This window comes from Zingiber officinale, chromosome 2B, assembly GCF_018446385.1.
Source record: "Zingiber officinale cultivar Zhangliang chromosome 2B, Zo_v1.1, whole genome shotgun sequence".
NCBI classification, from domain to species: Eukaryota; Viridiplantae; Streptophyta; class Magnoliopsida; order Zingiberales; family Zingiberaceae; genus Zingiber; species Zingiber officinale.
The window spans coordinates 46,265,812-46,337,900 of record NC_055989.1 but is presented as its reverse complement, the minus strand read 5'-3'; positions in this window follow the sequence as shown (position 1 = coordinate 46,337,900).

The following is a 72,089-nucleotide window of genomic DNA, read 5'->3' as shown; positions in this document are numbered from 1 at the left end:
GACAGGACAGCAGCAGAGTAGTCGCAGTCGGTCAGGTCAGGGTACTTCTGGGGTATCTCGTAGGCTTCAGAAATTAGGGCAGTCTTCTTCAGGACGTTCCCGGTTTTCTCAGCAGAACCGGCAACCACCTTCCGTGATACTCAATGTTTCAGATGTGGTTCCAGAGATCACCTTACCCCAGCTTGCTCTCTGGGACAGCCAGTTTGCTATTATTGCAAACTGCCTGTGTCACGCCCCGGACGAGTCCCTGTCCGAAGAAATTTCGGCAGCATCTCCCCTGTACGGCGGACAATCTGAAACTTTCTACATATCCATATACCTCAGCCACATGCGTCTGGAATAATAACAGTAAATAAACAATCACCCACGCAGTTTATATGACAAGTAAACGGAAGAATAATACTCTGACTCAAAATCAACCCTACTCCACTACACTCGTAAAGCTTAAATCCGATTTACTCACCTCTTCTGTCGTCCAGGCAGGCATGTAGTAAAACATATCGAAATAAAATCCATCGACACATAAAATTCATACCAGATCCATAGTATCAAAAATCCATAGTATCAAAAACAGAATAAGTCTGAACATAGACTAATAAAGAAGAAAACCAAAAGATTACTAAGCCCTCGTGGTCAGCAGGGGACTAGTAACTGGAACTCTCCCCCGACAGCATCAACCTGAAAAATAACAACAATGGAGGCGGGGTGAGTCCAACACTCAGCAGGTACAACTAATATACAAAGTAAGGAAATAACACCTAGCACTAATTATGTGTACAGTCTCCTAATGTAAATAAGGTATATGCAAACTGAAGTAAACAGGAGAATACTGTACTAACAAGAACCTGGGTATAAGGACAAACAGTCCGAGTGGTATAGAAATCCTGTATGCATGTCAAACATAGGTATCCAAACAATATGCAGCATATAAATGCAGCAAACACAAACATAAGCAATAAATGCATCATGCATATGATGCCAATGATGCGTCCTGGTCACCCCTGACGCTAGTCGATCATCTCACACAATAGTGAGGCCGAGTGGGTAGGGCTGTGACAACCGTGCACTCTGTCGTTACTACTCCTGATGAGTGACCGAGTGGACGGGATGCTGTCGGAGTACACCTATCCTCCTACCCCAAATCATAAATGGGGGAGCGCAATGCTCTCAACTCCCGGTACACGATGACGGGGAGGAATCCCTGCCGGATAACAAGTTGTGTCACACTACCCATGAGCGGACCAATGGTGCCTAACAGAGTCCCTGCTGCAACACACTCTGCCTGAATCGACCACTAACCCATGAGTGGTGGTGTGTGCAGATCCATGTAACTGGCGATGTGCTCAACAATAATGGAGTGAACTATCGCACAACATGCAATCATGCAAATGGTGCATGACACTAACCACAAAATATCCTGACCTAATCCATATATATATAAAAGAGCATCATAGGTCAACGAATCAAATTAAATCAAAGGTACACAGAAGGTATAAAACCTAGGTCCTGAACATGGTGAAGCATGGTATATCACTACCCTACAAGCATGTATAAACAGGTAATGTATACATGAGATGCAAACCAATCAATCAATCAAGCATGTATCAAGTTTTGGGTAGTGATTAACCGAAACAGAATGAGAAACATAATTAATGCAATTTGTTATATTCACTACAATGTATATCAAATGACATAAGTCAAAAGTACCCGCCTCCAATAGAATAAATGTCCAATCCGATATCGAGATACTCGTCTCGCGTCAAGGTCCTGTAATACCAATCATACATTTTTATTTAGCTACAAATTAAACGAATAGCTAAATAAAAATCCTTAAGAACAATTTTAGGGAAAAACCCTAAACAATAAATCTCAATCTACCAAATTAAATCCAACGGTTAATTAGGGTTAGTTTCCCTTAACCCTAATAATACCATTTAGATTTAATTCTATACTTAAATCAATTCTAATAACAATTCATGTTTCATCCAACTACTTAGACCTAAATCAACATAATTTAAGTCTCTTACCTCAAACACACAACCTTGATTGTTGATCCATACAAGGATTATTGCTGCCGGTAACCAAAAACAACACACAGTACAATACTACCCTCGTGCTCACTAATCCACCGAACTCTACACCTGCGAATCATATCAGAAGGGAACATCAATTGTACCACCAAGTATATATCACGTTAAAAATCACATCCAATAATAGCCAGCATAAGGGGCAACACCAATAAGGAGCATTAAATCGAAATAGAATGACCTCCTCACCAAGGTCAGCAGAGGCACAAGGGAGGAGAGTTGGCGTGCTCCTGTGGTCGGAGTGGCTCGGGAGGAAGAAGAAGTCGCGGGTCAGTTGGTCGGTCGGGGCTAGGGTTCACGGTGGCGTCGGCAGAGAGGCTCGGCCATCGGCTGTGGTGGCACCAGAATCTCCACAGCGAGGGAAAAAGAGGAAGAGTCGGCGCTAGGGCTCGGTTGCCGGCACAGAGGATCGGCCGAGAAGAGTTGATCGGCTCTGTGAGTTGCGGCGGCGCGTCACTCGGCAAGGAGAAAGAGCACCCGGTGGTGCTGTCGGGTGGAGAAGGCGCAAAGAGGAGAGGAAGTTCGGCCCGAGGAGGAAGAAGAAGAAATGAGAAGAAGATATGGCCGAGGGTTTTTGTCGCGAGGGGGGAGAAAAGGAAAACCGTTTTGGGGCGGTTAGGGCAGAAGGTCTTCGGCGCTCAACGCAAGGGAGGAAGAAGATCTCGGGGAAGAGGGAAAACGGCGAAAACAAAAGAAAATGAAAAGGAAAAGAAATAAATAAATTCAACTTTTCCTCGTTAAAATGGGGTGGCCCAAACAGGCTTTTCCGGGCCCCATTTTTATCCCCGTTAACTCGTCCGTACGAGCCCCGAAAAATTCCCAAATATTCCAGAAAATTACCTTATTAATATTCTCCTATTTTCGGTATTTTACATTCTCCCCCACTAATAAAAATTTGGTCCCCAAATTTCATTATCTACCATCAGCAAGTACCAACAAAAGATATAAAGTATAAATGCTGAACGGTAAACAAATCACATACCTCAAGTGAAAAGATGGGGGTATCGAGCTCGGATAGTATCCTCGAGCTCCCAAGTAGCCTCCTCGTCCGAAGAATGTTGTCATTCGACTTTAACCAGCCGGATAGTCTTGTTCCGCAACTGACGCTCTTTCCGGTCGAGAATCCGTACCGGAACCTCCTCATAAGTAATGTCAGGCTGAACTGGAATATCTACCAGCACATGCGTCGGGTCGGGCACGTATCTCCTCAGCATCGATACGTGGAATACATCGTGAACGCCTGACAGGGACGGTGGTAGTGCTAGTCGGTAAGCTACCGCTCCGATCCTCTCCAAGATCTCGAAATGGCCAATGTACCGCGGAGCTAGCTTACCTCTGAGGCCAAATCTCTTCACCCCTTTCGTGGGTGAAACTCGCAGAAATACATGGTCGCCAACAGAGAACTCTAGTGGTCTGCGTCTCCGATCAGCATAACTCTTCTGGCGGTCCTGCGCCTCTGACATCCTCCGTCTGATAGTACGGACCAGCTCTGCGTCCTGCTGAACTCTATGAGGTCCCAGCAACTGGGCCTCTCCAACCTCATCCCAAAGGACGGGTGTCCGACAAAGTCTACCATATAACGCCTCAAACGGTGCCATCTGGATAGCCGAATGAAAGCTGTTGTTATAGGCAAACTCTACTAACGGCAGATGGTCCTCCCAACTGCCTCCGAAATCCATAACACATGACCTCAGCAGATCCTCTAAAGTCGGGATGGTCCGCTCTGACTGTCCATCTGTCTGTGGATGGAAAGCTGTACTGAAACGGAGCTGTGTGCCCAAGGCCTTGTTGGTTGCTACTCGGAAAACCTAATGGTTCCACTGTACAAAAATTTTGTACAAAGGTCTGAACCTTTTCCTAGCTACCATGTGTTCTTTTAAATTAAACTTGGATCGCCTGCGGAACTTAACACGTTTGATCCAAAGTTTAATCTATTTGTTCTTTTAGGTTTAGACTCGGATCTCCTGCGGAACTTAACACGTTCGATCCAAATCACCTAAGTTATTAATTTCATTAAATATTAGTTTCCAAAATTGGCTTCCAGTACTGACGTGGCGAGGCACATGACCTTCTTGGATATGGGAGCAACCACCACCGACTAGACAAAGCCTTTTAAGGAAAACTAATATTTAATTTCCTTAAATAACTTTAGGTCAACCGAAAAGAACAATCAAATCACAAGGAAAAGAAAAACAAAAAAAAACACAACATCGAAAACAAATTCGAAATACTAGAATCGCATACCTCTTTGTATTTGGTATTATTTTCAAAAATAACTAGTATGATGCGGAAAGGAAAAACACTAGTTATACCTTTTAGAAAGACCTCTTGATCTTCTACCGTATTCCTCTTCTAACCTCGGACGTTGTGTGGGCAACGATCTTCCGATATGAGAACCACCAAGCACCTTCTTCTTCCTTACAAGTTTCGGCCATCAAAACTTCTCCTAGGATGAAGAGGTTCGGCCACCACCACCATGCTCCAAGGGATGCTAGAAACAAAACTTCCTTTCTCTCCTTCTTCTTCTTCTTCTCTAAACTTGATCCGGCCACCATATGAGTCTCCACAAGAAGGATGAGGTTCGGCCATCAAAGAGAAGAGAGGAGGAGAGGATGGCCGACCACACCAAGGAAGAAAAAGAGGGAGAAAATAGAATAGAGTTATTCACCATGAAGCCTTCTCTACCCCCTCTTTTATAATCCTTGGTCTTGGCAAATAAGGAAAATTTAATAAAAACTTCCTTAATTCTTTTTCCATTGAAAAGGAAAATTTATTTAATTAAAAATAATTTTTCTTTTCAATTTACAATGGTCAGCCACACCATAAAATTTCCAAGCAAATAAAATTTTAAACACAAATTAAAACTTCCTTATTTGCTTCCGGAAATTTAAAAAAATTTCTCCAATAATTTTTATCCCTTCATGATTGGTTAAAAGGAAATTTTATAAATTAAATCTTTCTTTAAACATGTGGATAATTTTCGGAAAGTTATCTCTAAAAATTAAAATCTCCTTTCAATCTACAAATAAGGAAAGATATCAAATCTTTTCTTAATCTTTTGTAGAAACTAATAAAAGAGAATTATTAATTTTTTAAACTTTCTTTTAAATCATGAACATGGTTAAAAGGAAATTTTTCACCAAAATTAAAATCAACCTTTTAATCTACAAATAAGGAAAGAGATTTAGTTCTTCTCTTAATCTTTTGTAGAATCTTATAAAAGGAAAGATCTAAATTTTTAAACTCTCTTTTAAATCATGTTATCCACATAAGAAAAATTTTTAAAAAAATAAAAATCCTTTTATTTTAATTTGGGCCGGCCACACCAAGCTTGAACCCAAGCTAGGGCCGGCCACCTTGAAGCACCCATGAACCAAACTTTGGTCGACCCTAGCTTGGTCTCCAAGCTAGCTTGGCCGACCCCTATGGGATGGGTAAGAAGGTGGGTATAGGTGGGTATAGTACTCTATAATTAAGAGGCTACGATAGGGACCGAGAGGAGAATTGGTTTTGGTCTCCCGATAAAATTAAGCATCCCGTGTTCGCCCCGAACACACAACTTAATTTTATCAATAATAATTCACTCCACTAGAGAACTATTATTGAACTACCGCACCAATCCCAAATTACATTTTGGGCTCCTTCTTATTATGAGTGTGTTAGTCTCCCTGTGTTTAAGATGTCGAATGTCCACTAATTAAGTGAGTTACTGACAACTCATTTAATTAATATCTTAGTCCAAGAGTAGTACCACTCAACCTCATCGTCATGTCGGACTAAGTCCACCTGCAGGGTTTAACATGACAATCCTTATGAACTCCTCTTAGGGACATTCTCAACCTAGATTACTAGGACACAGTTTCCTTCTATAATCAACAACACACACTATAAGTGATATCATTTCCCAACTTATCGGGCTTATTGATTTATCGAACTAAATCTCACCCATTGATAAATTAAAGAAATAAATATCAAATATATGTGCTTATTATTATATTGGGATTAAGAGCACACACTTCCATAATAACTGAGGTCTTTGTTCCTTTATAAAGTCAGTATAAAAGAAATGACCTCTAATGGTCCTACTCAATACACTCTAAGTGTACTAGTGTAATTATATAGTTAAGATAAACTAATACCTAATGACACTACGACGTTCCAATGGTTTGTTCCTTTCCATCTTGGTCGTGAGCTACTGTTTATAATTTATAAGGTACTGATAACATGATCTTCTGTGTGTGACACCACACACCATGTTATGTACAATATTAATTGAACAACTACATTTATCATAAATGTAGACATTTGACCAATGTAATTCTTATTTTTAGATAAATGTTTATACCAAAAGCTAGGCTTTTAGTATACATTCTAACAATCTCCCACTTATACTAAAAGACTAAGCTGCCATAACTGCTACCATACATCTGATTCCCAAACCTTCAACATGCCCATCAAAAGCTCTTGCCTTAAGGGCTTTAGTGAAAGAATCTTCTAGGTTATCACTTGATGCAATCTAGGCAGCAACAACTTCTTCTCGTTTATACGATTTCTCGTATTGGGTGGTACTTGCGCTCTATTGCGTTTACTTGCCTTATAGACTTATGGTTTCTTCGAGTTTGCTACTGCACCACTATTATTACAATGAATTGTAATAATCTTTGGACAAATCAGAAATCATATCTAAGTCCATCTTGAGGTTATTGAGTTATTTAGCTTTTATGGCTACCTCAGAGGCTTGCCATATACTCAGCTTCTATGGTGGAGTCCAGAAAAACACCTATGCTTATCACTCTTCCATAGTTATGACTTTTCCTCCTAAAGTAAACACAAAACCCCGAGGTTGACTTATTATTGTCCCTATTTGATTGGAAGTCAAAATTCGTGCAACCCACAGGGACCAAATTAACTGCCTTGTAAGCTAGCATATAATCTCTAGTGCCTCTAAGGTATTTTAATATATGCTTTACTGCAGTCCAATGTCCTTATCTAGGGTTACTTTGATATCTGTTAACTATGCCCTTGGCAAAACAGATTTCTGATCTCGTGTATAGCATACATTGGGCTGTCTAACTTTCGAAGCATAAAGAACTGCCTACATGTCCTCAATCTCCTTTGATGTCATCGGAGACATCTCTTTAGATAAAGACACTCCATGCTTAAAAGGTAGAAACCTTTCTTGGAGTTTTGCATGCTAAAACGAGCTTGTTATATAAAACTTGAGATAACCACAACATTCTTTTCTTGCGAACCTTGTTCCCAAGAATATGTGCTTATTTTCCTAAGTCCTTTATAACGAATTGCTTGGACAACCATACCCTTACTTCCGATATCACCTTGATATTGTTTCCAACTATCAAAAATGTAATCTACGTATAGTACAAGAAATATCACCACGTTTACATCACACCTTTTGTATACACAAGACTTATCCGGTTACTAAATAAATCCATAGGTCTGGATAACTTTGATAAACCGGATGTTCCAAGACCTTTGAAGCTTTGTCTCAGTCCATAGACTGATTGAGCTTGCACACAAGATGCTCTTAGCCCTTTGCAATGAACCCTTCTGGTTGCTTTATATGGATGCTTTCTTCAAGACTTCCATTAAGGAATGCTGTCTTGACATCCACTTGCCAAATAGATAAAAGAATCCAGATAGATTTAAGCATGGCTACCAATGAAAAAGTTTTCTTTTTCATCAAGCTTTGCTTTGAAAGTTTCTACCTTCCTGTCTATCCCTCTTTTCCTATTATAGACCTTTTATACCCAAAGGCTTTTACACCATTTGGTGGTTCTACAAGCTTCCAGATTTTATTAGAATACATATATTCTAATTCTGTTATTCATTACTCTTTGCCAAGATGCTGCATCTTTATCTTGGAGTGCTTCGTCATATGTCCGGAGATCAGGTTCATGTCCTCCAGGGATCGAGTCCAAAAACTCTCCCAAAACATGAATCTTTTTAGGTTGCCTAACAACACTCCCACTACGACGAGACACTTTCTACAATTGTGTATCATTTGTGATACGTGTTGCAGTTTCTTGTGATATTTCATCTTGTACAGTTGGTACTAGGTTAGACATGTCCTTTATTATTTCCTTAAGAACAAATTTACTTATGGGCACGTGATTTATTACATAGTCCTTTTCTAAAAATCGGTCATTGATGCTAACAATGACCTTCTGATTTTTAAGACTATAATCCTACTTTCATTTCTCTAGGATAACCCACAAACAAGTGAATTCCTGTCCAACTTATCATTATCTCTCTTCAGCATATGTGCTGGACTACCCGAATCCGAATATGCTTCAAAATAGGCTTACGCTTATTCAGCAATTCTATATGAGTAGAGAGTTCTGACTTTGGAAGGTACTATATTCACTTCCGTTTCCAGAGAATATCCTTAAAATGAATTTGGTAATAACTCATCATCAATCTACTTATTTCCATAAGAGTCCTATACCTTCCTTTTTCTACACTATTCTGTTGGGGTGTACCAGGTGTAGTTAGTTGGGATTGAATCCCTACTTCTGATAAGTGACTCCTAATTTCTCCCAAGAGGTACTTGCCACTACGATCTCACCGTAGTATCTTGATACTTTTACTTTGACGTTTCTCCGCATCAGCCTTGTACTCTTTAAACTAATCAAAGCACTTAGTCTTGCAACACATTAAGTAAATGTATTTGTATCTTGAATAGTTGTCTATAAAATAGATGAAATATTCGATACTACCTCTTGTTTGGATAGTCATAGGATCACACAAATCAGAATGAAACAATTCCAACATATCTTTGGCTCCATACCCCTTAGACTTAAAAGCTTCTTGGTTATTTTTCCTTCCAAGTAAGACTCGCAGGTTGGAAAGATTTCCACTACCAATGAACCCAAAAGTTCATCAGCTACCAATGAATCCTACTCAAGTTAATATAACCTAGCCTTAGATGCCAAAGATATAATTGGTTCATTTCCGAAGGTTGCTTTCTCTTAAAGTTAGAAGATGTGTTATAATTTCCATTTATTGCATCGTGGGAGTTATTGGATTATAAATTGTCAACCAACATACCAGAATAGATAACTTCTCTATTTTTCTTGATAACAGCTTTGTTATCAAAATAGACACAATATCTATTCTATAATAGTTTAGAAACTGAAATCAGGTTCTTTCTAAACTTAGTACGTAAAGACAATTTCTAATAATCCATATTTTATTCCTATTAAAGGATAAACATCTCCCACTGCAACAGCTGCCACTTTTACAGCAGTGCCCATGTGGACGGTGTTTTTATTTTCATTTAGTTGTCGGGTTTCCTGGAACCCTGCAATGAATTGCGAACATGATTAATGACATCTGTATCTACACTCCAGGTTCTGGTAGATAACACCACTAAACATGTTTCAACTAATGAATACACCTATATTGTTCTTTAGTTCTAAAAAGACAGACTACCTTAATGCCCAAGTCCTATTTCCAATTTTTACAATCGGGACTACTAAGTCTTTTCTATAGTATAACAGCTAGGGAATTGACAAACATTTTAAATCCTAAGAATCACAAAAATATTTGGTCAAGATCAATTCCTTAAAATCCCCATGAATTTTGTATGCCACGATAGTGTGGACGTATACAAAATCAAAGAAGAGATTTTATCCATTAATTTTATTATCTCGTCAACTTTACTTTATGACGAATAAAATTAATAGTTGATCTTTCTTTGATCAAATATTTGGTCAAAACTTTTGAATTTAAAATAACATTGATTCCTTAAACAATATTATTTAAATTCTCCAACACCTCAAACACCGTGAATTTTGCATGCCACGATAGTGTGGACGTATACAAAATTAAACATTTGTAAGTGGAGGGGTTTACCCATTAATTATCTTGTCAATAAATCTTTATGACAAATAAAATTACCTCAAATACCGTGAATTTTGTATGCCACGATAGTGTGGACGTATACAAAATCAAACATTTGTAAGAGGGGTTTTTAATTTTATTATCTTGTCAACTTATTTATTTGACAAATCAATAGTTGGTTTTCTTCGGTCACACAAATAATAACAGTGACTCCGATGGGGAGGATACTATTAGACGTGTCTAAGTGTATACCATTACTTGACACTAAGTCCGTTAATAAGATTGTGTCCCTTCCGATGGGGAAGATCACACGCTCTTAATTAACTTCCTGTAGTCATCCAAAATGGAAGTTTAAGCTAGTGATCCGCAAACAAGCTCATCCGATATGGAGGAAGGCACTCAGAGCCAACGCGCAAGCTTGTTGCATCACTTATAAACCAGTAATTGAGACCGTGGAATTTATTTAAAAATAAATCTCTCTCCCACTTAGTTATTTAAAATGAGGAATTTTGACAATGCTAGCCTACTTAGCATGCATACTAACAAACACACACAACACAGCATAAAAAGCAATAAATAGAAAAACTAATTTTCAACTATTATGGCTTTTATCTATTGCTGTCCTCCGTGTGTCGCCAACCCTAGCTGCTGCCATCTTTGGCCACCGCCACCGGGTCTAGTTGTCGCATCCATCTTGCTCCTTGTTCCGCTGCGCCTCTGATCCTCAAAAGGTTCCATGCCTTGCAAGATTCGATCCGCGACATAAATATAATTTTACATTTTTCGATCCTATATTCCTCGAAGGAATGTACATGTAAACTAGATCGAACATAAAATAAAATTTACATCCATCGATCCTATATTCCATAAAAGGAATGTACATGTAACTAGAACAAAAAATAAAATCCTAATAAAACTAAATACAGCTCCTGCTGTATTTTATAATACAATCATGCACACACAATAAAATGCCCTTGATATGTCCAAGGGTCCAATCACACATATAATAACTATAAGCCATAATAGTTGGATTCTGCATCCACAAAGTTAGCACATCCTACTATTAACCTGCCTAAATTATGTATGACATGTGCATAATTAAACTAATACCAAATACACAGAGGTAAAACCCTAGCTCTGATACCAATTGTTGGTTCTACTCGGAAAACCTAATGGTTCCACTGTACAAAAATTTTGTACAAAGGTCTGAACCTTTTCCTAGCTACCATGTGTTCTTTTAAATTAAACTTGGATCGCCTGCAGAACTTAACACGTTTGATCCAAAGTTTAATCTATTTATTCTTTTAGGTTTAGACTCGGATCTCCTGCGGAACTTAACACGTTCGATCCAAATCACCTAAGTTATTAATTTCATTAAATATTAGTTTCCAAAATTAGCTTCCAGTACTGACGTGGCGAGGCACATGGCCTTCTTGGATATGGGAGCAACCACCACCGACTAGACAAAGCCTTTTAAGGAAAACTAATATTTAATTTCCTTAAATAACTTTAGGTCAACCGAAAAGAACAATCAAATCACAAGGAAAAGAAAAACAAAAAAAAAACACAACATCGAAAACAAATTCGAAATACTAGAATCGCATGCTTCTTGTATTTGGTATCATTTCCAAAAATAACTAGTATGATACGGAAAGGAAAAACACTAGTTATACCTTTTAGAAAGACCTCTTGATCTTCTACCGTATTCCTCTTCTAACCTCGGACGTTGTGTGGGCAACGATCTTCCGATATGAGAACCACCAAGCACCTTCTTCTTCCTTACAAGTTTTGGTCATCAAAACTTCTCCTAGGATGAAGAGGTTCGGCCACCACCACCATGCTCCAAGGGATGCTAGAAACAAAACTTCCTTTCTCTCCTTCTTCTTCTTCTTCTCTAAACTTGATCCGGCCACCATATGAGTCTCCACAAGAAGGATGAGGTTCGGCCATCAAAGAGAAGAGAGGAGGAGAGGATGGCCGGCCACACCAAGGAAGAAAAAGAGGGAGAAAATAGAATAGAGTTATTCACCATGAAGCTTTCTCTACCCCCTCTTTTATAATCCTTGGTCTTGGCAAATAAGGAAAATTTAATAAAAACTTCCTTAATTCTTTTGCCATTAAAAAGGAAAATTTATTTAATTAAAAACAATTTTTCTTTTCAATTTACAATGGTCGGCCACACCATAACATTTCCAAGCAAATAAAATTTTAAACACAAATTAAAACTTCCTTATTTGCTTCCGGAAATTTATAAAAAATTTCTCCAATAATTTTTATCCCTTCATGATTGGTTAAAAGGAAATTTTATAAATTAAATCTTTCTTTAAACATATGGATAATTTCCAGAAAGTTATCTCTAAAAATTAAAATCTCCTTTCAATCTACAAATAAGGAAAGATATCAAATCTTTTCTTAATCTTTTGTAGAAACTAATAAAAGAGAATTATTAATTTTTTAAACTTTCTTTTAAATCATGAACATGGTTAAAAGGAAATTTTTTACCAAAATTAAAATTAACCTTTTAATCTACAAATAAGGAAAGAGATTTAGCTCTTCTCTTAATCTTTTGTAGAATCTTATAAAAGGAAAGATCTAAATTTTTAAACTCTCTTTTAAATCATGTTATCCACATAAGAAATTTTTTTAAAAAAATAAAAATCCTTTTATTTTAATTTGGGCCAGCCACGCCAAGCTTGAACCCAAGCTAGGGCCGGCCACCTTGAAGCACCCATGAACCAAACTTTGGCCGGCCCTAGCTTGGTCTCCAAGCTAGCTTGGCCGGCCCCTATGGGATGGGTAAGAAGGTGGGTATAGTACTATATAATTAAGAGGCTATGATAGGGACCGAGAGGAGGAATTGGTTTTGGTCTCCCAATAAAATTAAGCATCCCGTGTTCGCCCCGAACACACAACTTAATTTTATCAATAACAATTTATTCCACTAGAGAACTATTATTGAACTACCGCACCAATCCCAAATTACATTTTGGGCTCCTTCTTATTATGAGTGTGTTAGTCTCCCTGTGTTTAAGATGTCGAATGTCCACTAATTAAGTGAGTTACTGACAACTCATTTAATTAATATCATAGTCCAAGAGTAGAACCACTCAACCTCATCGTCATGTCGGACTAAGTCCACCTGCAGGGTTTAACATGACAATCCTTATGAGCTCCTCTTGGGGACATTCTCAACCTAGATTACTAGGACACAGTTTCCTTCTATAATCAACAACACACACTATAAGTGATATCATTTCCTAACTTATCGGGCTTATTGATTTATCGAACTAAATCTCACCCATTGATAAATTAAAGAAATAAATATCAAATATATGTGCTTGTTATTATATTGGGATTAAGAGCACACACTTCCATAATAACTGAGGTCTTTGTTCCTTTATAAAGTCAGTATAAAAGAAACGACCTATAATGGTCCTACTCAATACACTCTAAGTGTACTAGTGTAATTATATAGTTAAGATACACTAATACCTAATTACACTACGACTTTCCAATGGTTTGTTCCTTTCCATCTTGGTCGTGAGCTACTGTTTATAATTTATAAGGTACTGATAACATGATCTTCTGTGTGTGACACCACACACCATGTTATCTACAATATTAATTGAACAACTACATTTATCATAAATGTAGACATTTGACCAATGTGATTCTTATTTCTAGATAAATGTTTATACCAAAAGCTAGACTTTTAGTATACATTCTAACAGGCCTGCTGCAGACTCTGCCAGAAACGAGACGTAAACTGTGGATCTCTATCCGAAATGATACTCAACGGAACACCATGTAGCCTGATAATCTCCCGACAATACAGATCTGCCAATCGATCTAGGGGATCAGTCCTCCGAATTGCTAAGAAATGCACGGATTTGGTTAATCGATCAACGATTACCCAAATCGCGTCATGACCTCGTCGTGTCCTTGGCAACCCTACCACAAAGTCCATGGTAATGTGATCCCACTCTACTCAGGAATAGGAATCCGCTGCAGTAATCCTGCAGGTCTCTGGTGCTCAGCCTTCACCTGCTGACAAATAAGACATCTAGCTACGAAATCCGCGATGCCTTTCTTCATGCAGTTCCACCAATAGGAACGCCTCAAGTCCCGATACATACGGGTCCCTCCTGGATGGATCGCAAATCGAGAACGGTGTGCCTCCTGAAGTAGCTCATGTAAGACCGGATGAGACTGAGGTACGCATAATCTGCCTCAGAAGTATATAACACCCTCCTCGTCTCGTGTAAACTCGGTCTGCTGCCCGGAAGCTATTTGACTGCTAATGAACTGCAAATGCTGATCACCAGCCTGTGCCTCTCGGATCCTCGTCCTGATCGACGACTGAGCAACCATAGTAACAAGAATACCCTGCTCTGTCGGTCCCTGCTCCTCAAGGTCTAACTCAGAGAAACCCTGAATCAAATCTGTGACTGAAGTCCAGTGGCAAGCCAAAGTCCCTCTGGACTTCCTGCTGAGTGCATCGACAACCACATTAGCTTTCCCCGGGTGGCAGCTAATGGTACAATCGTAGTCCTTCAGGAACTCCATCCATCTCCTCTGTCGAAGATTAAGCTCCTTCTGAGTGAATATATATTTGAGACTCTTATGATCAGTGAGAATCTCAAATGTGATACCATATAAATGATGACGCCAAAGCTTCAGAGCATAGATGATGGCAGCTAACTCCAGGTCATGAACTGGATAGTTCTTCTCATGCTCCTTCAGCTGATGAGAAGCATAAGAGACTACTCTGCCGTGCTGCATCAGGACAGCACCCAAACCCTGTAGAGAAGCGTCGGTGTAGAGTACAAATCCGTCCTCTCCAGAAGGTAAAACCAAAACTGGACACTAATCTCCGCTTCAGCTCCTGAAAGCTGGTCTCGTAATCCTCGGACCACATGAACTTCACGCCTTTCCTAGTAAGGCGTGTCAGCGGCATAGTAATACGGGAGAAACCCTCGACGAACCGTCTGTAATATCCTGCTAATCCCAGAAAACTGCGGATCTCTTGAACTGACTTCGGCTGCTCCCAACTAGTGACAGCCTCGATCTTCTGAGGATCAACTGAAATACCTCTGCTAGAAACCACGTGTCCCAGAAAATCGACTGAGGATAACCAGAATGCACACTTGCTGAACTTCGCGTACAGCTGATGTCGTCTAAGAATCTCCAAGACTATGCGAAGATGATGTGCATGCTCCTCCTCGGAATGCGAATAGACCAATATGTCATCAATGAAAACGATAACAAACTGATCCAGATACTCCAGAAAAATACGGTTCATCAAATCCATAAACACTGCTGGAGCATTGGTAAGCCCAAATGACATTACCAAAAACTCATAATGACCGTATCTGGTACGGAAAGCTATCTTCTGGATATCTGAGTCTCTGACCCTCAACTGATGATATCCGGATCGCAGATCAATCTTAGAATACACTGATGTACCTCTGAGCTGATCAAACAAACCCTCAATCAATGGTAAAGGATATTTATTTCTGACGGTCACTGCATTCAGCTGTTTGTAGTCAATACATAACCTCATAGTGCCATCCTTTTTCTTGACAAATAATACTGGAGAACCCCATGGAGAAACACTAGGGCGAATAAATCCCCTATCCAAAAGCTCCTGGAGTTGAACCTTCAGCTCGTTCAACTCTTTTGGTGCCATACGATAAGGAGCTTTCGATGTCGGCGCGGTTCCCGGAATCAGCTCAATAGCGAACTCCACTTGCCTTCTGGGAGGCAAACCTGGCAGCTCCTCTGGAAATACATCTGGGTACTCCCGGACTACAGGAACGTCGGAGAGCTGCGAACTACTGCTGTCCTCAGTACTAATCAGAGATAATAAGAAACCATGACAGCCGTGAGACAGCAGCTTCTGCGCCTGAATCGCCGAAATAATCGAGATGCCGTCATCTCTGATGCCAGTGAAACTCCACGAGGGTTGGTTCGGAGGCCGGAAGGTGACCACCCTCGTCTGGCAATCAACGGTAGCATGATATACCGACAGCCAATCCATGCCAAGTATGATATCAAACTCGACCATCTCCAATACTAGAAGATCTACCGTAAGTATCATGTTACCAAAGTCTAACGGGCAACCTCTGATCTCCTGGGTGACGTCTAAAGTATCACCGGACGGTAAGGAGACAGTCAATCGCTGCAGTCTAACAGTAGGTAATCTATCAATCTCCCGTATAAAGGTACGAGATATAAAAGAATGCGAGCTACCAGTATCAATCAATATATCAGCGAAAAATGCATAAATGGAAATCATACCACGGAAAACGGATCCGTCGGCTTGCTGCGCATCCTCTCTGGTAATCGCACGAACACGTCCAGTCTCTGGCGGAGGAGGAGGTAGTAACGCTGCCAGCGGCTGCTGCGGTTGGGCAGAAGCCTGCCACTGAGGCGGTGCTGGATAATGTGCCAGAGAAGACTGAGAAGACGGTGACTGATACTGTGCTGACGACTGGGACTGAGTCTGGTACTTGCCTAGAGGCTGAGGCTGCATCTGATACTGCTCCTACGTCAGATAATAAGGTCCTGGAACGGAACTCTCGGGTGCTATGGAAGAACTGGAGTACTCCTGTCCAAGCATGCCAAATGCCGCTACTGCAGGTGAAACTGCCCCCTGCTGATGATGTGAAGACCGGGCTTTCTGCCCTCCTCGATATGCCCTTGACTGACTAAACTGCCCCCTCTGACCTGACCCTCCGGAACCCGTGTGTTGAGCCTTCAGCTGACAATCTCGGCTCTGGTGCCCAGGCAGTTTGCAATAAAAGCAAATTGGCTGTCCCAGAGAGCAAGCTGGGGTAAGGTGATCTCTGGACCCACATCTGAAACAGTGAGTATCGCTGGAAGGTGGTTGCCGATTCTACTGAGAAAATCGGGAACGTCCTGAAGAAGACCGCCCTGACTTCTGAGGCCTACGAGATACCCCAGAAGTACCCTGAGCTGACCGACTGCAACTACTCTGCTGCTGTCCTGTCGCCGGTGTCTGCTGGATCTGTCCGGATGCCTGACCCGTATGCTTCCTCTTCCTATCCAGAAATGCTCTCTGCTGAGCTAACTCTATCATCAAAGCTCGATCTAGTGCATCTGAGTAAGATACGATCCCTAAACCGGCAAGCCTTACTTGTAGATAACCATCCAGTCCCTGTATAAACTGCATCATGCGAGATCTGTCCTCCGCAACTAACTCTAGACAAAACTTAGCCAACCGGTTGAATTCAGTATTATACTCTGTCACCGTGCGATTATTCTGATGCAGACTCATGAAATCCTGCCGGCGAGCCATCTGATATGATAGTGGAAAGAAACGGCTCTCAAAAGCCTCTCTGAACCTGGTCCAAGTGACGTTCCGCTCGCCGATGATAGAACGCTGAGTAATCCACCAGGCGTTAGCCTCATCTCGTAAATGGAAAGCAGCCAGCACTGCTTTCTCCCACTCGGAGCAAGCCATGTAGAAGAAAGTCTGCTCCATAGTCTCTATCCATGATAGGGCCATACCCGGATCGAGGTCTCCTCGGAAGAGAGTGAATCGAGTCTTCATCGACTCAGCCAATGCTGGAATCCTAGCTCGTGCTGCGACAATATCAGTGAGCTGTGTCGGGACGGCTGCAGGAACTGGCGGAACCACTGGAACTGGTGCTACAAGTGGTACCGCGGAATAAACCGGAGGAGGTACTCCCGGTGCTGCTGCATAAACTGGAGCATAAGCCGTCGGTGGTACTGTAGGGTGAACATAGGTGGCCGCAGCTGGAGGTACGGAAGGTAATGGTACCGGATGTGGAGCAACTGCTGCTATTGTAGGCACCGAGGGCACATGTGCCACTGGTGTCGGGTACACTGTAGGTCCAGGTGGCGGTGGTACTGAATACACCGTAGGCTGCTCTGGAGCAGATGTCGGGTACGCCAATGGTACCCTTGATGGTACCAGAACTACAGTAGGGATAGGTACACTCGGTATAACCAAGGTAGGTACCTCTATAGGAGCCGTCGGGGTCGCCCGACACGCCCGCAGTATGCTGCGTCTGTCCCTGACTGACAGGCTCATCAACAGTAGGCATCTCTGGCATATCCAGAGATCCCGTGGTCCTCGTACGTGGTCATCCAGCACCACGTCTCGCCGCAATACGCGTAGATCTCCTCATATCTGTTAAGTTATATTACAGATATTACTACCAATATAACAATCATAAAATAAACATCATACCTATTTACTGTCTGAAGATGTTCCGTCGCTGTCCAGTCCCCAATTTGACATCAAAATTCCGAACGAGAAAATCACCGGAAATCCATATAAATCCGAAACGGAAATCCGAAACATAACCATAACGAAAATCCGAAAATGCCCAGTTTGACTCGCAAACCTGGCTAACCCAAATATCCAGAATACCAAAAACAGGTATCCGATAAATCACCAGAACACCAAAAGCAGGTATCATAACCCGCTCTGATACCAAATAAATTGGTATCAGGTTATCCCAAATATCCAAAATACGAAAACAAAGGATCGTAAAACCAAAGCTCTGATACCAAATAAATTGTCACGCCCCGGAGGAGTCCCTGCCCGAAGAAATTTTGGCAGCATCTCCCCTGTACGGCGGACAATCTGAAACTTTCTACATATCCATATACCTCAGTCACATGCGGCTGGAATAATAACAGTAAATAAACAATCACCCACGCAGTTTATATGACAAGTAAACGGAAGAATAATACTCTGACTCAAAATCAACCCTACTCCACTACACTCGTAAAGCTCAAATCCGATTTACTCACCTCTTCTGCCGTCCAAGCAGGCATGTAGTAAAACATATCGAAATAAAATCCATCGACACATAAAATTCTTACAAGATCCATAGTATCAAAAATCCATAGTATCAAAAACAGAATAAATCTGAACATAGACTAATAAAGAAGAAAACCAAAAGATTACTAAGCCCTCGTGGTCAGCAGGGGACTAGCAACTGGAACTCTCTCCCGATAGAATCAACCTGAAAAATAACAACAATGGAGGCAGGGTGAGTCCAACACTCAGCAGGTACAACTGATATACAAAGTAAGGAAATAACACCTAGCACTAATCATGTGTACAGTCTCCTGATGTAAATAAGGTATATGCAAACTGAAGTAACAGGAGAATACTGTACTAACCAGAACCTGGGTATAAGGACAAACAGTCCGAGTGGTATAGAAATCATGTATGCATGTCAAACATAGGTATCCAAACAATATGCAGCATATAAATACAGCAAACACAAACACAAGCAATAAATGCATCATGCATATGATGCCAATGATGCGTCCTGGTCACCCCTGACGCCAGTCGATCATCTCACACAATAGTGAGGCCGAGTGGGTAGGGTTGTTACAACCGTGCACTCTGTCGTCACTACTCCTGATGAGTGACCGAGTGGACGGGATGCTGTCGGAGTACACCTATCCTCCTACCCCAAATCATAAATGGGGGAGCGCAATGCTCTCAACTCCCGGTACACGATGATGGGGAGGAATCCCTGCCGGATAACACGTTGTGTCACACTACCCATGAGCGGACCAACGGTGCCTAACAGAGTCCCTGCTGCAACACACTCTGCCTGAATCGACCACTAACCCATGAGTGGTGGTGTGTGCAGATCCATGTAACTGGCGATGTGCTCAACAATAATGGAGCGAACTATCGCACAGCATGCAATCATGCAAATGGTGCATGACACTAACCACAAAATATCCTGACCTAATCCATATATATATAAAAGAGCATCATAGGTCAACGAATCAAATCAAATCAAAGGTACACAGAAGGTATAAAACCTAGGTCCTGAACATGGTGAACCATGGTATATCACTACCCTACAAGCATGTATAAACAGGTAATGTATACATGAGATGCAAACCAATCAATCAATCAAGCATGTATCAAGTTTTGGGTAGTGATTAACCGAAACAGAATGAGAAACATAATTAATGTAATTTGCTATATTCACTACAATGTATATCAAATGACATAAGTCAAAAGTACCCGCCTCCAATAGAATAAAGGTCCAATCCGATATTGAGATACTCGTCTCGCGTCAAGGTCCTGTAATACCAATCATACATTTTTATTTAGCTACAAATTAAACGAATAGCTAAATAAAAATCCTTAAGAACAATTTTGGGGAAAAACCTTAAACCATAAATCTCAATCTACCAAATTAAATCCAATGGTTAATTAGGGTTAGTTTCCCTTAACCCTAATAATACCATTTAGATTTAATTCTATACTTAAATCAATTCTAATAACAATTCATGTTTCATCCAACTACTTAGACCTAAATCAACATAATTTAAGTCTCTTACCTCAAACGCACAGCCTTGATTGTTGATCCACACAAGGATTATTGCTGCCGGTAACCAAAAACAACACACAGTACAATACTACCCTCGTGCTCACTAATCCACCGAACCCTACACCTGCGAATCATATCAGAAGGGAACATCAATTGTGCCACCAAGTATATATCACGTTAAAAATCACATCCAATAATAGTGAGCATAAGGGGCAACACCAATAAGGAGAATTAAATCGAAACAGAATGACCTCCTCACCAAGGTCAGCAGAGGCACAAGGGAGGAGAGTCGGCATGCTCCTGTGGTCGGAGTGGCTCGGGAGGAAGAAGAAGTCGCGGGTCAGTTGGTCGGTTCAAGGTGGCGTCGGCAGAGAGGCTCGGTCGTCGGCTGTGGTGGCACCGGAATATCCACAGTGAGGGAAAAAGAGGAAGAGTCGGCGCTAGGGCTCGGTTGCCGGCACAGAGGATCGGCCGAGAAGAGTTGATCGGCTCTGTGAGTTGCGGCGGCGCGTCACTCGGCAAGGAGAAAGAGCACCCGGCGGTGCTGTCAGGTGGAGAAGGCGCAAAGAGGAGAGGAAGTAGACGGGACCGAGAAGAGGAAAGAAAAGAAATGAGAAGAAGATATGGCCGAGGGTTTTTGTCGCGAGGGGGGGGGGGGAAAGGAAAATCGTTTTGGGGCGGTTAGGGCAGAAGGTCTTCGGTGCTCAGCGCATGGGAGGAAGAAGATCTCGGGGAAGAGGGAAAAAGGCGAAAACAAAAGAAAAAGAAAAGGAAAAGAAATAAATAAATTCAACTTTTCCTCGTTAAAACGGGGTGGCCCAAACAGGCTTTTCTGGGCCCCATTTTTGTCCCTGTTAACTCGTCCGTACGAGCCCCGAAAAATTCCCGAAAAATTCCCAAATATTTTGGAAAATTCCCTTATTAATATTCGCCTATTTTCGGTATTTTACAGCCTGGGCACCAGAGTCAAGATTGTCAGCTGAAGGCTTAGCACACGGCTTCCGGAGGGTCAGGTCAGAGGGGACAGTCTAGTCAGTCAGGGGTATATCGAGGAGGGCAGAAAGCCCAATCTTCACATCATCAGTAGGGGATAGCTTCACCTATAGCAGCATTTGGCATGCTTGGACAGGAGTACTCCAGTGCTTCCATAGCACCCCAGAGTTCTGTTCCAGGACCTTACTATCCGACGCAGGGGCAGTATCAGATGCAGCCTCAGCCTCTAAGCCAGTACCAGACTCAGTCCCAGTCATCGGCACAGTATTAGTCACCATCCTCTCAGTCTCTTCTGGCACATTACCCAGCAGCCGCTGGCAGCGTTACCACCTCCTCCTCCGCCAGAGACTGGACGTGTTCATGCGATTACCAGAGAGGATGCACAGCGAGCCGACGGATCCGTTTTCCGCGATATGATTTCCATTTATGCATTTTCCGCTGATATATTGATTGATACTGGTAGCTCGCACTCTTTTATATCCCGTACCTTTATGCGGGAGATTGGTAGATTACCTACTTTTAGATTGCAGCGATTGACCGTCTCCCTACCGTCCGGTGATACTTTAGATGTCACCCAGGAGATCAGAGGTTGCCCGTTAGACTTTGGCAACATGATACTTACGGTAGATCTTTTAGTATTGGAGATGGTCGAGTTTGATATTATTCTTGGCATGGATTGGCTGTCAGTATATCATGCTACCGTTGATTGCCAGACGAGGGTGGTCACCTTCTGGCCTCCGAACTAACCCTCGTGGAGTTTCACTGGCATCAGAAACGACGGCATCTCGATTATTTCGGCGATTCAGGCGCAGAAGCTGCTGTCTCACGGTTGTCACGGTTTCCTATTATCTCTGATTAGTACTGAAGACAACAGTAGTTCGTAGCTCTCCGACGTTCCTGTGGTCCGTGAGTACCCGGATGTGTTTCAAGAGGAGCTACCTGGTTTACCTCCCAGAAGGCAAGTGGAGTTCGCTATTGAGTTGATTTCGGGGATCGCACCGGCATCGAAAGCTCCTTATCGTATGGCACCAAAAGAGTTGAACGAGCTAAAGGTTCAACTCCAGGAGCTTTTAGACAGGGGATTCATTCGCCCTAGTGTTTCTCTATGGGGTTCTCCGGTATTATTTGTCAAGAAAAAGGACGGCACTATGAGGCTATGTATTGACTATAGACAACTGAATGCAGTTATCGTCAGAAATAAATATCCTTTACCACGGATCGAGGATTTGTTTGATTAGCTCAGAGGTACATCAGTGTATTCTAAGATTGATCTACAATCCGAATATCATCTGTTGAGGGTCAGAGACTCAGATATCCAGAAGACAGCTTTCCGTACCAGATACGGTCATTATGAGTTTTTGGTAATGCCATTTGGGCTTACCAATGCTCTAGCGGTGTTTATGGACTTGATGAACCGCATTTTTCTGGAGTATCTGGATCAGTTTGTTATCGTTTTCATTGATGACATATTGGTCTACTCGCATTCTGAGGAGGAGCATGCACAGCATCTTCGCATTGTCTTGGAGACTCTTAGACGACATCAGTTGTACGCGAAGTTCAGCAAGTGTGCATTTTGGTTATCCTCAGTCGGTTTTCTGGGACACGTGGTTTCTAGCAGAGGTATTTCAGTTGATCCTCAGAAGATCGAGGCTGTCACCAGTTGGGAGCAGCCGAAGTCAGTTCAGGAGATCCGTAGTTTTCTGGGATTGGCCGGATATTACCGACGTCGCCTTACCAGGAAAGGCGTGAAGTTCATGTGGTCCGAGGATTGCGAGACCAGCTTTCAGGAGCTAAAGCGGAGATTAGTGTCGGCTCTAGTTTTGGTTTTACCTTCTGGAGAGGACGGATTTGTACTCTACACCGACGCTTCTCTACAGGGTAGTAGTCTCTTATGCTTCTCGTCAGCTGAAGGAGCATGAGAAGAACTACCTAGTTCATGACCTGGAGTTAGCCGCCATCATATATTCTTTGAAGATCTGGCGTCATCATTTATACGGTATTACATTTGAGATTCTCACTGATCATAAGAGTCTCAAATATATTTTCACTCAGAAGGAGCTTAATCTCCGACAGAGGAGATGGATGGAGTTCCTGAAGGACTACGATTGTACCATTAGCTACCACCTGAAAGCTAATGTGGTTGTAGATACTGAAGTCGAGAGGACTTTGGCTTGCCAGAGTTTTAATTCTGAGACTTGGTTCTCTCGAGTTAGATCTTGAGGGCGAGGCAAGCGGGCGGTATTTTGGTTACCATGGTTGCTCGATCGTCGATCAGACGAGGATCCGAGAGGCCCCGCGATCGACATTGCGGTTTATTGGCGGTCAGTTGCGGGCGGATCGAGTTTACACGAGACGAGGAGGGTATTATATACTTCCGAGGCAGATTATGTGTACCTCAGTCTCATCCGGTCTTACAGGAGCTACTTCAGGAGGCTCATCGTTCTCGATTTATGATCCATCCAGGCGGGACCCGTATGTATCGAGACTTGAGGCGTTCCTACTAGTGGAACGACATGAAGAAAGACATCGCGGATTTCGTAGCTAGATGTCTTATTTGTCAGCAGGTGAAGGCTGAGCACCAGAGACCTGCAGGATTACTTCAGCGGATTCCTATTCCTGAGTGGAAGTGGGATCACATTACCATGGACTTTGTGGTGGGTTTGCCAAGGACACGACGAGGTCATGATGCAATTTGAGTAATCGTTGATCGATTAACCAAATCTGTGCAATTTTTAGCGATTCAGAGGACTGATCCCCTGGATTGATTGGCAGATCTATATTGCCGAGAGATCATCAGACTACATGGCGTTCCGTTGAGTATCATTTCGGATAGAGATCCACAGTTTACATCTCGTTTCTGGCAGAGTCTGCAGCAGGCTTTGGGCACACAGCTCTGTTTCAGTACAACTTTCCATCCACAGACAGATGGACAGTCAGAGCAGACCATTCAGACTTATGGATTTCGGAGGCAGTTGGGAGGATCATCTGCCGTTGGTAGAGTTTGCTTACAACAACAGCTTTCATTCGGCTATCCAGATGGCACCGTTTGAGGCGTTGTATGGTAGGCCTTGTCGGACACCCGTCCTCTGGGATGAGGTTGGAGAGGCCCAGTTGTTGGGACCTCATAGAGTTCAGCAGGATGCAGAGTTGGTCTGTACTATCAGACGGAGGATGTCAGAGACGCAGGACCGCCAGAAGAGTTATGCTGATCGGAGACGCAGACCACTAGAGTTCTCTGTTGGCGACCATGTATTTCTGCGAGTTTCACCCACGAAGGGGGTGAAGAGATTTGGCCTCAGGGGGAAGCTAGCTCCGCGGTACATTGACCCTTTCGAGATCTTGGAGAGGATCGGAGCGGTAGCTTACCGACTGGCACTACCACCGTCCCTGTCAGGCGTTCACGAAGTATTCCACGTATCGATGCTGAGGAGATACATGCCCGACCCGACGCATGTGCTGGCAGATATTCCAATTCCAGTTCAGCCTGACATTACATATGAGAAGGTTCCGGTGCGGATTCTCGACCGGAAAGAGCGTCAATTGCGGAACAAAATAATCCGGCTGGTTAAAGTCGGATGGCAGCATCATTCGGACGAGGAGGCTACTTGGGAGCTCAAGGATATGATCCGAGCTCGATATCCTCATCTTTTCACTTGAGGTATGTGATTTATTTACCGTTTAGCATTTATACGCTTTACCTATTTTAGTATTTGCTGATGGTAGAAAATGAAATTTGGGGACCAAATTTTTATTAGTGGGGGAGAATGTAAAATACTGAAATAGGCAAATATTGATAAGGGAATTTTTCGGAATTTTTGGAAATTTTTCGGGAATTTTTCGGAGCTCGTAAGGACGAGTTAACGGAGACAAAAATGGGGCCCGGAAAAGCCTGTTTAGGTTACCCCGTTTAAGCGAGGAAATGTTTATATTTACATTTCCTTTTCTTTATTTTCTTTTATTCTCTTTTTCTTTCCGCCGTTCTTTCTCCTTTTCTGTGCGCGTGGCCGACGCCCTCACCCGCGCCTTCTCTTCTTCCTTGCCCTAACCGCCGGCGGTGGTTGCTCCTTTCCGAGTGTACAAAACGGAAGGCTGACTCTTCTCTTCTTCATTTCCTTCATCGCGCAGCCGCCACTTTACTCTCGATTCCGCGGGTTGTGCCCTAGCCGACGCCTTCTTCCCTTCACCAACGCGGATCCAGCCGAGCCCTAGCGCCGACTGCCACCATTGTGCCTTGCCGACGCCGCCATCCTTGTGCTCTAATGCCGGCGACGCTTGGGCGAGAATCGGTCATCGCGACTCCTCCTCCTCTTTGGGCTCGCGACATAGCTGATTCCTTGCTTCTGCCCTAGCCTCCAGCCGCGTGCCCTATTTGATCTTAGAGGTAAGTTTGGTCGGAATTAGGTTATTGTTTGACAGTAATCTCTACTCTTGATCTTGATCCTCTCCTTACTGCTACTCTAGGTCACGGATTGGTGAGGTTTTTATGCTTTGTGGGGTGTTTTTGATTTCCGGCAGCAACCCTATCCTGTCACATTTTGATTCCAGCAGTGATCCCAGCCGTGAGGTGAGGTTTTATGCTATGGGGTTGTGCTGTGGTTGGACAGTCACTCCATTCAGGGGCTATTGGTTCTTGTAACGACTGTGAGTTTGAGGTAAGAATTAGGGTTTTGAATTCCGTTGTAGGCGATTGCTACTTGTGTTAGGATTAAATGTTAACTCGGATTGATGTGTAGGTTTTAATTGAAATCGAATAGTGGAATGGTTAGGGTTAATGGAGCTAATCCTAATTGATTTTGAGTTCAATCTAATTAGGGTTCTTGAAGGAAAATAGTTTGGTTTAACTATTTGAGTTATAATTAAACTTAGCTAAATTGTACGATTTATTATAGGACATTGACGCGAGACGAGTATCTCGGAGTCAGATTTGGACCATTTTATCAGAGGCGGGTACTTTTGACTTATGTCATTTGATATACATAGTAGTGAATATAACAAGTTGCATTAATTATGTTCTTATTTGTTCCGGTTAATCACTACCCAATGATTGTTACATGATTGATTGATTGTTTATTTTATATCTCATGTATTCATTACCTGATGATACATGCTTATAGGGGTAGTGATACACCATGCTTTGCCATGTTCAGGACCTAGGTTTTATACCTTCTGTGTACCTTTGATTTGATTTGACTCGTTGACCTATGATGCACTTTTATATATATATGGATTAGGTTAGGATATTTTGTGGTTAGTGTCATGCACCATTTGCATGATTGCATGCTGTGCGATAGTTCGCTCCATTATTGTTGAGCACATCGCCAGTTACATGGATCTGCACACACCACCACTCATGGGTTAGTGGTCGATTCAGGCAGAGTGTGTTGCAGCAGGGACTCTGTTAGGCACCGTTGGTCCGCTCATGGGTAGTGTGACACAATGTGTTAGCCGGCAGGGATTCCTCCCCGTCATCGTGTACCGGGAGTTGAGAGCATTACGCTCCCCCATTTATGATTTGGGGTAGGAGGATAGGTGTACTCCGACAGCATCCCGTCCACTCGGTCACTCATCAGGAGTAGTGACGACAGAGTGCACGGTTGTCACAGCCCTACCCACTCGGCCTCACTATTGTGTGAGATGATCGACTGGCGTCAGGGGTGACCAGGACGCATCATTGGCATCATATGCATGATGCATTTATTGCTTGTGTTTGTGTTTGCTGCATTTATATGTTGCATATTGTTTGGATACCCATGTTTGACATGCATACAGGATTTCCATATCACTCGGACTGTTTGTCCTTATACCCAGGTCCTGGTTAGTACAGTATTCTCCTGTTTACTTCAGTTTACATTTTCCTTTATTACAGCAAGAGCCTGTACGCATGATTAGTGCTAGATGTTATTTCCTTACTTTGTATATCAGTTGTACCTGCTGAGTGTTGGACTCACCCCGCCTCCATTGTTCTTATTTTTCAGGTTGATGCTGTCAGGAGAGAGTTCCAGTCGCTAGTCCCCTGCTGACCACGAGGGCTTAGTAATCGTTTGGTTTTCTTCTTTATTAGTCTATGTTCAGACTTATTCTGTTTTTGATACTATGAATTTTTTATACTATGGATCTAGTATGAATTTTATGTGTCGATGGATTTTATTTCGATGTGTTTTTACTACATGCCTGCCTGGATGGCAGAAGAGGTGAGTTTGTCGGATTTGAGCTTTACGAGTGTAGTGGAGTAGGGTTGATTTCTAGTCAGAGTATTATTCTTCCGTTTACTAGTCATATAAACTGCGTGGTTGTGTCAGCCAGAGGCTAAAATTGATATTAACTGCGTGGTGATGGTTTTATTATTGTTATTATTCTAGCCGCATGTGGCTGAGGTATATAGTGTTTGTAGAAAGTTTCAGATTGTCCGCCGTACAGGGGAGATGCTGCCGAAATTTCTTCGGACAGGGACTCCTCCGGGGCGTGATAGGAAGAACGCTAATAAGCATGCAAAGCATGGGAACTCGTTCATGCATGAAGACTTAAGTATTTTAGATTGTTTAATGAAGCATGCGACTTGGGACTCTAATTGTGCATGCATTTATTTTGTTTTGGGTTTCTAGATAGCTTGCATGTGGTATGCAACATTAAGACTCTAATTGTGCATGTACTTATCTTGTTTTCTTCCTTGTTCACTCCCATTATATAAGGGAGGGACATCTTAGTATGAGGCAACTTAGTTTTTGGTGAGATTGTGTGCTCTCTTAGTTCTTGAAAGAACTTGCTGAACTTATCGAGTCTACTCTCATGGTGTTCAACCCATCGAAACTTATCACCCCTAGGTGTGGCGTTTCTTTCCTTCGTAGGCTTGGTTCGTGCCAATTCTTGGTTACGCGTCAAGGCTCACACTCTTGTTGTTTAATTCTTGGGGTTATATCCACCTTTGTTTCGGGTTCCATCACATTTATTAGTGGGGTTCGTATCATCTGGTATCAGAGCTTCGGTTCAAAGGCAAGTGCAAATCTATCTTTACTTGTTGTTCAGCCAAAAGCAAAAAAAAAAAAAAAAAAAAGAGCGTGCAACGAAAAGACAAAAAAAAAGAAGAAGAAGAAGAAAGTGGAGAAAAAAAAATTATTGTGCGAACCGAAGTAAATTGTCTTCAACCATCCCTTTCTTGTTTTCCTTACTCTCAAACTTCTACTCTTTCATTTTCTCTTAAAAATTCTGCCTTTATAAGTTTCGGTGGTATCTTTTGAATTGCTATGTGATATTCTGATTTGTTATAGAGTTTGTTTAAGAACTAAGAGAGATCATCAATTGAGAGCTACCACCCAAACGTGAGTTGAGTGCTTGTGAGGTTTTTCTTTCATTTTGCAGCCATGTCCAACAACCAGGAGGATGGAGCAAATGAGGGGGCTAGGCCACTTCCGAACCTGTAATTGCAAGCATTGATGGGGGACATGCAGCGGATGATGAGGGCGGAATTAGAATCTATCCATGAGAGGTTGGATCGAGTGGAGGATGGGACACCAAGAAGACATCAACAAGACCGTATTACTAGACCACAACGAAGACATGCCCAAGGGATTGATGTCAAAGAAGATGAAGAGGTTATTGTGAAAGACTTTGATGAGCAAAACTACAATCGGAGCAGGATTGGATATCAAGGAGATAGAAATGGAACTAGAAGAAATAATGATTTAGGAGGGATTAAGATGAAGATTCCAACCTTCCAAGGGAGAAATTGTCATGCCCCGGAGGATTCCCTGTCCAAAGAAATTTCGGCAGCATCTCCCCTATACGGCGGACAATCTGAAACTTTTCTACATCCTCATATACCTTAGCCACATGCGGCTGGAATAAAAATAATAATAAAATACAACCACACAAACATCCACGCAGTTTATATAAATTTCAGCCTCTGGCTGACACAACCACGCAGTTTAATAATAAGTAAACAAAACAGTAATACCATGACTCGAAAACAACTCTACTCAACTACACTCGTAAAGCTCAAAACCGACGATAAAAATCCACTTACCTCTTCTGCCGTCTAGGCAGGTGTGTAGTAAAATAAATCCAATTAAAAACCCATCGACAATGTCCATATAAAATCCAAGTATATCAAAACAATACAGTTTCCAACATAGTCTAGTAAAAGACACCAAAAGAAAATAGACATTCTCGTGGACTCCAGGGGGCTAGCAACTGGAACTCTCTCCTGACAGCATCAACCTGAAAATAGTAAATATCCACGGGGTGAGTCAACTCCTCAGCGGGTAACAACTGATATACATAGTAAGGAAATAACATCTAGCACTAATCATGCGTACAGTCTCCTGACATAATAAAAGTAAAATGCAGCTGTAGTATACAGGAGAAAACTATACTAACCAGGACCTGGTAGAAGGATAAACAGTCCAAGAGGTATAGAAATCCTGTATGCATGTCAAGCATGACATCCAAACAATATGCAGCAAATAAATGCAGTAAACACAATCACAAGAAATAAATGCATCAATGCGTATGATGCCAATGATGCGTCCTGGTCACCCCTGACTCCAGTCAACCATCTCACACACAATAGTGAGATAGAGTGGGTAGACTCCTGATGAGTCACCGAGTGGACGGGATGCTGTCAGAATACACCTATCCTCCTACTCCAAATCATAAATGGGGAGCGCAATGCTCTCAACTCCAGGTACACGATGACGGGGAACGCTGCGTCACACTACCCATGAGCGGACCAAGCACTCATCCTGAATCGACCACTAACCCATGAGTGGTGGTGTGTGCAGATCCATGTAACTGGCGATGTGCTCAACAATAATGGAGCGGACTATCGCACAGCATGCAATCATGCAAATGGTGCAGGTCAACAACCGCAAAATATCCTGAACTAATCCATATACATACATAAGGTGCACCATAAGTCAATGAATCAAACAACGGTACACAGATCAGATAAGGTATACAACCTAGGTCCTGAACACGGTGAAGCATGGTATGTCACTACCCCCTATAAGCATGTATAAGCAGGTAAGGAATACATGAGATGCAAAACAAGAAATCAACCAAGCATGTAATAAGTATTGGGTAGTGACTAACCGAAACAAATGAGAAACATAATTATTGCAATTTGTTAAAATCACTACTATGTATATCAAACGACATAAAGTCAAAAGTACTCGCCTCCAATAGAAAATGTCCAATCCGATAATCGAGATACTCGTCTCGCGTCAAAGTTCTGTGTCAACCATATAATGTACATTTTTATTTAGCTACAAATTATACGAATAGCTAAATAAATTCTTTTAAATTAATTTAGGGTAAAACCCTAATCCATAAATCTCGACCTTCCTAAATTAAATCCAACGATTAACTAGGGTTAATTGCCTTTAACCCTAATCATAACATTAGATAAAAAAAAATCTAAAGCTAATCCAATCTACCAAATTCCAACAGCTTTAAATCTCCTATAACAGAATCAAACAATGGAATAACGCACACACTGCACGATTTAAATTCCAAAGCAAATCACAAATCGATTCAAAAGCAAAGCCAAAACAGCTCCAGATATGCAATTGTCGTAGATCTTCGTATCGAAATCCCTAAAGCATGAGAGGTAGAACTGTATTAAAATTTTCAGAACTAAACTTCTTATAGACCACGAAAACTAAGCAGAAACATCATGGAAACCCTTCAACCAAAAAGTAGAACTCCATACAGAGCACAAATCACAATCGGTAGTTCTAACAGACATTTGAACAAACAGGTATCATGCAGCGTTTGAACCATCCATATTCCAGAAGAAATGAACCTCCGTGACTAGGAGATGTTGCTAGTGCTTCGGCTGGCGACTCAGAGAAGGAGACGGCTGAGTAGAGAGGCTAGGGCACAGGGAGGAGATGGCGGTGCTTAGGGCACAGGTTGTAGTAAGGGCGGCTCGTGAGGGAGAGGTAGAAGCTTTCGGCGGAAGTGTAAAAGATCCGGCTGTGCCAGGAGGTGTCGGCGGTAGTGGCGTCGTCGGCAGAGAGGGAGAAGTGCCAGAGGATGCTAAGGCAGAAGATAGGAGTCCGGGCTGCGTCGGCCAGCGAAGAGGAGAGGCGGCTCTCGTCGCCGGCGGCAGAGGGGAGAGTGCGTGCACGCGAGAGAGATGAGGAGAAGATTGGTTTTTGGGAGAGGAAATCAGCGCGAGGAAGGAGAAAAGGAACGGGCGGAGAAGGGAGTTAGGGCTACTGTGCTAGGGGGGGAATCGGGAGGAGAAAGAAAATACAGAGAAAAAGAAAAAGGAAAAGAAATAAAACTTTTCCTCGCTTAAATGGGGTAGCCTAAACAGGCTTTCTGGGCCCCCATTTTTATCCCCGTTAACTCGTCCATACGAGCTCCGAAAAATTCCCGAAAAATTTCTAAAAATTCTAGAAAATTCCCTTATTATTATTCGTTATTTTTTCATTATTTTATATTCTCTCTCACTAATAAAAATTTGGTCCCCAAATTTCGTTATCTACCATCAGCAAATATTAACAACAGGTAAAGAGTACAAATGCTGAACGGTAAATTAAATCACATACCTCAAGTGAAAAGATGGGGGTATCGAGCTCGGATCAAAAAAATAAATTACAATATTGTCAACAAGGACAATGGAAACCTATCCAAACATCCTAGAAATACCAGAAATAATCGAGTCCCTGAAAACTTCTAAAGCTCCGCAAGCTCTAATGGTAAAATCAAGAACTCACAATGTCCATACTAAAGACATTCCTAACCATAAGATCTCTGACAATAAATCTGAAATCTAATCACCAACAATATAAATCACCGAAGAATAGATCTTCCAGTGTGAGAGCAACGCTCCATCACAGGAAATACCACATATGTGGGAGCAACGCTCTACCAAAAGAAATTCTCAATATGTGGGAGCAACGCTCCACCACAACCATCCATAACATGTGGGAGCAATGCTCCACCACAACAATCCATAAATACCGCTAGAGCATTGGTAAGCCTAAATGACATTACCAAAAACTCATAATGGCCGAAATGTGACCACCCTTGTTTGGCAATCAACTGTGGCATGATATGCTGACAAATAGTCCATGCCAAGTATAATATCAAAATCAACCATTTCCAATACTAACAGATCTACCATAAGTATCATGTTGCCAAAATCTAACGGCAACTCTGACCTCCTAGTGACGTCCAATGTATCATCGGACGATAGAGAGACGATCATTCGCTGGGGTCTGAAAGTGGGTAATCTACCAATCTCTCGTATAAAAGTACGAGATATAAAAGAATGCAAGCTACCAGTATCTATCAGTATATCTGCAGATAAGGCATAAATAGAAATCATACCGCGGAAAACGGATCCGTCGGCTCGCTGCGCATCCTCTCTGGTAATCGCATGAATACGTCCAGGCTCTGGCGGAGGAGGAGGTGGTACTGGATACTGTGCCAGAGAAGTCTGAGAGGGTGGCGACTGATACTGTACTGATGGCTGGGACTGCGTCTGATACTGAGTCAGATAATGAGGTCCCAGAACGGAGCTCTGGGGTACTATGGGAGTATTGGAGTACTCCTGTCCGAGCATGCCAATGCCTGCAGGTGAAGCTATCCTCGCATGTGAAAGACTTCTACCCTCCGACGATACACATTACACTCACTAGGACGGACCAGCGGTCTTCTCAGCCGTCCTCTCAGCCTCTGTTCAAAACCCCTCCACTGTAAGGCATGCGGGCCGCAGAGTAGTGGGTGAGCCTGGGTGATGTGATCTCTATCATCTCCAGTGAGTATGGTGATTTGAGATCTCTAGACCGGTTCACCAAGCCGAGTTTGAGAAACCGCGTCATCATTTGGGAATCGGTGGTTCTTCGAGACCCTGTGGATTCACGGCCTGACCGATCACCGACCGCAGGGCGTACTGCGACTAGTCTCCTGTGACGCGAGGTTCCGTGCATTGACTCGGTGCCTTTGTCACATCCAGTCGGGTGTCTCGTCTTGCCGACCCTTGCTTCCTCTTCTGTCAGGAATGTCCTCCTATCTGTGAGCTAACTAAATGTTAACTATCATCAAATCGTGGCTCGCTAACTTAGCTAACTCTATAGCATCCAGATCCAAATGAGCTGATCAAGCCTAAGCTGCGGATAACCAGCAACTAGTCATGTAAGGCAGCCGTAGAATAATCATCCCTCCAACTAACCTCTCGACAAAAAACAAAAACCTTGAAGTATACTCTATTGATTGGTGTGCTATTTCAATGCTATACTCAATTGTTCTCACTCATGATCTCGCTGAACATGATATGATACCCATCCTGAAAGTGGGAAAAAAGCCTGGCTCAAAAGCTCTCTGAACTCGGGTCCAAGCCTCTCTCTGTTTCACAGTGACAAGTGACCGACCCTTTGGAGAGATCCGAGCCGCGTTAGCCTCATCCGTAAATGTAAAGTGACCGCGCTTCCCACACACTCGGAAAGTGCCACATAGAAAGAATTCCATAGTCTCTATCATGACAATTGCCAAATGCCATACGATCAAGGTCCCAAGAGTGGGGTCTTCATCGGATCCGACTTGCCAATCCTCCTAGCTCGGTCGGTGTCAGCTGCCGTCATTGAATTTGGTACATCGCGCTTTGGAATATTTGAGGAGGCCAGCTGGAAGTGGGTGGCTACTAATAAACCGCAAGTACGCGGTGAATAACCGTACCGGCACAGTGCTTGATGTGATGTCGTGATCACATGGTATCGCAAGTGGCCTTCCGCATATAGGTAGCCGCACCGAGGTGCGGTACCGAGTGGTAATGGTGCGTATGAGCTGAACAACTTTGAGCCAGAGAGTAGATGCCAATGGCCTGCAGTATGCCTTATTCTAGTACGCCGAGCCGGCCGCCCATATCGCGCCAGACGCCAATGGCAATGGGTTGCAGGAACCATTGAGGTACAAGAGTGAATGTAGGCCGTAGGTGGCTGCCTCTATAGGGTATATCGGCCCGGGAGCAAACGAGGAGCGGTCCATGCCGAGTGCCAACCTAGGCCAGTCAGCAGTGGGCCCCCTGACTCGTCATCCAACAATAGGCATCTCATCTAAATCGCCTTCGCATATCCAAGAGTCCTTCGCCTACAGCACCAATATGATGTCCTCCTCCCTCATATATTAGGTTTATTATATGATATTACTACTATAACAATCGTAAATAAACATCATCATTGCCTTTGATCCCACCAAATTGTGCCCAGCCCCCCAATCACCCTAATTAGTCCCCGAGAAAATCTGGTATAAATAAAAAGAAAAAACATATAACTTTTCGATGGTACCTAGTACCTAAATAAGAGATCATATTGAGATACCCTCGATACGAATAAATTGGTATCGGGTTATCTAAATATCAATCGAAGCAAAGATCGTGAAACCTAAGCTCACGATACAAATAAATTGTCACCGGAGGGAGTCACATACTAAGAAATTTTGGCATCTCGCTGTCGGCGGACAATAACGAAACTTTTCTACATCCTACCCTCGGTCACATAAAGGTGGTAAAGCTCAAAACCGATTGAAAATTCATTACTTACCTCTTACTGGTAGTCTATAATCATGGCTCCATCAATTAAACCCATCGACAATGTCCATATAAAATCCAAGTATATCAAAACAATACAGCTTCAATATAGTCTAGTAAAAGACACCAAAAGAAAATAGATTCTCGTGGACTCTCTAGCTATCGGACTCTCTCACAGACAAAGATCAACCTGAAAATAGTAAATATCCACGGGTGAGTCAACTCCTCGAATGTAACAATCGATATACATAGTAAGGAAATAACATCTAGCACTAATCATGTATGGCCTCCGACATAATAAAGTTAAAATACAACCGTAAGTAAGAACAACTCGGAAAAGCAGACTATGGGAGTGGTATAAACAGCCCGAGAGGTATAGAAATTATGCATTTAAGCATGACATCCAAACAATATGCACCAAATAAACGCAGAAACACAATCACAAGAAATAAATGCATCAATGCGTATGATGCAGTGATGCGTGCGTGGCCCCCTCGACTCAACCATCTCACACACAATAGTGAGTGGATAGAGTGGTAGGGTCATTGACAACTCTGCACTCGTCACGCTCATGGTGGCCGAGGAGATCGGATTACACCTATCCTCCTACCCCAATCATAAATGGGGGCCTATGCCTCAACTCCCAGTACGCGACGACGGGAGGAATCTGCACGACTACCAAGTGCGTACACTACCTATGAGCGGCGGACCAGCAAATGAGTCCCCGTTTGCACACATTCATCGATCGATCACTAACCCATGAGTGGTGGTGTGTGCATCCATGTAATGATGAGCTCAACAATAATGGAGCGGACTATCGGATAGCATGCAATCATGCAAATGGGCATGTCAACAACCACAAAATATCTGAACTAATCCATATACATACAGGTGCAATAAGGTCAATGGATCAAACAACGGTACTGGATCGGATAAGGTATACAACCTAGGTCCTGAACACGGTGAAGCATGGTATGTCACTACCCCCTATAAGCATGTATAAGCAGGTAAGGAATACATGAGATGCAAAACAAGAAATCAACCAAGCATGTAATAAGTATTGGGTAGTGACTAACCGAAACAAATGAGAAACATAATTATTGTAATTTGTTAAAATCACTACTATGTATATCAAACGACATAAAGTCAGAAGTACCTGCCTCCAATAGAAAAGGTCCAATCCGATAATCGAGATACTCATCTCGCGTCAAAGTCCTGTATTAACCATATAATGTACATTTTTATTTAGCTACAAATTATACGAATAGCTAAATAAAATCTTTTAAATTAATTTAGGGTAAAACCCTTATCCATAAATCTCGACCTTCCTAAATTAAATCCAACGATTAACTAGGGTTAATTGCCTTTAACCCTAATCATAACATTAGATAATAGCTAATCTACCAAATTCCAACAGCTTTAAATCTCCTATAACAGAATCAAACAATGGAACAACGCACACACTGCACGATTTAAATTCCAAAGCAAATCATAAATCGATTCAAAAGCAAAGCCAAAATAGCTCCAGATATGCAATCGTCGTAGATCTTCATATTGAAATCCCTAAAGCATGAGAGGTAGAACTGTATTAAAATTTTCGGAACTAAACTTCTTATAGACCACGAAAACTAAGCAGAAACATCATGGAAACCCTTCAACCAAAAAGTAGAACTCCATACAGAGCACAAATCACAATCGGTAGTTCTAACATACATTTGAACAAACAGGTATCATGCAACGTTTGAACCATCCATATTCCAGAAGAAAACGAACCTCCGCGACTAGGAGATGTTGCTAGTGCTTCGGCTGGCGACTCAGAGAAGGAGACGGCTGAGTAGAGAGGCTAGGGCATAGGGAGGAGATGGCGGTGCTTAGGGCACAGGTTGTAGTAAGGGTGGCTCGTGAGGGAGAGGTAGAAGCTTTCGGCGGAAGTGTAAAAGATCCGGCTGTGCCAGGAGGTGTCGAGCGGTGCTAGGTGGCTACGGCACAAGTGCTAGGGCAGAGGAGAGGTGCTCGGCTGCCTGCGCTCAGAAGAGGAGAAGGAGGATTGGCCAGGCTAGGGCAGAGGAAGCCGCGGCGTTAGGGCACACAAGGAAGACCAGCGGCACTTCCGTGCGGCGTCGGCACTGTGCAGAGTAGCGGAGAGGCGGCTCTCGTCGCCGGCAGCAGAGGGGAGAGTGCGTGCACGCGAGAGAGATGAGGAGAAGATTGGTTTTTGGGAGAGGAAATCGGCGCGAGGAAGGAGAAAAGGAACGGGCGGAGAAGGGAGTTAGGGCTACTGTGATAGGGGGGGAATCGGGAGGAGAAAGAAAATACAGAGAAAAAGAAAAAGGAAAAGAAATAAAACTTTTCCTCGCTTAAATGGGGTAGCCTAAACAGGCTTTCTGGGGCCCCATTTTTATCCCCGTTAACTCGTCCATACGAGCTCCGAAAAATTCTCGAAAAATTTATAAAAATTCCGGAAAATTCCCTTATTATTATTCGTCATTTTCCGGTATTTTACAGAAATGACCCAGAAGCTTACTTGAAATGGGAAATTAAGATGGAAATGGTATTTGACTGTCATGAATTCTCAGAATTTAAAAAGGTAAAGTTAGCTGCCATTGAATTCACTGATTACGCTATTGTTTGGTGGGATCAAGTGGTGATGACTCGGAGAAGGAATAGAGAGCAACCTGTATCCACTTGGGAGGAGATGAAAGTACTCATGAAAAGGAGGTTTGTACCCAGACATTATTATAGAAGCTTATATCAGCGGCTTCAAAGGTTATCTCAAAGCTCCAAAAGTGTGGATGAATATTTCAAGGACATGGAGTTGTCCATGATCCAAGCTAATGTCAATGAAGATCGAGAAGCCACTTTGGCCAGGTTTTGACATGGTTTAAACCCAGAAATTGCTAGTATTGTTGAATTGCAGCATTATGTTGAGCTGTCGGACATGGTCCACCAAGCAAAAAAAGTGGAAGAACAATTCAAGAGGAGAGGATTGGCTAGGAAGAGACAACCAATGACTACTCACGCCATATGGCAGATAGCTCCAAGAAAGGAGGAACAACCTCAAAATAAGCCAAAGTTTGAACCCTTTAAGAAGCCCAAACCTACACCATCTACTACTCAAGGTAATCGCGAGACCATTTCCTCCAAAACTCGTGATATCAAGTGTTTTAAATGTCAAGGGCATGGTCATATAGCTAGTCAATGTGTGAACAAAAGGGTGATGGTAATAAACGCCCAAGGTGAACTTGAGTCAGAAGATGAGGATGAAATAGTTGAAGAAGTGCCACAAAAAGAGGACAGTGATGATGAACAACATGCTGTTATCGGAGACTTATTGGTGGCCCGATGGTGTCAACCATATTACATGTCACGTGGTGCATCAAATTAATTAAAATTGGAACATTTCAATACTTAAGATAAGAGATGTAGTATGGAGTCCCAAGTCGTATTTTTCTCCAAGGATAACTAGTGAGTGTGTGCTAATTCTAGAATTGATTCCAATTGATTCCTTACATCCACGAGATCAATTAAGCTTGTCACCTTCATTCACACTTCAACCGAAATTCATTTACAATCAAAAATAAGATCAAGGAAAGTTCATTCTAATCTAAACATGATCCATTTTCTTCTCATCAAATAAGCATCAACTAAGCTTGGATTCTAAAGCCTCATTGCATCAAATACATCAATTATTATCTCTTAAATTCACAATCACAGTAATCATGAAACTCAAAAGCTCATTACACTTCTAGCAACCGAACTAGCATCCTATTCCCAATAACAATTAACCTCACCCATCAATCTCAAACAACAAATCTTCAACTCTCACTCTCATTCAACAAAGTTTAATAAAGGATAATAATGAAAGGCTCAAGACAAACATTTACATTCAAACTCCATTCACATTCACTACAATTCCAATGCTTAGAACAAAAAGTTTCATTGACGCATTAATTAAAACTAACTCTAAATTACATGAACTAAAATAGAGAAATTAAACTAAGAAATAGATTGCAACTATGTTAGTAGCTAACACCATTTTGGATTGCCAAAAATGCAACAAATCCAGAATGCGAATAAGGAACTTGGAAATAGAATTACAGAAACTTCAAATAATTAAACAGGGGGTTTCAAATAGGAATTCATAACAAACTTGCAGAAAAGAAAACTCTAATGGAACGAAATTGCAAAGAAAAGAATCAGATCTAAGATCTGAGCGAGTTCATGGATAATTCAAAAGAAAAGATTCAGAAAACAAAACCTAATGACATTCCACAATCATACCTGAACTCCAACTCCTCTTCTCTGCCGAAACACAGATCTACCTAAGGGAACGCCCCTATGGCAATCACCAGCTACCCACTAAATCCCCAGCACATTCAGGAGAAGTCCAAAGCTATAGAGAATGCCCTAGTTAGCTCGGATTCGCCTGAAATCACCAGCTGCCGAAGAACAGAGCACATCTTGCGGAATCCAGAGACGCGAGGTGAAAATGAAGATGGATTGCCCTCTGAAGAATTGGGGAACACCCTCAAATCCTCCAGTGAGAATGAGAACAGCTAAGACCAGAGTGTTAGGACCTTCGGACGCGGCTAGAGAGGGGGGGTGTGAATAGCCGACCCCAAATTCACGTTTCTTCCTACAATTTTAGTTCGCGCAGCGGAAATAAAAGATAGAAACGAAACAGGAGAATATTAAACCTCAAACACGACAATATAACGAGGTTCGGAGATGATACTCCTACTTCTCGGCGTGTCCGTAAGGTGGACGAATCCTATCAATCCGTCGGTGGATGAGACCCCGGAAAATCGGCTAATAAAAACTCCTTCTGGGTGCAGAAACCTTGCCACAATCTCTCTTGCAACAGCAAGATCGGAGTACAAAGATAAAGCAAGAAGCCAAGAACAATATGAATGTAAAAACACTAGTTTGCTTGCCTTCTCGTCGACTGGTGATGAAGCAACCACTTCCGGATGCCAACAACAAGAAGAATCGATCGCTTGAGTCCACCGAGGAAGCTCACACGGCTTCAGAAGGGAGAGCTCAAGAAAGCTCGATCGCAGGAGCAAGAAGAAGTCAACTCCTCTCCAGAGGCCTCCACCTCTTGATTAATATGAACTCGCCAAGAAGAAGACATGCATACGTAAATCTGTTTGTTGACTCAACGATTAGACTGACCGATCAGCCCACCGATCGATCCAGACGGATCTGACGGTCGAGGACCGATCAGGGCCCCTTAGGCCGATCGGTCCCCAGATCGATCCCAACTCTCACGCTGGGTTTGATCGGCAGGACCGATCAGCCCTAGCCGACGGCCCTCAGACGATCCCAACTCAGAGTGCGGACCGATCAGGCAGGTGGATCGGTCCACGCACCGATCCTCCTATTCCTTCTCCCAATCTTTTGGTTACCGATCGGTCACGGATCGATTAGATGACCGAGAATCGATCACCGGATCGGCCAGACCGATCCAATTTCCAGCCTTAAACCCTAAAGCCTTCCCGATCTAGAGAACGAGCTACCGAGCTCTCGACCTATCCGGAGAACGAGCTACCGAGCCCTCTCCGACTTCCACGTCCGGTCCAGAGAACGAGCCCTCTCGACCTAGTCCGGAGAACGAGCCACCGAGCCCTCTCCGACTTCCACGTCCGGTCCAGAGAACGAGCTACCGAGCCCGAACGAGCTACCGAGCCCTCTCCGACTTCGTCCGGTCCAGAGAACGAGCTACCGAGCCCTCTCTGACCTAGTCCGGAGAACGAGCTACCGAGCCCTCTCCGACTCTATCCAGTCCAGAGAACGAGCTACCGAACCCTCTCTGACCTAGTCCGGAGAACGAGTTACCGAGCCCTCTCCGACTCTATCCAGTCCAGAGAACGAGCTACCGAGACCTCTCTGACCTAGTCCGGAGAATAAGCTACCGAGCCCTCTCCGACCTCCCATGCCAAGCTTCCATACTTGGACTTTTCCCCGTGCCAAGCTCCCTGCTTGGAATTTTCCCGTGCCAAGCTCCCTGCTTGGACTTTTCCGTGCCAAGTCTCCATACTTGAACTTTTCCCGAATCAGGTCAACTCAAGTCGGGAATCAGGTCAACTCAAGTCGAGTCAACCAGGTCAACCTTGACCAAAGGTTGCACCCACAATCCCCCAAGTTCCTATTCTTGTCAAACATCAAAATACAACTTCTCTATTCTTGTCAAACATCAAAATATACCTCGAGTCAGGTCAACTCGAGTCGGGTCACCCAGGTCAACCTTGACCTAAGGTTGCACCAACAATCTCCCCCTTTTTGATGTTTGATAAAAACCATAATCAAGTTAGGTTAACCCGATAACCTAACTTAGGTTTTCCAATAGTTCTCCAATGTTCTTCCTTGAACATTCTCTGAACATTCTCCCCAAACTCCAATGTTCTTCCTTGAACATTCTCTGGACATTCTCCCCCTTTTTGACACACATCAAAAAGAGTGAATCAAGGTCAAGAGTTTCTTCCTAATAAAAGTCTCATACCTTTCATTGAAACCCTTAATTTCCCCCTTGATACTAAAATCAACAATCAACTTAGTGATAATTACTTATCAAAAAAAACTTGACGAGCAAAAATCCCCCTAAAAGTCAACTCCCCCTAAAGGTCAACTCCTCCTTGACCATTACACCAACAATTTCTTGGAGAGTTTCAACCCTTTAGAAATCTAAAGCACCAACTTCCATAGTTGAAATTTTAGACAACAGTCGAAAATCAGCATTTTGGCACGCTCTGATCGGTCACCAGACCGATCAGGACTCCACTGGATCGGTCACCAGACCGATCCACACTGCCCTGGATCGGTCCATTGACCGATCCAGACTTCCCCGGACCGATCAGGATCTTCTCTGATCGGTCCACAATTCTCTGATAAGAATTTCTGATTTTTCTTCCGAAATTCAGAAACCCCTAAAAAATTACAGAAAATTCTAAAAATTATAAAATTTTGAGGATACATTCCTCATAACATATATTATCATGAAAAAAATAGTTTTCTATGAAAATAACTCCCATTTTTAAATCTTGATACAAAGTTCGAAAGACTTTGAAATAACTCAAGGTTAATCCATCTTTGTATCAACTTGCTCAATGATGAATGCTATCACTAGAAAAGCTTCATCAAGGTTTTTTAAATCAATTTTGAAATGATTTTAAACCATTCAATTTAGGACCACAATCTTAGGGCTACATGACTTGTACGCAAGTTTTCCCTATGATCCTCAATTTCGAATTAGGCTCATCTAGGTACAAGAACTATGCACCTTGATCCTAACTCATCATCCTAATATCTCACACACATCTAAGGTGTATCAAACACATCCAAGTCAATTTTGATGTGAGATATGGGTTTAGGTCATCTTAAGCTAAGTTCTCATGCATTTTCTAAACAACAATTAGATCTCTATATCAAATTGTGTTTTTATCCTTAAATCAATTTAATTGATCATAAATACAAGAGATGATGACATGGCATAAAATAATATCATAAGTGGAAATATGTGCCAATGTCATGATGTCATGACATAAAGTATGAAACTTAAATAAGGCATGACATATAACTAACCTAAGTATTATCATGACATTTCAAATGATAATAAGTTAAACATGATGTCATGACATGACATATGACAAACAATGTATGACAAATAACATATAAAGGTATAGAAAATACCTAATTATAGCCTTAGTTGCCATTTTTGATAATTTTGATCATTTTACCATAAATTCTATATTCCTAAGTGTAATAGACCTAAAATCATATACTAAAGATTTTTAGATCACTATGTGCCAATTAGATTAACCCTAGAAAACTCCTCAAATGTGGTTGGCACATCCTAATCTCCTTAGGAATAATTTTTAATTTTATTTTCAAGGCTTGATTACACCTTGAAAATTCCTAAAATGCCACCTTTTGCCATGAGTAGGTTAACTACCTATCCAATTAAGGTTGGCACACCCTAAACCATCTAGCGTGAAGGAATCACGCTCCTAGGAACCCAATACCTATTTGAGCTCATTAGGTTCACTAAATATTCACTAGGGATGACTTCCCTAGCAACCCTCCTAATGACCCTCCTAGGCTTTAAAGCCTTGGACATTTGGGATTCATCAAGATCAACTCTAGGGGTGACTCCCCTTGTGACCTTGGTGATGATCTTCTTAGCCCTAGGTCTTGTTCCATAATCGAATGGAACATTATAATAAGCGGGCTTGACCACTTGAGACTTAGGTTTGTGACCCAAACCTCTCATGTCCTTGGGCTTTGATTTTTGACCCTTAGACACTAGAGTTGACTTCTCCAAATTCATAAGAGCCTTTTCTAAAGTGTCAAGTCTTGACCTTGAGACTTGATTTTCCTTCTTTAATACCTCAAGCTTTAATTTTCTATTTTTCTTTGAGGTATTCCTAGGCATATCTCTAGTTGTTTTGGGATTCCTATCTAGGTTTTCCTTAACCTTAGATGAGTTAACTCTAGGGTTGGCATTTCTAGCATTGTCCTTATCTAGGCTAACATGTTTGGCACCTAAGCACATGTATCGGTTTCTATGGTTATCATGCTTATCATTATTGACAATTGCAATAAAAATACTAGCATGTGTCTTATTAGAATTACAAGAATGTGCCTTAAAGGATACCTTAGGGTTTGCCTTAGCTCCCCCCATAGATGAGCTTGGTCTCTTGTCCTTGTGAGGTTGCCTCCCCCTTGGGCATTGACTCCTATAATGCCCCCTTTGCTTACATTGGAAGCACACCACGAGCTCCTTGCCTTTGCGTATCGGGACTCCGGCTTCCTTGACTTTTGGTGCCGGTGGAGTCTTCCTAATCCTCTTTGGACATTTACTTTTGTAGTACCCATATTCCCTACACTCAAAGCACATTATATGTAATTTACTTGAAATTAAGTTGCTTGAGTTACCTAGGGTTGAGGATGGATATAAGCTCTCTCCTTCATCCCTTCCGGAGGTAGAGACTTCTTCTTCTTGCTCCTGTCTTGAAGAAGAACTCTCCTCCTCTTCTTCCTTAGATGTTGAGTAGCCCTCAACTTCTAATTCCATACCTCCATGATGTGAGCTACTTGGCTCACTTGACTCCTCTTCATGACTTGAATTGGAGCTCTCCTCATGGAACTTAGCCAAGTTGTTCCACAACTCCTTGGCATTGTTGTATCCACCTATCTTACACAAGATATCATTAGGTAATGAAAATTCAAAGATTTTCGTTACCTCGTCGTTGATTATGGATTGGTGGATTTGTTCCTTCGTCCACTTCTTCTTCTCGAGAGGTTCTCCTTCTTTATCCACCGGAGGAATAAAACTGTTAGCTAGAGCCCTAGAGCCAATCATTTGATAATTGTATTTTTGGACTTATTGTATCATATTCTATATAAATAAAGGCATTTGGATTTTGGTTATTATACTTACTTGTATTGGTGCCAAATAAACTAAGTATAATAATATCCTTGAGTAGATGGTTCTCACCTATATCAATCGGTTAGTTGAACCGATAGTGAGATGATATAGGGAACACTACTCTTAAAACTATTCTTAGTCGAGTATTAACATTCAGGGACAATGTTAATGCAATAAGACTAGCATGTAAGTCAACTCGATGACTTGATCTCACAAGTCATGGATTATATGTGCTAACTTTTGTTTTGCAGGATATGTTTATGTTTTGGATCTAACATGTCTTGCAGGTACGAAAGAACAAGGTTAAGCCTCGGATAAACAATGTCCGAGGCGCCTCCATGGAGCTTGGAGGTACCTCGGGTGCAAAAGAGCTGCGAAGCAGGCTTGGAGGCGCCTTGAAGGAGGCTCAAGGCGCCTTGGACTGGTGGATGAAGGCGCCTTGAGGAAGAATGAAGGCGCCTTGAACCTGATAAGGTTCGACCAGTTCAGCCCCTATCTCAGCATGTGACTCGGCCAGCATGGAGGCGCCTTGGATGGCTTTCAAGGCGCCTTGAACACCCTTTATAAGAGGGTTTCGACCAGCAGCTCAGAACAACTAATTCCAACTGATCCTCTTGCTGCGTGCTGCTAAATCAACGACCCGGAAGTGCTGCGACTTGACACCGACGACCCGAAGCTTCGCTTTTTCATCCATTGTTGTCGGTATAAGATTTCTGGTTTAAATTAAGCTGTAAATTGTTATACTTGTAAACCTTATCGAGCTTATAGTTGTTGCCCATGGAAAGCGATCAAGGATCGCGACCCTTCGAGTAGGAGTCGATATAGGCTCCGAACGAAGTAAATCCTCGTGTTCTTTCTGTTTGTTTTTATTTATTCCGCTGCATTACTCAAGTGTTTAATCGAACGATTTACGATTCCGAACCGAGTGAAAGCCACGAGCGCTATTCACCCCCCCCCCCCTCTAGCACTTTTCGATCCAACAATTGGTATCAGAGCGAGGTTGTTTTGAATCGGTGCAACCACCATTCAAAACAATTTTTCATGGTATTTTCAAATTTTTCAGAGTCAATTAGAATTTAGTTTTATTAGCTATATTCTAATTCTTTTCTCGAATCGTTTTTTACTCGAAGTTGGTGCAACACCACTCGAGATCGTTTTCTTTTAAATACTTCCCGCACTACTAATCCAGGACCAAGTCCTGGAATTTTCTTGTCGTTCATTTTCTTCATAGTTGATCTAAAATAGCCCAACAAGAGGGTTATAGCACTGTCCATCCCCCGCTCTTCACCGGAGTGGACTTTGGTTACTGGAAGGGCAGAATGGAGAACTTCCTGAAGATCCAGTTCGAGACGTGGATGATCGTCAAGACTGGTTTGGATCTGCCAACGGATAAAGACGGCAATCCTACACCCTGCGAGGATTGGGAACCTGCATTAATCAAGAAGATGGAGGCAAATGCTAGAGCAACTTGTACCCTCCAGTGCGGACTAACAAAGGAGGAACTAAACCACGTCGGTCCATTCTCAAGCGCCAAGGAGCTATGGGAGAAGCTGATCGAGCTTCACGAAGGGACCTCCGATACTAAGGTAAGTAAAAGAGATCTTTTACTTAATAAATTATATAATCTGAAAATGCAGGAAGGTGAGACGGCAAGTTCACTGCACGCAAGAATTCAAGACATCCTCAATTCTCTCCACGGAATCGGGCAAAAGGTAGAGAATCGGGACGTCATAAGGTACGCACTAAACTCGTTTCCGAGGAGCACATTGTGGGCATCAATGGTAGATGCCTACAAAGTCTCCAAGGATTTATCTTCAATAAAGTTAGATGAATTATTCTATGAGTTTGAATTACATGAGCAGACTAATGCACAGCCAACCGAGAAGGGGGTTGCTTTGGTTGTAGGTACCAATCGAACGCGCGAACCGAGATCACGACGAAGAACTGAACCAGAGTCAGAAGAAGAACCCGACTCAGATGATGAAGATGAAGAACTAACAACCGAACTCATGAACCTTGTGAAGAGACTCTACAAGAAGAAGAAAGACTTCAACAAGAAGGACCTAAAGAAGGCAGTCCAATCCAAGGAGGCCCAACCAAGTTCGAAGGTAAAGTTCGAAGTGATCTGCTATGGGTGCAACCAGAAGGGGAACATCAAGGCCAACTGCCCTAATCAAAAGGATGCAAAGAAGCAAAGAAGGAAGAAGGCCTTAAAGGCGACATGGGATGAATCTTCCTCAGAAGACGACGACGACGAACTCGATCAGACGAGTTTACTTGCGCTGATGGCCTGGGACCAGATCGATGAATCCGAGAGCGAGATCGAGTCGGAGGCCGAGTCTGAGCGAAACCACGGATCCGTATCCGTTTCCGAAGGGCCCGATCCCTCTGTAAGTATCCCTCGACTCAATAACTTAGTCAATTATTTATTACGAAAATTAGCTAAGTCGAATCTTAGAATTAAGTCACTTCTAAAGGAAGTAGCTGTCCTTAAAGAAGTGACTGACTCCAAATCCTTGACTAAACCAGTTCAGACTGGAAACTCAACTCAAGTTCAAAAACTTGAAGAAGAGAACTCCAGTCTGAAAACTCAAGTCAAGGATCTGGAGAAAACACTAGAACGATTTTCTTTAGGTTCCAAGAATCTTGACCTAATTCTTGGGACACAAAGAGTCGTTTACAATAGAACTGGTCTAGGATTTAAACCAAAAAGGAAATACAAATCATACTTATCTCTTGTAGAAAGAACAAATAGAAAAACAGTCCAAGCATGGGCCCCCAAGTCCAAATTGATTAATCAAGTTGGATTTGGTCAATATTGGATCCCGAAGGATCAAATACACTACCTCGATAGACCATATCGAGGCTATGATCCAGGGGGAGCAAACAGAAAAATGATATTAATAAAACGAACTTAATTCAAAATTAAATTAAAAAAAAAATAAAAAATTCGAAATTAAATTAAAAATTAAATTAAAATTCAAAATTAAATTTAAAAAAATTCGAAATTAAATTTAAAATTAAATTAAAATTCAAAATTAAATTTAAAAAAAATTAAAATTAAATTAAATTAAATTAAATTAAAAATTTGAAATTAAGTTAAAAAAATTTAAAATTCATTAAAAATTCAAAATTAAATTAAGAATTCGAAAATAAAAAATTAAAATTAAATTAAAATTCAAAATTCAATTAAAAATTCGAAATTAATTAGAACTAGCACCCGCAACTAAACTACCCGACAGGGTAATCGAACTTAATCTACCCGAAATGGGTAAACAAGAGTAGACTACCCGGCAGGGTAATTAAAGTTAGATTAAAAGGAGCTAGGTTTAACTTGACCCACGGTACTGGTGAAGTATTGGATGATAGTACGTTGGGGAAGCTTAGTCATCGCATTTCTAGGAAGATATGACTTCAACCTGGTGCATTTGACTAAGTGGAACTGACCGAAGCTACCCTTTATAGATCCTAACCAGTTAGACCAAGGTTTTGTATTAAGTTTAATGGGTAGGACTATTTGGAAAACCTCGAAGGCATGGTTACTTTAATGATGTCCTTATGACTCACCATAGCCCAGAAGTTTATCCAAAGAACGCTTACTTATTGAACTCAAAACTAAACCTGAATCTAACACAAAGTTAAACTAAACCCTAAAATTGAACCATAATTCATCTCACAAAAATTATAAGATTCTCTGATTGAAAATTTAGATCGGGTGAGATGACTAAGGAATAGAAATTCAAAATTAAATTCATAATTAATTCAAATTTAAATTCATAATTAATTCAAATTCAAATTAGTAATTAATATTATTTTTTCAAATAAAACTTATTTTCAAAATTATTTTTTAAAAAAAATCTTTTAAAAATCTATTAAAAATCATTTAAAAAAAATCTTTAAAAACTTAATTTCAAAATTATTTGAAAAATCTTTTAAAAATTATTTTAAAAATCTTTTAAAACTTAATTTCAAAATTATTTTGAAAAATGTTTTAAAAAATTAATTTAAAAAACATTTAAAACTTAATTTCAAAATTATTTGAAAAAACTTTTAAAACTTAATTTCAATAAAAATCTTTTAAAACTTAATTTCAAAATTATTTAAAAAATCTTTTAAAAAATTTTGAAAAATCTTTTAAAAATTATTTTAAAAATCTTTAAAACTTAATTTCAAAATTATTTGAAAAATATTTTAAAAATTATTTGAAAAATCTTTTAAAAATTATTTTAAAAAACTTTTAAAAATTAATTTCAAAATTATTTGAAAAATCTTTTAAATATTATTTAAAAAATCTTTTAAAACTTAATTTCAAAATTATTTGAAAAATATTTTAAAAATCTTTCAAAACTTAATTTCAAAATTATTTGAAAAATATTTTTAAAAAATTTTGAAAAATCTTTTAAAAATCATTTTAAAAATCTTTTAAGACTTAACTTCTAAATTATTTGAAAAATCTTTTAAAAAGTATTTTAAAAATCTTTTAAAACTTAATCTCAAAATTATTTGAAAAATCTTTTCAAAATCATTTGAAAAATCTTTTAAAAACTTATTTTCAAAATTATTTTAAAACTTAAATTCAAAATTATTTGAAAAAGTCTTTGAAAAATCATTTTAAAAATCTTTTAAAACTTAATTTAAAAATTACTTGAAAAGTCTTTTAAAAATCATTTTAAAAATTTTTTAAAACTTATTTTCAAAATTACTTGAAAAATCTTTTAATAAAACATTTTAAAACTTTTTTTAAAACTTATTTTTAAAATTATTTGAAAAATCTTTTAAAAATCTTTTTAAAAAAATCTTTTAAAACTTATTTTCAAAATTATTTTAAAAAAACTTTCAAAATTTAAAATTATTTTTTCAAATTATTTTTCAAACATTGATTATTTTTTCAAAATTAATTAAACTTAAAATTATTTTTCAAACTTAAAATTATTTTCCAAATTAATTAAACTTAAAATTATTTTTCAAACTAATTAATTAAAATTATTTTTCTAAAATTATGTTTTGAAAATTCAATTAACTTAAAAATTATTTTTCAAAGTTAACTTAAAAATTAATTAAACTCATATCACAATTCAAACAAACAAACAAGCAAACAAAAAAAATGCGGCGCTTGTCGGAGGCGCCTCCCATACATGGGAGGCACCATAGAAAGCGATCCGAGATAGCTGTTGGGTTCCTTCGATCTATGCGATCCGAGATAGCTGCTGGGTTCGAGTCTCTCCGAGGCGAGATACGGCGTCAGGGACAGCCTCAGCCAGCACCCGAGCAGCCTTTAGCCGATCCTCCAGCTGACGATCTGCCTGCTTGACTCTATCTTTTTAGATTGTCTTGATATCTCACTCACTTTTTGGATCTGGATATCTTACCCACCTTTTGGTTGTATCTTGGAGTTGGTTATCTTATGTTTAGCTGACGTATGTTTTAATTCAGTACTTATTTGTCACTTTTTCAAAATTATGAGTATAATTTCAAAACCCACTTTCTGTTCTTGAAAATTATAGGAAAAATAATGATTTTAAAATCCCCTCTTCTTAGAATTTTCAAAAATTGGACTTAGTTTAGGCTCTACTCTAGAAATCCTGTTCCCCTAGATTTAAGCCAGAGTATCTCACAAACACCTAGGTATACCTTGCTTGTGTTTGAAAAACATAGAATGGTGTGAGATGCATAGGGTACAGCCTGGAATCAAGAATGCTTATTTCTGTGCATCAATATGAGTCTGGGCGTTAAATACTTTATTAACAGTAATCAAGTCAAGTCTTCCAGTCTTAGTCAAATCTAACTAGACTAAATGACTTAACTCAACTAACCAAGTGAAAGCTGCTGCCCTCTAGGCAATCAGCAAGTAGCTAAAGGTTAGACAGTTGGTGAAGGAAATATTAAGATTAAGCATGCTTGTACTTTAGGGCTCTGATACCTGATCAAAATCAATTAGATAATTTGATTACTATTTAACTTGACTCATGCTTGGACTTAAGGACCAACTGAATAAATAACCTAAATTAAATTTTTAGCTTCTCCCTCTTCGCCCTAAAAATTAACAAGTTCTTACTTCTATATTTTCAACAATAAGTATTGTTTTATTCAAATTAAGCTAAGTGTCTTCTTAACTTAAGCTATATTTTCAAAATTCAATGTTTACAAAAGACTAAGCTAAGTGGCTCATATAGAAACCTTCAAACTTTTTCAAACTTAGCCAACCTTCAAATCTAACTTTTTATAAATTCTTGCTAAGATATTTTTACTTACCTAAAAGTATTAAAAATCATAGTTTTGCAAAAAATTTTACTCATTGCTTTCAAAATATTTGTGCTAAGTAAAAAGAAACTTCAATTTTCTTTAAGATTTTTAAAATAAAAGTTTCAAAAGTGGCTATAATTTAGCTAAGTAAAAAGAGACTTTTTATCAATTTAGCATTTATCCCGTCTTTCAAAGCCTAATCTGTTTTTTCAATATGAAAAATTAAAAATTGCTGAAAATTGACTTATTTTTGATAAATGGCAAAGGGGGAGAGTAGGAAATTCAAAAGTAAAAGGAAGCCCTGTATTAAGGGGGAGCTTCACAAAAGGTTAAGTGTTAGCTTAAGTTATGCTTTTACTTGAATCTATATACTTAAGCTTGCTCACTTAAAACCTTTTAATATTTATGCATTTGTTTTACTTAACTTTGAATTTGGGTTTCCATAATCAAAAAGGGGGAGATTGTTGGTGCGGGGAGCATCCGACGATCAAACCTAAGTTTTGATAATGGCAAAGGATTCAAAGTTAAGGTGTGTTATGATCTAACAAGTCTGTTAAGTGTTTCAGGAAAAGCCCTAACTGTGGTTAGGCAAGGTAAAAACCCTAGGGGGAGGTAACCCTAGGTCATAGGGGGTGGTAACCCTATGTGGAAAGTCTTGGTGGGTCGAGTGCTTCAGGCAAAAGTCCTAGGGGGGTAACCCTAGGTGGAAAGTCCTAGTGTCGCGAACCAGGTGAAAGACTGGACCAGCCGGGAAGCGGAAGTCCAGCAGAAAGTCCGGAAGCATCGAGCACCGAGCAAAAGTCCAGTCGATCTGGAGGATCGCACTGGCAATAGGTAAATCTCCTGAGTGGAGTAGGTGAGGACATGTTCCCCGTAGAGGGAACAGTAGGCGTCGAGTCGACCTAGGGTTTCCGGTTGAAAATCCGAAGTCAGACCCGGACAGTCCGATGACTGTCAAACTTCATATTTATGATATTATATGTGCTAACTTTTGTTTTGTAGGATATGTTTGTGTTTTGGATCTAACATGTCTTGCAGGTATGAAAGAACAAGGTTAAGCCTCGGATAAACAATGTCCGAGGCGTCTCCATGGAGCTTGGAGGCGCCTCCAAGCTCCATGGAGGCGCCTCGGGTGCAAAAGATGAGCTGGCTTCGAAGCAGGCTTGGAGGCGCCTTGAAGGAGGCTCAAGGCGCCTTGGACTGGTGGATGAAGGCGCCTTGAGGAAGCATGAAGGCGCATTGAACCTGATAAGGTTTGACCAGTTCAGCCCCTATCTCAGCGTGTGACTCGGCCATCATGGAGGCGCCTTGGATGGCTTTCAAGGCGCCTTGAACACCCTTTATAAGAGGGTTTCGACCAGCAGCTCAGAACAACTAATTCCAAGTGATCCTCTTGCTGCGTGCTACTAAATCAATGACCCGGAAGTGTTGCGACTTGACACCGATGACCCGGAGCTTCGCTTTTTCATCCATTGTTATCGGTATAAGATTTCTGGTTTAAATTAAGCTGTAAATTGTTATACTTGTAAACCTTATCGAGCTTATAGTTGTTGCCCACGGAAAGCGATCAAGGATCGCGACCCTTCGAGTAGGAGTCGATTTAGGCTCTGAACGAAGTAAATCCTCGTGTTCTTTCTGTTTGTTTTTATTTATTCCGTTGCATTACTCAAGTGTTTAATCGAACGAAGTGAATTCGAGGAACCAAGCTATTCACCCCCTTTACTAATCCAACCAGATTTTTCTAAAACCTTTGAAATCGAATGTGATGCTTCTGGTGTTGGTATAGGTGCTGTGCTAATGCAGGAAATGAGACTCATTGCTTATTTCAGTGAGAAGTTGAGTGGAGCCACACTCAACTATCCCATATATGACAAGGAAATGTATGCATTGGTGAGAGCATTGGAGACATGGTAACATTACCTATGGCCAAAAGAATTCGTGATTCACACAGATCATCAATCTCTAAAGCATTTGAAGAGCCAACATAAGTTGAACCGACGCCATGCTAAATGGGTAGAATTCATTGAGACATTTCCTTATGTGATCAAATACAAGCAAGGAAAGGAGAACGTAGTTGCTGATGCACTATCTCGAAGGTATGCTTTACTGTCCACTTTAGATACGAAGTTATTTGGATTTGAATGTATCAAGGATTTATATACTAACGATACTGATTTTTCTGATGTGTTCAAAACATGCGATAAGGTTGCATTTGGTAAGTTCTATAGGCATGATGAGTTTTTATTTCGTGAAAATAGATTGTGTGTGTCTATGTGTTCGTTACGTGAATTATTAACTAGGGAAGCCCATGGTGGTGGATTGATGGGTCATTTTGGCGTTACTAAGACTTTAGGGGTTTTACAGGATCATTTCTTTTGGCCTCATATGAAATGTGACGTAGAAAGAATTTGTGAGAAGTGCATCACTTGCAAACAAGCTAAATCTAAATTGAAACCCCATGGCTTGTATACTCCTTTGCCTATACCTAGTGAACCTTGGACTGATATTTCAATGGACTTTGTTTTGGGATTACCCCGACCAAGAGGGGGAGAGATTCAATTTTTACTGTAGTAGACAGATTCTCTAAAATGGTGCATTTCATTCCATGTCATAAAATCGATGATGCATCGCATATAGCTAAATTGTTCTTTAAAGAGGTTATTAGGTTGCATGGCATGCCTAGGACCATTGTCTTGTTGGTTAATCCTAGGAAAACATACCAGTTCCACTGTACAAAATTTTTTGTACAAGTATCTAACCTTTCCTTAAATAACCTATTGTGTTCTTTAGAAGTTAAATAAGGAATCGCAGACGGAACTTAACATCATTGATTCCAAATTTAACTTATATGTTCTTAATGGTTTAGATTTGAATCGCAGGCGGAACTTAACACTATTGATTCAAATCTACCAAAATTATTAATTCCATAAATATTAATTTCCAAAATTGGCTTCCAGGACTGCATGGCGAGGCACATGACCTTCTTGGATATGGGAGTAACCACCACCGCCTAGGCAAAGCCTTTTAAGGAAAGCTAATATTTATTTCCTTAAATAACTTTAGGTTAACCAAAAAGAACAATCGAATCACAAATTCGAAAAAGAAGAAAACACAAAATCGAAAAATAAATTCGATAAACTAGATCTAATTGCCTCTTGTATTTAGAATTCATACAAAAAAAAATAACTAGTATGATGCGGAAGAAAACTACTAGTTATACTTTCTCTTTGTAAGCTAATGACCTCGAGATCTTCTGCCGTATTCCTCGCCTCGCCTTGGACGTCGTGTGGGTGACGATCCTCCAAGATGAACACCACCCAAAAGCTTCCTCCTTCTTCTTCTAAAATCCAGCCACCACCACCACCAATGAGAAGAGAGCAAAGGGAGAGAAAGAAGGGAGAGGGTCGAACACCAAGAGATCACCCAAGCAAAAGAATAAGAGTTATGTCTCATGAAGTCCCCTCACCCCTTCTTTTATATTACTTGCCCAAGGCAAATAAGGAAAAACTTTTACAAAAATAAAATCATCCAAGAGTTTTTCCTTTTCCCTTTTTATTTTTCCTTTTCTTTCCTCTTGATTGAATCAATCACCAATCAATGGTTGAGATCAATCCTATTTGGTTTAGGATTGGGATTGGCCGGCCCCTTGCTTGGACACCAAGCAAGGTGGCCAGCCACCATATTTAGGAAAGAAAAATAATAATTTTTATAAAATTTTACAAGAAGAAAACTCTTATAAAATTTTACAAGCTCTCTTTCCTAAAGTAAGAGTTAAAAAAGGAAAGTTTTAAAAATTAAAACCATGTTTTAAAATTTAAAACTTTTCTTATAAAATTTCCTTTTTTAACATGGTGATAGAAAATTTAAATTTTAAAACTTCTTTTCCATTTTTTTTTTCTTAAACCATGAGGATGGTTAAAAAAGGAAAGTTTTAAAATCTTTTAAACTCTCTATTTAAACATGGGGCCTAATTCAAATAAGGAAAGTTTTAAAAATTAAAATCTCTCTTTTAAAACTTATAGTTTTCTATAAAGAGAAGATTTTAAAAATTCAAAACAACCTTCCTTTTTTGAATTATTATGGTCGGCCCCTACAAGCTTGGTCACCAAGCTATAGGGCCGACCCCTATAAGAGGATGTGGCCGGCCATTGCTTGGTCACCAAGCAATGGTCCGGCCCCCTTCTTGGACACTAAGAAGAGCCTTACATTTGGATGGACTTGAGGCTATAAAGAGGCTACGACAGGGACCTAGAGGAGAAATTGGTTTTGGCCTTCCGATGAGCTTGAGTATCCCATGTTTGCCCCGAACACACAACTCAAGTTCATCGATAATAACTCATTCCACTAGAGAGTTATTACCACACTACCGCACCAATCCCAAATTACATTATGGGCTCCTTCTTATCATGAGTGTGTTAGTCTCCCTGTGTTTAAGATTACGAATGTCCACTAATGAAGTAAGTTACTGACAACTCACTTAATTAATATCTAGCACCAAGAGTAGTACCACTCAACTTCATTGTCATGTCGGACTAGGTCCACCTGCAGGGTTTAACATGGCAATCCTTATGAGCTCCTCTTGGGGACATTCTCAACCTAGATAACTAGGACACAGATTCCTTCTATAATCAACAACACACACTATAAGTAATATCATTTCCCAACTTATCGGGCATATTGATTTATCGAGCTATACCTCACCCTTTGATAAATCAAAGAAATAAATATTAAATATATGTGCTTGTTATTATATTAGGATTAAGAGCACACACTTCCATAATAACTAAGGTTTAGTTCTTTTACTAAGTCAGTACAAAAAGAACATACCTACATGATCCTACTCAATACATTTAAAGTGTATCATTGTAATTTATTAGTCAAGATAAACTAATACTTAATTACACTATGACTATACTGATGAGTTGTTCCTTTCCATCTTAGTCGTGAGCAACTGTTTATAATTTATAGAAAGCCGACAACATTATCTTCTGAGTGTGACACCACACTCCATGTTATCTACTATATAAATTAATTGAACAATTATATTTAACAAATAAATGCAGAAATTGACCAATGTGATTCTTTTATAAATGTTTACAAAAGCTAGGTTTTTAGTATACACTCTAACAATCTCCCACTTATACTAAAAGTCTAAGCTGCCATATCTGTTGCCTGACATCTGATTCCCATCCCCTCCACATGCGGATCAAAAGCTTTCGTCGGAAGGGTCTTTGTGAAAGGATCTGCCAGGTTATCTTCTGATGCAATCTTGGCGATGACAACTTCTCCTCGCTTGACGATGTCTCGTATCAGGTGGTACTTGCGCTCAATATGTTTACTTGCCTTATGAGCTCATGGTTCCTTCGAGTTTGCAACTGCACCGCTATTATCACAATAAATTGTGATGATCTTTGGCAAACCAAGAATCACATCTAAGTCCATTAGAAAGTTCCTGAGCCATACAGCTTCTTTGGCTGCCTCAGAGGCTGCCACATACTCAGCTTCCATGGTTGAGTCCGAGACGCATTTCTGCTTAACACTCCTCCATGCAATAGCTCCACCTCCTAGAGTAAACACATAGCCTGATGTTGACTTACTATTGTCCCTATCTGATTGGAAGTCCGAATCCGTGTAACCTACAGGGAGCAAATCGTCTGCTTGGTAAACTATCATATAATCTCTAGCCCTTCTCAGATACTTTAATATATGCTTTACCTCAGTCCAATGCCCTTGTCCAGGGTTACTCTGATATCTGCTAACCATGCCCACGGTAAAATAGATATCAGGTCTTGTACACAGCATTGCATACATAAGGCTTCCTACAGCCAAAGCATAAGGAACTGCCTTCATGTCCTCAATCTCCTTTGATGTCTTTGGGGACATCTCTTTAGATATGGCTGCTCCATGCCTAAAAGGTAAGAAACCTTTCTTGGAGTTTTGCATGCTAAAACGAGCAAGGATTGTATCTATATATAAAGCTTGGGATAGGCACAACATTCTTTTCTTGCGATCCCTTATAACTTTAATCCCAAGAATGTGTGCACATTCTTCTAAGTCCTTCATATCAAATTGTTTGGACAACCATACCCTTACGTCTGATAATACCTTGACATTGTTGCCAATTAACAAAATATCATCTACGTATAGTACAAGAAATACCACCACGTTTCCATTACACTTCTTGTATACACAAGACTCATCCGGACACTGAATTAATCCATATGACTAGATTACTTCGTTACACCGGATGTTCCAAGATCTTGAAGCTTGCTTCAACCCGTAAATGGACCGATTAAGCTTACACACTAGATGCTCTTTGCCTTTTTCAATGAACCCTTCTGGTTGCTTCATATGGATGTTTTCTTCAAGACTTCCGTTAAGGAAAGCTGTCTTGACATCCATTTGCCAAATCTCATAATCCATATGAGCAGCAAGGGATAAGAGTATCCGGATAGACTTAAGCATGGCTTCCGGCGAAAAAGTCTCCTCATAGTCGATTCCCTCTTTCTGAGTATACCCTTTCGCAACAAGCCTTGCTTTGAAGGTTTCTACCTTCCCATCTGTCCCTATTTTCCTTTTGTAGATCCACTTGCATCCAACGACTTTTACACCATCAGGTGGTTCTACAAGCTCCCAGACCTTATTAGAGTACATAGACTCTATTTCAGAATTCATTGCCTTTTGCCAAGATACTGCATATATATCTTGGAGTGCTTCATCATATGTCCGGGGATCAGGTTCATGTTTACCCGGGACAAGTCCGAAGACTCTCCCAAAAACATGAATCTCTCAGGTTGCCTTACAACCCTCCCACTACGACGAGGCACCGTCTGTGGTTGTATATCATGTGCAACACGTGTTGCAGTCTCTTGTGGTACTTTATTTTGTACTGTTAGTACTGAAGTAGACGTGTCCTCTCTAATTTCTTCTAGAATTATTTCACTCATGGGCTTATGGTTCATTACATAATCTTCTTCTAAAAATCGAGCATTGGTGCTAACAATGATCTTCTGATTTTTAGGATTATAAAACAAATCACCTTTCGTTCCCTTAGGATATCCAATAAACAGACAAACTTCTGTACATGATTCCAACTTGTCAGTATCTCCCTTCAGCACATGTGCTGGACTACCCCATATCCGGATATGATTCAGACTAGGCTTACGCCCATTCCATAATTCCATGGGAGTAGAAGGAACTGTTTTAGAATGTACCATATTCAGAATGTACATTGTTGTTTCTAAAGCATATCCCCAAAATGAATTTGGTAATTCTGAATAACTCATCATCGATCTAACCATTTCCATAAGAGTCCTATTCCTTCGTTCTGCCACACCATTCTGCTGGGGTGTACCAGGTGCAGTCAATTGGGATTGAATCCCAACTCCTGATAAGTAATTCCTAAACTCTCCAAAGAGGTATTCGCCACCACGGTCAGACCGTAGTGTCTTGATACTTTTACCAAGACGTTTCTCCACATCATCCCTATATTCTTTGAACTTGTCAAAGCATTCAGACTTGCGGCGCATCAGGTAAATGTATCCGTATCTTGAATAATCGTCTATAAAGGAGACGAAGTATTCATAACCACCTCTTGCCTGGATAGACATAGGACCACACAAATCAGAATGGACCAATTCTAACGCATCTTTGGCTCTATACCCCTTGGCCTTAAAAGGTCTCTTGGTCATTTTACCTTCCAAGCAGGATTCACATGTTGGAAAATTTTCCAACTCTAATGAACCCAATAGTCCATCTGCTACAAGCCTTTGAATCCTACTTAAGTTAATATGTCCAAGCCTTAGATGCCAAAGATATGTTTGGTTCATTTCCGAAGGTTCTTTTCTCTTATTAGAGTTAGAAGATGTGTTATTAATTTCCATATTTTACTTTGTGGAAGAAATTGGATTTAAAGTGTATAAATTGTCAACCAATGCATCAGAACAGATAATCACCTTATTTCTCTTTATAACGACATTGTTACTAAAGGAAACTGAATATCCATCCATAGACAGTTTAGAAACTGAAATTAAATTCTTTCTAAAACTGGGTACATAAAGACAATTTCTTAAAATCAAATTTCTATTCTTATCAAAAGATAAGTAGACGTCTCCCACTGCGACAGCCGCCACCTTAGTAGCATTGCCCATGTAAACGGTTATCTCTCCATCAAATAGTCGCCGGGTTTCCTGGAACCCCTGCAAAGAATTGCAGACATGATCAGTGGCTCCCGTATCTACACACCAGGTGCTGGTAGATAACACCGCTAAATATGTTTCAACTACTAGAGTATGAGATATACCTTTATTATTCTGGTTCCTACGAGGACAGTCCGCTTTCCAATGTCCAGACTGCTTGCAGATGAAGCACTTGCCCTTCGACTTCTTCATTCCAGCTTTCTGTCCTGTACTCTGAGGTTTATTCACCTTCTTTGCTGAAAAGACCTGTTTCTTCTTCTTCTTGCCTTTCGACTTAGAAGTAGAACCATTTTCAGCATAGTGAATCTGAGAACTGTGACGAAATATTCCTTCTGCTGCCTGTAGTTCTGTCAGAAGTTCCACCAACGTATACTCTCTTTTGTTTATGTTATAGTTCAAGCGAAACTGCTCAAAACTTCTAGGTAGTGTTTGGAGAATTATATCGACCTGGGTTTCCCCATCGATTTCTCCTCCAAGGACTTGTATTTCATTCAGATAAGCCATCATTTTGAGGATATGATCCCTTACGGGTGTCCCCTCAGACATGGTGGCTGTCATTAACTTCCTCATTGCCTCTTGCCTAGCAGTCCAACTCTGGTGCCCAAAGAGTTCTTTGAGATTGTTCATTATATCATAAGCTGTTGGTAAATCTTGATGCTGATGTTGCAATACATTTGACATTGATGTCAAAATGTAACATCGCGCCATCTCATCAGCTTTTACCCATTTCTTATGATACTCAATCTCCTCTGGGGTAGAGTCACCGTCAGGTGCATCAGGGCAAGCCTCAGTCAGTACAAACTTATAGCTTTCAGCAGTAAGAACTATGTCCAGGTTTCTTTTCCAATCAATATAGTTGGGACCAGTAAGTTTGTTCTCTTTCAGTATAATAGCTAGTGGGTTGAAAGTCATCCTAAGAATCACAAAAGTAAACTTTGGTCAAGACTCTAAATTTAGAATAATATTGATTCCTCAAACAATACTATTTTAAATTAACCAACACCTCAAATCACCGTGAATATTGCATGCCATGTTAGTGTGGACGTATACAAATTCATCATTTGGAAGAGGAGGGTGTGACCCATTAATTTTATTATCTTGTCATCCTAACTTTATGACAAATAAAATTAATAGTTGGTTTCACTTTGGTCACACAAGACAATAGCAGTGACTCCGTTGGGGAGTATACTATTGAATGCGTCTAAGTGTATACCATTACTTGATACTGTTGGAGCAATCTAGTGACCCTAGGTTTTGATGTTTGGGCAAAGGTTTAAGTTAGGTTTATTGTTGTATTTGATATGCATTGTGAGTGTGCAGGATACAGGTACAACAAGGAAGTCCAAGTGTGATCTTGGAAAAGGAGGAAAGTCCAAGGATGAGTCTTGGCGGTGTAAGTCCAAGCATGTAGTCTTGGCAACGTAAGTCCAAGTGTAACTTGGCAATGGATGAAGTCCCGGAGGCACGACCTCTTGGCAAAGGAAGACCCGACAACAATGACAAGGCCGATGGAAGCTCCAGAAGGCAAGACGTGAAGGATGGGGAGGCATCCGAGGGACGCAAGGCTGATGGAGGAGGCTAGAAGGCTAGGTCTAGGTTGGTCGGGCAGGGACGAGTGTTTGAGAGATTGTACTCGGAGTAAAATACAAGAATTAGGGTTTCTTGTGGCGATCTTGTGGCGTTCAGCGTTCGTGTAGTAATCTTAGTGATCAGCATGTTTTAGCAATGATCGCGCCGATCGGCAATGACGAATGTGTGAAATCGAGCCGTTGGGGTGTAACGGTCAATTTCCAGAGGGCGATCGCCGCATGTTTTCTGATCGGTGGTAGGCGAGGTTTTCAACCCGCGGGCTATAAAACCAAAGCTTGGGAGCTTGGTTTGAGTTGACGAAATTAGACTTGGTTAAGGTCTAATTAGTAGTCTACAAGTGCTCAAGAGTTTTCCTTGTGTCCAAGAGGTCTTGGTGAGTTTGTGGTGAGGTTTCTCCACCCACAAGGAGTTTGAGCTAGCCGGAGGTCTTCCGGGGAGTAATCCACCGACGGATAGGGATCGTCCACCTTACGGACACGCCGTGGAGTAGGAGCTTTATCTCGAACCACGTAAATGATCGTGTAGCTTGGTTTGCATTCTTTCTTGTCTTATATTTTGTTTAGCTTGTTTATTTTTGTATTATTCCGCTGCGCAAGCTAACAACGTAGGAAGCGAACGATTTGGGTGAGCCGCTATTCACCCCCCTCTAGCGGACGTCAAGGTCCCAACAATTGGTATCAGAGCGAGGTCGCTCTTCTACGGACTAACCGCCAAGAGAGCAAGAAGCTAGAGGAAGAAGAAGATGGAGTCCGAAGGACCACTCGGATGGGATATCCGAATTCCACCTCCATACGACAAAGAAGACTTCAATTATTGGAGGAAGCGCTTAGAGACATGGTTCCAAATGGATTGGAACCAATGGGTTGTCTTGAGTGACCCATTTGAAGCTCCTACGGACAAGAAGGGTAAACGCCTCCGACCTCGGCATTGGACCGAAGAGCAACGGGAACAAGCGGAGGCCGATAAGAAGGTAACAAAAATCTTGTTAAATATATTACCTTCTAACATCCTTTTGAGTGTAGGTGAATACACAAGTGCATGTGATCTTTGGAAAAAGATCATTGTCCATCATGAGAACCCTACACAAATCCAAGAAGAGGAGAAGCCCAAGGAGAAGGGCTCATTGGTCCAAGAAGAGAAGAACCAATCGAATGTTGACATAAGTTCAACATTCGAGGAGGAGAAGGAAGATGAGGAGGTATCATCCACATCTTCAAGGGAGGAAGAAGTGGAATCATCCACATCTTCAAGTGAAGAGGAAGAAGAGAAATCCGAGGAAGAGGAGATCTTGGAAGCTCAACTCTCCACCTCAACTACCAAGAAGAGCACAAAGGACCACATCAAATGTTTTGAGTGTGGTAAGATGGGGCACTACAAGAGTAGGTGTCCTTCGCTCAAGAAGGTAAACCCTAAACTCACTAAAGTTAATTTAGAAACTAATATGAGTTGTAGGAAGAAGAAGAAGGAGAAGAAGCACATTAGGTGCTTTACATGTGGTGAGTGGGGTCACTACCACACAAAGTGCCCAAGGAGAGGAGAGCTCAAGAAATTGGCGCACTTGAAGAAGTGGGAGAAGAAGGGAGCTTCCAAGGTAAAAACCAAGGTATCATTTAATGAATCCATTCCGTTGACATATGATAAAAAGCATGCTAGAAATAACTCTTATCATCTTAATGCTATTTATCATGAGAATAGGAGGCATGATAACCTTAAGGATAAATATATTCCTCCTCATGCTAGATTTACCACACCTAAGGTTAGGAAGGTAAATAACAACTTAGGCAATAACACCAAGGATTTTAGATATATGCCTAAAAATAGAAATGCTCAAGGATTCAATGAAAAACCAAAATCTAGAGATTTATGGGGTGAAAATCAAGTCTTGAGGACAAGACTTGATAATTTAGAAAGGACCTTAACAAGAATGGAAAATATTCTTAGGGGTCAAAATGAGCATAACCTAAGAAAAGCTAGACAAGAGCCATCCAATGGCTATAGAGGTTTGGGATACAAACCTAAAGCCAAGAAGGATGTGACTTCCTTTCATAGGGTTCCATATATTTATGGGACCAACCCTAGGTTTAGAGGTCAAGTTAAAGATACTAGGGAAGGAATCCCTAAGAGTATTTTTGGCAAGACCAATGTGACTAAGGCTCCAAAAAGGCCTAATAAAGTCACAAATAAGGTTACAAAGGGAGTTAACCCTAGAAGTGACCTAGTGGAAGTGACCAAGGCTTCTAAGAAGCCAAGAAAGGTCATTAGGAAGGTATCTAGGGAAGTCATCCCTAGTGAGTACCTAGAGCATCCAAGGAGCACCAATAGGTATTGGGTTCCTAGGAACATATTCTCTACACCCTAGATGGGTTTAGAGAGTGTCAACTCCAATTGGAAAGGTAGTTAACCCAACCTTGGGAAAGTTGACACTTGAGAGCATTTTCAAAGTGATTGTTAACCTTTGAAAATGAAAAGGATGATAAGTGTTACTCTTTGAAAGAGTAAAATGTGTCAAAATTTGAGGAGTTAAATCTAATTTAAATTGACACACTAGAGAGAAGCAAAAGTGATGCCAAATTTAGAATTCGACATTTTCTTATGGAATTAAGGGAAATGTAAACCTTAATCCAAATTGTCACTCTTGGAAAAGAGTAACATGTAGCAAATCTTAAGGAATTATGTTTGAATTAAATTGGCGCAATGTGGAAAAACATAAGAAATACCAAATTGGGATTTTGGTATCTTCTTAGAGTAATTAAAGAAAAATCTAGGTCATAATGTAAGATGTTCACTCTTTGGAAGAGTGAAATGTGTCAAACTTTGAGGTTTTGAACTTAATTTAAATTGACACATTTAGAAAAGGATAAGAAATGTCAAGTTGGGGTTTTGATATTTTCTTAAAAGGTAAAAGGCAAATCTAAGTTTTAATTTGATTTCATTTACTCTTGGAAAGAGTAAAATGTACCATACTTTGAGGAATTTGTTTAAGTTAAAATGGCACAAATTTAGAAAGGAAAAATAAATGTCAAAATTGGGTTTTGGCATTTTCATGGAAAATCATGGGCAATTTAGGGTTAAATTTTGAGTTAGCTAGGGTTAAGAATACTTAGATAGGTAATCTAGGTAAATTTTATTTATGCTAACTTGCCATGTTTTGTTTACCTATCATATGTCATGACATCATATTTATATTTAGCATTCATATTTTATTATGAAAAATACAAAAATACCATGTCATGTCATACATACATCATGTAGCTATAGCTTGCTTTTCATTTTGAAAATTGCTTATTTTGATGTATGCCATGTAACATCATGCATTACTTTAATTCCCTTGTTATTTAAGGACAAATGGCATCTATTATAAATGGTAAATATCCCAACAAGAGGGATTATATCAAGTGGCATCCTAGATGGATGATCATGATTTTTACAATGCCTAGATAGAGATGCATGATCCCTTAGTTTAGGGCAAGACCAAATATACATCTCACAAAGAACTATAAGGTGACTTGTATGTGTTTTAATACACGTTAGATACAAGTGAGATGTTAAGATGGTGAACTAAACTCAAGATGTTGATCTAGTGCATCTTGTTGAGTTTTAGGTTCATCAAAACACATAGTTATGTGTCTTCCAATCATTGGGAGAGCTAATGTACAAGTCATGTGCATTGAGCCCAAAGAACGTGGTTGGATATTGGTTTTAAAAATGATTTCAAAATACTTTTGAAAAACCTTGGTGAAGACTATCTTTTGATAGTAATCATCATTGGAAAGTTAGACACAAACTAGGAGAAAACATTGAAATTTTCAAGAGTTTTCAAATTTGTGTCAATCTTTGAAAATAGGAAGTATTTTCATAGAAAATTATTTTTCCTTGATAAAGTATACCCTAAATAATGTCTACATAAGTTTTCATGATGAAAACAAGTATGGTTTGGTTAAGAAAAACCAAAGTGAAGTTTCGGTTGAGATTTAATTTCATTATTGAACTTTGAACCTCAAAACTTCAAGTTTTGGTTTTCCTAATTATTTAGGAACCCCAAGTCATTGTTGGTGCAATGATAGAAGTTTGACCATGTTTTTAGGGGGAGTTACTCTTTGAAAACATAAAAATCTTTTCAAAGACCAAAAGGAGGTCAAATGTTAAGGTAGCACATGACATTGGTATGGAAGGTGTTCCCAAGGACAAGGGAGAGTCATCCAAGACCAATAAGAAGGAATATGCTAGGGTAGCATATTATTATAGCAAGGATGAGGTGTCCAAGATTAAGGACAAGAAGAAATTAACCAAGGACAAGGTGACCAAGGTTAAGAAGGTGAGTTTTGTAGGCCAAGTATCACCCGAGGTGCACCGAAGTGGCCTAGCCATAGTGGATGAGTCACCAAGGGAGGTGACTAAGGTTAAGATTCCTAAGGTTAGGAAGAGCCTTTGGGACCCATGATAGATGGGTTATCAAATGTGTCAAGTGGTTAGGAGACGAACTTAAGTCTCTAACATAGTGGGTTGGCACAATTGAGTTGAGTTTCATGCATAGAAATATGAATTGGGTTCATATTGCATGAAAATTAGTTTTTGATGTATAGATGCCATATAAACTAATGCTAGTGATGCATTATGGTTTAGTATGGGCAAATACATCAAGAGGAAGCCAAAACTAGGACTTTAGGTCAAGGTTCAATTGAACTTTTTAGCTAGTTTTGTGTTTTGTGTCAATCTTGGGATTGGTGATAGATATATTTTTATATATATTTTTCCCAAGTAGATATTGATATAATAGACCTCTCCACAAAATTTGGGGATTTTTGGAGGTCTGTGGAATTTCTGGCGCATTTCTGAAGTTGGCCAGAAAAGGCTGATTTTTTCATGAATAGTGTACCAGTCGACTGGTACAGTTACCAGTCGACTGGTAACACTGTTCACGAGCACAGAATGTCTCTGTAAGCTCGTTTTCATGGGGCAGTCGACTGGTACTTCTTGCAGTCGACTGATACGGTCTGAAATATTTTCCAGCATTAGAAAATGACCAAAAGAGTGGGGAACATGTATGTAATCTTATGGGGGATTAATACATGGCATTTATGGTCATTAGAGGTCAAAGAGTCCAATAATTGGGATATTATTGGAGCTCCTTTTGATGTATGGCAAAGGGGGAGAAGTTTAGGTTTAAGTGGGAAACCTATATACCTTTGCAAGAAATCCTAACTCAAGGGGGATCTTAGGAGAAGGGGGAGCGATTGCTCATTTATTAGAAAAGGGGGAGAAGTTTGCCTTTTGTGGGGGAGCTTAGGTGAAGGGGGAGCCTAAGATTAAGATTCATGATTTATGCATGTGTAGATTGCATATTTATTTACATTTTTATTGTTTCCCTAACTTAAATGGGTTGCTAAACATTAAAAAGGGGGAGATTGTTGGAGCAATCTGGGTAGCCTAGATTTTGATGTTTAGGCAAAGGTTTAAGTTAGATTTATTGTTATATTTAATATGCATTGTGAGTGTACATGATACATGTACAATAAGGAAAGTCCAAGGGTGATCTTGGCAAAGGAGGAAAGTCCAAGGATGAGTCTTGGCGGTGTAAGTCCAAGCATGTAGTCTTGGCAACGTAAGTCCAAGTGTGACTTAGCAATGGACAAAGTCCCGGAGGTGTGACCTATTGGCAAAGGAAGACTCGACAACAATGACAAGGCCGATGGAAGCTCCAGAAGGCAAGACGTGAAGAATGGGGAGACATCCGAGGGACGCAAGGCTGATGGAGGAGGCTAGAAGGCTAGGTCTAGGTTAGTCGAGCGAGGACGAGTGCTGAGTGAATGTACTCGAGGGTAAAATCCTAGAATTAGGGGTTTACTGTAGCGTTACTGTAGCAGTCGACTGCATGTTTTGGCAGTCGACTGGTGCAGTCGACTGGGGCAGTCGACTGGCAGCGAGCAGAATGTGTGAAATCGAGCCGTTGGGGTGTAACGGTCGAATTTCCACAGAGGGCAGTCGACTGCATGTTTTAGCCGGGGTTTTCAACCCGCGGGCTATAACACCAAAGCTTGGGAGCTTGGTTTGAGTTGACGAAATTAGACTTGGTTAAGGTCTAATTAGTAGTCTACAAGTGCTCAAGAGTTTTCCTTGTGTCCAAGAGGTCTTGGTGAGTTTGTGGTGAGGTTTCTCCACCCACAAGGAGTTTGAGCTAGCCGGAAGTCTTCCGGGGAGTAATCCACCGACGGATAGGGATCGTCCACCTTACGGACACGCCGTGGAGTAGGAGCTTTATCTCCGAACCGCGTAAATGATCGTGTAGCTTGGTTTGCATTCTTTCTTGTCTTATATTTTGTTTAGCTTGTTTATTTTTGTATTATTCCGCTGCGCAAGCTAACAACGTAGGAAGCGAACGATTTGGGTGAGCCGCTATTCACCCCCCTCTAGCGGACGTCAAGGTCCCAACAGATACTAAGTCCATTAAATAGGATTGTGCCCCTTCAGTTGGAGAAGATCACACGCTCCTAAATAATTTCCTATAACCATCCATAAAAGGAAGTTTGATCTAGTGATCCGCAACAAACTCATCCGTTGTGGAGGGAGGCACTCAGAGCCAACACGCATGCTTGTTGCATCACTTGCAAACCAGTAATGGAGACCATGGGATTTATTAAAATCCCTCTCCCACTTAGTTATTTAAAAATGAGGATTTTTAACCTATCCTAGCATACATCACATGCAAATAAACATCACAGTAAATAAAAACAATAAATTTGGAAATTAATTTTTCAACTATTATGGCTTTTTCCATCACTGTCTTCAGTATGCTCCAACCCTAGCTGCTGCCATCTTTAGCCACCGCCATCGGGTCGAGTTATCGCATCCTTCTTGCTTCTTATTCCGCTGCGCCTCTGGTGCTCCAAAAGTACCACGCCTCGCAAGAATCCGATCCGTGACAAAAATAGAATTTTACATATATCGATCATATATTCCACGAGGGAATGTACATGTATTCTAGATCGAACAAAAAATAAAATTCTAAAAATAATACAGCTCCTGCTGTATTTTATACATACAATCATGCACACAAATAATGTCCTTGGCATGTCCAAGGGTCCAATCACACACAATATCAATAAGTCATAATAGTTGAAGCCTACAACCAAAGAGTTAGCATATCCTACTACTATCCTGCCTAAATTATGTATGACATGTGCATAACCTATTTGAATTCTAAAAATACACAGAGGCAAACCCTAGCTCTGATAACAATTGTTGGTTAATCCTAGGAAAACGTACCGGTTCCACTGTACAAAATTTTTTTGTACAAGTGTCTAACCTTTCCTTAAATAACCTATTGTGTTCTTTAGAAGTTAAATAAGGAATCGCAGACGGAACTTAACATCATTGATTCCAAATTTAACTTATCTGTTCTTAATGGTTCAGATTTGAATCGCAAGCGGAACTTAACACTATTGATTCAAATCTACCTAAATTATTAATTCCATAAATATTAATTTCCAAAATTAGCTTCCAGGACTACATGGCGAGGCACATGACCTTCTTGGATATGGGAGTAACCACCACCGCCTAGGCAAAGCCTTTTAAGGAAAGCTAATATTTATTTCCTTAAATAACTTTAGGTTAACAAAAAAAAACAATCGAATCACAAATTTGAAAAAGAAGAAAACACAAAATCGAAAAATAAATTCGATAAACTAGATCTAATTGCCTCTTGTATTTAGAATTCATACAAAGAAAAATAACTAGTATGATGCAGAAGAAAACTACTAGTTATACCTTCTCTTTGTAAGCTAATGACCTTGAGATCTTCTGCCGTATTCCTCGCCTCGCCTTGGACGTCGTGTGGGCGACGATCCTCCAAGATGAACACCACCCAAAAGCTTCCTCCTTCTTCTTCTAAAATCCGGCCACCACCACCACCAAGGAGAAGAGAGCAAAGGGAGAGGAAGAAGGGAGAGGGCCGACCACCAAGAGATCACCCAAGCAAAAGAATAAGGGTGCGTTTGGTTCAAGTTATCATGTATAACCTTGGTTATGTGATTACCAGGTAATCACATAACCAAGGTTATGGGGAATAAAACATAACCAAATGTTATTTGGTTCAACCTAGGTAATGCAACAAAAACTTGTTTGTTTGAAGGTTTTAATGAATACCTTAGTTTAATATTTTACCGCATTATTCTCAGTTACAAAATCAACTATACAAATTATTATTATTATTTATTTATTATGTTTTTTTCCTTTTCTTTTTCTTGTATATTTTTTTACTTTTTTATGTGTATTTTTTTATTTTTTTTTAATGTTTTTATATTTTTATATTATTCATATTTATATTTTTTTTATTTTTTACATTTTTTAAATTTTAATTTTTATTTATTTATTTTATTTTTTTAATTTTTTAAATTTTTATAAAGTTTTTAGTTTATTTTATTTTATTTTTTAAAAAAAAAATTAAATTCTTTTAAAAAAATTTTAAATTCTTTTAAATTTTTAAAAAAATTTAAAATTTAAATATTTAATTTTTTTATTTTTTATTTTTAAAATTTATATTTTTTAAAAAAAATTTATTTTTAAAAATTTTAAATTTTTTTAAACAATTTTTAATTTTTTTATATTTTTTTACATTTTTTCTCTTTTTTCTATGCTTTTTCTTATCGGAGGGTATTTTTGGTAAAAAAAAATTGTTAACCCCGGAATTAAGAAAAACCTTAGTTTTATGAGGTTTTTCGATTCCGGGCTGCATGACCCTTTTACTGACGTGTCGGGCATGGAACATTACTCGGGAATCATCGAATACCTAAACCAAATAAGGTTTTTGTTAATAACCTTGGATGAATAACCAAGGTTATCAAAAATAACCCCGAACCAAATGCACCCTAAGAGTTATGTCTCATGAAGCCCTCTCACCCCTTCTTTTATATTACTTGCCCAAGGCAAATAAGGAAAAACTTTTACAAAAATAAAATCATCCAAGAGTTTTTCCTTTTCCCTTTTTATTTTTCCTTTTCTTTCCTCTTGATTGAATCAATCACCAATCAATGGTTGAGATCAATCGTATTTGGTTTAGGATTGGGATTGGCTGGCCCCTTGCTTGGACACCAAGCAAGGTGGCCAGCCACCATATTTAGGAAAGAAAAATAATAATTTTTATAAAATTTTACAAGAAGAAAACTCTTATAAAATTTTACAAGCTCTCTTTCCTAAAGTAAGAGTTAAAAATGGAAAGTTTTAAAAATTAAAACCATATTTTAAAATTTAAAACTTCTCTTATAAAATTTCCTTTTTTAACATGGTGATAGAAAATTTAAATTTTAAAACTTCTTTTCCCTTTTTTTTCTTAAACCATGAGGATGGTTAAAAAAGGAAAATTTTAAAATCTTTTAAACTCTCTATTTAAACATGTGGCCTAATTCAAATAAGGAAAGTTTTAAAAATTAAAATCTCTCTTTTAAAACTTATAGTTTTCTACAAAGAGAAGATTTTAAAAATTCAAAACAACCCTCCCTTTTTGAATTATTATGGTCGGCCCCTATAAGAGGATGTGGCCGGCCATTGCTTGGTCACCAAGCAATGGTCCGACCCCCTTCTTGGACACCAAGAAGAGCCTTACATTTGGATGGACCTGAGGCTATAATGAGGCTACGACAGGTACCTAGAGGAGAAATTGGTTTTGACCTTCCGATGAGCTTGAGTATCCCATGTTCGCCCCGAACACACAACTCAAGTTCATCGATAATAACTCATTCCACTAGAGAGTTATTACCGCACTATCACACCAATCTCAAATTACATTATGGGCTCCTTCTTATCATGAGCTCCTTCTTATCATGAGTATGTTAGTCTCCCTGTGTTTAAGATTACGAATGTCCACTAATGAAGTAAGTTACTGACAACTCACTTAATTAATATCTAGCACCAAGAGTAATACCACTCAACTTTATTGTCATGTCGGACTAGGTCCACCTGCAGGGTTTAACATGACAATCCTTATGAGCTAATCTTGGGGACATTCTCAACCTAGATAACTAGGACACAGATTCTTTCTATAATCAATAACACACACTATAAGTAATATCATTTCCCAACTTATCGGGCATATTGATTTATCGAGCTAAACCTCACCCTTTGATAAATCAAAGAAATAAATATTAAATATATGTGTTTGTTATTATATTAGGATTAAGAGCACACACTTCCATAATAACTAAGGTTTAGTTCTTTTACTAAGTCAGTACAAAAAGAACATACCTACATGATCCTATTCAATACACTTAAAGTGTATCAGTGTAATTTATTAGTCAAGATAAACTAATACTTAATTACACTACGACTAGACTGATGAGTTGTTCCTTTCCATCTTAGTCGTGAGCAACTATTTATAATTTATAGAGAGCCGACAACATTATCTTCTGAGTGTGACACCACACTCCATGTTATCTACTATATAAATTAATTGAACAATTACATTTAACAAATAAATGTAGAAATTGATCAATGTGATTCTTTTATAAATGTTTACAAAAGTTAAGCTTTTAGTATACACTCTAACATGTCTCTGATAGGGATGCAAAATTTTTGAGTTATTTTTGGAAGACTTTGTGGGGAAAATTAGGAACTAAATTGTTGTTCTCTACTATTTGTCACCCCTAAACTGATGGGCAAACTGAACTGGTCAATCGAACCTTGTCCTTTTTACTTCGTGCAGTCATTAACAAGAATTTGAGAATATGGGAAGATTGTCTACCTCATGTTGAATTTGCTTACAATAGGAGCATACATTCTGCGACTAAATTTTCTCCATTTGAAATTGTTTATGGTTTCATTCCCTTGTCACCATTAGATTTGATTCCTTTAGATATAAATGAGCATATAAACTTAGATGGTAAGCAGAAGGCCGAATTCGTAAAGAAGATTCATGAACAAGCACGACTGAATATTAAGAAAAGAACTCAGCAATACATGCAACAAGCTAACAAGGGGCGCAAGAAAATTATGTTTGAACCAGGAGAATGGGTTTGGTTGCACCTCCGAAAGGAGCAATTTCGGACAAACGTCTCTCTAAACTTCTACCTCGAGGGGACGACCCATTTCAAGTATTAGAGCGCATCAATGATAATGCCTACAAACTTGAACTACCAGGTGAGTATGGCGTACATTCCACTTTTAATGTTGCTGACTTATCCCCGTTTGATGCAGGTGATGATTTGAGGGCAAATCCTTTTCAAGAAGGGGAGAATGATGTATGCCCAAGGGCTGAAGATAGGAGAGATCAGTTATCACTTCCGGAAGACCCAATTACAAGATTACGGGCAAAGCGTTTCAAGGAAGCACTAAATGGGCTAATAAAAAAATATTGGGAGGACTATGAGCAAGGAGAAACCAAGAAAATCATAACTGCTAGCCGTGGCCTAATCCACGTAATCGGGCATAACCATCCATGACTGGCCGCGCTTAACGGAAGAACGCTAATAAGCATGCGAAGTATGGGAACTCGTTCATGCATGAAGACTTAAGTATTTTAGATTGTTTAATGAAGCATGTGATTTGGGACTCTAATTGTGCATGCATTTATTTTGTTTTGGGTTTCTAGATAGCTTGCATGAGGCATGCAACATTGGGACTCTAATTGTGCATGTACTTATCTTGTATTCTTCCTTGTTCACTCCCATTATATAAGGGAGGGACATCTTAGTATGAGGCATCTTAGTTTTTGGTGAGATTGTGTGCTCTCTTAGTTTTGAAAGAACTTGCTGAACTTATCGAGTCTACTCTCGTGGTGTTCAACCCATCAAAACTTATTACCCC